The sequence below is a fragment of the Mugil cephalus genome, chromosome 16 (assembly GCF_022458985.1).
Source record: "Mugil cephalus isolate CIBA_MC_2020 chromosome 16, CIBA_Mcephalus_1.1, whole genome shotgun sequence".
In the NCBI taxonomy this organism is placed as follows: domain Eukaryota; kingdom Metazoa; phylum Chordata; class Actinopteri; order Mugiliformes; family Mugilidae; genus Mugil; species Mugil cephalus.
This window is the reverse complement of record NC_061785.1, coordinates 22,629,923-22,684,752: the sequence shown is the minus strand read 5'-3', so window position 1 is coordinate 22,684,752 and position 54,830 is coordinate 22,629,923. Positions and strand designations below refer to the sequence as shown.

General features: G+C 40.1%; 2 protein-coding genes and 1 long non-coding RNA gene across 5 annotated transcripts; 2 read left to right on the top strand and 1 right to left on the bottom strand.

The window, feature by feature from the left end:
• The first annotated feature begins 4,678 nt into the window (after positions 1-4,678).
• LOC125022997 lies at positions 4,679-31,863 on the top strand. The gene is made up of 3 exons (XR_007114514.1): positions 4,679-4,974; positions 15,693-15,785; positions 31,765-31,863. It is a non-coding gene; the product is annotated as an uncharacterized LOC125022997 (long non-coding RNA).
• On the bottom strand, positions 25,863-36,180 carry c1qtnf1 (C1q and TNF related 1). The gene is made up of 4 exons (XM_047610041.1): positions 35,949-36,180; positions 28,263-28,411; positions 27,780-27,895; positions 25,863-27,675 (listed from the first exon to the last, which is right to left on the bottom strand). Exons 1-4 carry the CDS (start codon positions 35,961-35,963, stop codon positions 27,125-27,127), a joined length of 831 nt encoding a protein of 276 aa, XP_047465997.1. The 5' UTR covers positions 35,964-36,180; the 3' UTR covers positions 25,863-27,124.
• A 7,711-nt stretch (positions 36,181-43,891) lies between these two features.
• On the top strand, positions 43,892-54,535 carry csnk1db (casein kinase 1, delta b). Of its 3 annotated transcripts, none has more exons than XM_047608672.1 (10): positions 43,892-44,339; positions 47,612-47,722; positions 47,880-48,028; positions 48,559-48,787; positions 48,893-49,063; positions 49,193-49,341; positions 50,092-50,260; positions 50,643-50,782; positions 51,380-51,445; positions 52,949-54,535. In XM_047608672.1, the coding sequence occupies exons 1-9, from the start codon at positions 44,264-44,266 to the stop codon at positions 51,428-51,430; spliced, it is 1,245 nt and encodes a 414-aa protein (XP_047464628.1). In that variant the 5' UTR covers positions 43,892-44,263; the 3' UTR covers positions 51,431-51,445; positions 52,949-54,535. The 3 variants fall into 3 exon arrangements, with proteins under 3 accessions (XP_047464628.1, XP_047464629.1, XP_047464627.1); XM_047608673.1 differs by having other exon boundaries at positions 51,375-51,445; XM_047608671.1 differs by lacking the exon at positions 51,380-51,445.
• The last annotated feature ends 295 nt before the right edge of the window (positions 54,536-54,830 follow it).

Below are 54,830 nucleotides of genomic sequence, written 5' to 3'. Positions count from 1 at the left end.
ACCCATAGTAGAGTCCCAACCCTTACCACCTGTTCTACAGTACAAAAATATATGAAAAATCCTTGAGCTTCCGACCAAAACCTATTTTGGGTCTTCTGCAAAACTTTCCCCATTTTTTAAATTTAATTTAATTTTTTTTTATTGCGTATACCTCAGATGCAAGCCCTGAACGCAGCTATTATTCTCTGAAACCTCCTGGCCACCAGACCTCATTCACCCTCCTTAGTGTAGCCCAGCTAGAGCCCAACTGCAACCCATAAGCCAAAACCACACCTACCTCCCCTGGTAACCCACTGACCTCCACCATAAAGTCCACAGTATACTTGTTGCAGTGACACATTTTGGCAGGTCCACTCAAACTAACTGACACGTACATTTTATTTTTCAACACCAGCTCTACTTATGCATTTATGTAGTTGGTCTAAAGTTCTCTCTTGATACCATAGTGGCATCTATTCGACGAGTATAATTTTGTTTACAAGTAGCCTGTGCCATCTAAAAGAAAAAGAAAAAAAAAAAACTCTAAACTTTGTATGTCAGGTGAAGCTCCTGCTTTGCATAACGGCACTAAAAAAAAAGCCTTTTTTTTACAAATGAATTGACTAGAGTTAGACTGAATTATATGTCATTTAACCGAAGACTTAACAGTTTTGCTTAAGATTTCATTTTGAGTCGACATTGTCCAAAATAATTCATGTAATAAGAAGCGATGTCTCTTATTTGTTTCACATGAGATCAGGCTCGATGAGCACAAATGTAAGTACTATGCACCAAGCATAAAAGCTGGAACATATTTTAGACTAAATGTATATAACTTATCATGTGTGATCAAATTGCTGAAGAAAGTAGAAACAAGTGACTAGATATAAATCACTCTTCCGTTCTCCTCAGTTGAAATGAGCCGGGATACACTTGTAATGAATATATGTAAATTTCATCGTGATTATGTGCGTCTGCATAATCTGCCAGTATCCAGTGTCACGTTCAAGTGCAAGATTAGCCTTAGAAAAGCTTTCCTGAACCATTTATACCTGTACTCACGTATAACATTTCTGTTCTGCTAAGTTTTGAGTTAAAGTTAGGGAACTATCCCATTCATGGTGACAGTGATCACGATATAAACCACGGTCTCTCAATTACGCATCATGGCAAAACAAAGATCAGTCAACATTATGCCGGACTACAGGAGATTAAAGTTGAAATAATAAATCCTGTGGTCTTTCTAGTTTCTAGTAAGGAGAATCACATATTTCCCTCGGTTAATTCCCTCGTCTGCATTTGCCCAAATAGGTATGAATTGCAAACAGCTGTACACAAAACGTTTGTTAAAATAAAACAATAAAAAATAAATAAAAATTGTGTATTTGTAAATGGCAACATGTTCTGCTGTGTTTCTATTTCAACTATTTGGACTTTTGCTATAAGTATACTGTTGCCTTTACACATCCTTCACTCCCCAAACCCTAGCAACCCAAACCCTGTCCTATGCAGATCCCCAAAGCACAAAGGTTTGAATGGTGACAAGAAAGAAAAAAACATGAATTTTGCTCCATTCAGTTTGTACTTTTCTGTTTTTGGTCTGTTTTATTTGTCTGAGGCTTCAATGTGCTTATATATTCTTTCTGTATGGTCCCTCCCATTCTCTATGTCTATAGCAAAACCTTATATTAATGTATATTAGAAGAACAAAAAGACTCTTCATGTGTGACTGTGGCTTCACTCAGACCTGTGCAAATGAAACAGAGTGTATATATATGTATATACACTCTGTGGCCACTTTATTTAGTACACCTGTAAATCCTTATGCAATCCTATACAACAGCTCAGCCATAAAAATAAAAAAAATCACACACATGATAATGTTGAGTGTCAATTAGCACTGACAGAGCAGTGTTAATCTTTGTTTATTACCAAGTTTGTAGTTTATATAATAAATACATGTCATTATATAGCCTAGCACAACACCAATCACTAAGTTTACCCTAACACCTCTCTGAAAGTTAACTTTACCACCATCATAAAGGAAAAGTGTATGATAGAGTTCTTAGATTGCATTAGATTGTACCTAATAAAGAGGCCAGGGAATGTATATATGTATATATAGACACCGCATATATATATATTACAGCTGTTCAGCACCTGTACCGTATTGGGTTTGGATGTTTTGGTATTTCTTTTTCCTGGTTTTTATTTCTGTATGCTCCTAACGTGCTTCAAAGAAACAATACTATTTATGACAGTATTGGTACATTATTATCACAGTTATTATTAAAGTTACTACTACCATGGTTCTTATTAATAAACATTTCTTTCCTCAGTAACCCCCATGTTAATCCAGTTAATGAGATGATCTGCAGTCTGCTCATTCACACAAAATGCAAAGTGATTTTAAAGTCACCAAGAGAACTGCTTTTGCAGATGCAAACACAGAACAACACTCTTTCTTTGTTCTCTTTTTCTTTTTTTGTGGATTACTAATAAATCTGTTCAAAGCACTGATGTGGTTACTTTTGGCGTGACATTATAACATGTTAGATAAGTGATTTGTCAGCTAAAATGAATTACGCTTCATATTTAAGGTTGTTACGTGGCCCTGGCAAACCAGTAAAAGCAGCATGATGACCTGAGGAGTGAGAATATTTTGGAAAAGTGTGGACATTTTGGCTGATCCTGGCTATTTAAAGGGGTCACACTTGTCTTTTTGGGGGGTGGGAGGGTTGGAGGAGTGTCTGATATATAGATAAATAGCTCCGTCTAGTGGGAATGTGGTGCGCTCTTTCTTTCACTTAACTCTCAGTTGATATAAATATTTTGGGGTGGAATCTACTAACTTCCACATGAGTGCAAATACATCAAATACATATTCACCTATCATTTCAAAATAATACATCACTCACTACAACCTGCTGTAATAGCTGAAAGTTCTGTTTTTGTCTTTGAATTCCTGTGTCTTTAAGATGGGGTGTGGGCTGGCTAATTCACGTCAAGCCATTTTTCATGGGAAAGGTCTCTAATCCAGGCAGTGTTACAGTGTACATCCCTTAGAGCTGCCCTTTGAATCCATGAGCCATGGGGTTTTGATGAATGATACAGTGTTCTAATACTGTTCTACACTCACTGTCTCTTAAGGTCCTGATCCCAGAAACACTGCCAAGGTAAGGAACCACATGAAAGGATAAATGTTATGTGAGGTTTGATTTGCAATTCAGAGATTGCCTAACACCAAAGATATAGTGCGTCGTGAATGAGTACATGTGATTGTAGTTTTAAATATAGAGCTCATTTTATTCAAGATTTAAGATTCAAATCACATTTACCTTCAGTTCCACAATAATTTAATGTACTTGGTGTCACATACTGTGTCTTCCAGTCCCACTATGCTACATACAGTAAGTATATGCCCACAACTTATACTAATACTGTCACACTAATTTCCTGCTCTAACTACTTCAATAAATTAAACAAATACACAAGAGAACATATAAACAGAAGGTATACTCTGCAAGTTTAACTGTATAGTAAATGTACCCTGCTACCGATATTTACTATACAGGATAATTATAACAACATTTAAGTATATAATGAATGAATATTGTTGTGGATACACATAGCGATCAGATATAACATTATGAGAATTAAATAACTTTGACCAGCTTGTGACAATTCAATGTTCTGCTGGGAAACTTTTGGACGTGGCATTCATGTGAATGTTACTTAGACATGTACCACCCACCTAGACCAGACCAGACACCCCCACCCCATAGCAATCCTTGATGGCATAGGCCATCCCCAACAGCATGCAGCTTGACACAGACACACATAGACCCCCACTAACAACTAATTTTGGGGACTACAAGGACTACTCACATCTCACTTGTTTAGTTTGGCTCACATCACACGCCCAGTCTAAACCTTTCCTTCACAAGCATCAATCACATTTATGGTAATAACAGTCACAGTTTGTAAATTTCACAAGGTTACAGAGAATAACTTAATTGTATTAATGAACTGGAATTGCACTTTAATTCTCATTTTATTGTCACTGTGGCCTTGTTTTAGTCTTTAATTGCAGTACTTTATAAATAAAGTTTTCTCTTTTTAAAATGTGATTACTGTCATTATAATGTTGCATGCATTCATTTTCACTCTCACTTGGATATCTGGAATCATGGGACTGTAGACCAGTGCTTAATTTGTAAATCATAAGGTACTGGAACGCAAAGTACATATGACAGCTCAGGGATGACGAGACGGGCAAAGGTATACAGGAAACGTACTGAAAACAGTATGAAAATGCTCACTTGCCACGCTGTGGAGCCTCAATTTCAAATAATATCCATGGTATAAATGTTATGATGATTAATTTACATTTATTTCAGGCTATACAGCACAGGCAAATGCCCACATCACCCTAATCGGGACTTACAGTATACAGTCAATTCATTTATCAACAGGTCTAACGTGTAGATAAATAAAAAGTAAATAAAAACAGCTTTTAATAAATCACACATATCTTCAATTATTATTATTCAAAGATTGGCACGGCGGCCTAATAATAGACAGTATGCTCACTATAATTAGTTGTCCAAAACACCCCACATCACGAGCATGTCCGGATTCCGGTTCCCGCCTCTTGCTCCGGCTGTTGTACCGGGCTAGTTGATGCCGGGGTACACGCCTGTTGCTCCGGCTGTTGGTGGTCCACCTGGCTGACTGCTAGCGCTATAGCTGGCTCCTGCTCCGGCTAGCAGTGAACCTGACCAGCTGCTGCCACGGTGTCAGCCTCCTGCCCCGGCCTAGCTAGCTGTCGGTGAACCCGGCTAGCTTTTGCGGTACTAGCCTCCTGCTGTAGTCGGTTTTGACCATCAACATGACCGCTGCGGTTGCCCTCGTCGCCGCTTTTGGAGGGTTTTCTTACTTGTTTCAAAGTGTCACGCAGCTCTTCCTTCTTTTTGACATGTTTGCACTGAAATGGTAAGTTAACCGTTTTTTTCCTCTTTGCTTGCTCCGCAGATGCGGCGAATTTCAAAAGTTAATTTTTTTTTCTGTGTCAGGGGCGTGATTTGTGATCTCCGACTCTTTCAAATGACGCTAAATCGTGAAATTCTTAATTCTGTAAATTAATATATGCATATTATTGTTTTATTTAAAACATTTTTCTTTCTTTCTTTCTTTCTTTCTTTCTTTTTTTTTTTTTTTTTTTATATGAGAGGTACCGGATCTGCCCAAATAAGTACCGGAACACAGGGGGGCCAAAATTAAGAGGTGCCGGATCTTGTACCGGCAGGATCCGGCTCAAATTAAATTCACCCCTGCAGTAGTTCCTAGTTCCTAGGTAGTTGCATCTCTTCCAGTTTCAATGTCTGAATAAGACATAGAGAAAACTGTGGGTTCAAGTGCAATTTTTTGACCCAAATATAGTCAGTGTGCGGTAATGCCATAGTTGACATTCATTGTCTGAAGTTTTTTTTTTTTTTTGCACTATATTGCCAAAAGTATACTCACTTGCCTTTACATGCATATGAACTAAGGTGACATCATATTTTTAATCCATAGGGTTTAATATGATGACGGCCCACTCTTTACAGCCTTAACTGCTTCATCTCTTCTGGGAAGGCTTTCCGCAAGGTTTAGGAGTGTGGTGATGGGAATTTTTGACCATTCTTTCAGAAGCACATTTATGAGGGCATACTATGATGTTGGAGGACAAGGTCTGGCTTGTGGTCTCCCATCTTATTCATCTCAAATGTGTTCTATCAGGTTGAGGTCAGGACAGACTAGTCAAATTCTTCCTCACCACACTCTCTCCTCCATATCTTTATGGACCTTGCTTTGTGCACTGGTGCACAGTCATGCCAGAACAGGAAGGGGCCATCCCCTAACTGTGGTGGTGTGCTTTACACCACTTAGTGATGTTTGGCTTAGATGCAGCTGATCAGCCATTGAAACCCATTCCATGAAGCTCTCTCTTGTTCTTGACCTAATCTGAAGGCCACATGAAGTTTGGAGGTCTGTAGCGATTGACTCTGCAGAAAATTGGTGACCTCTGTGCACTGTGCCTCGACATCTGCTGATCCTGCTTGATCATTTTACATGGCCTGCCACCTTGTATTTGAGTTGCTGTTGTTTCCAATCACTTCCACTTTGTGGAATATTTAGTGCTGAGGAAATGTTGTACAGACATCCTATCTCAATACCACGCTGGAACTCACTGAGCTCCTGAGAGTGACCCATTCTTTCACAAATGTTTGTAGAAGCAGTCTGCATGCCTAGGTGCTTGATTTTATACACCTTTATCCATGAAAGTGATTGAACACCTGAATTCATTTATTTGGATGGGTGAGCCAATGCTTTTGGCAATATACTGTATGTTGGTGAGGTGTGCACAGACCCTAACAGGAGCTAGGTTGGATTGGTCCACGTTGGGGTCAGATTAACTACAACTACCAATAGGTTGTTCCAGTTCAAAAAGCCTTTCCTCCAATGCCTTGATGCTAAAAGTAGGTAGAAGAACAGCTGAACATCTGACTCCAGGAGCCTGATAAAGAAGTGCACACAGAGTGAGAAGCTTTGCTGACATGAGAAAGGAGAAATATCTTCTTGAGTAAATCCAACATATGGTGCGATAAGAAAGTAAAGTTTTGTAGGGTAGATTTAGGGAAAAAGTGACACAGACCTTAATGTCAGACATTTATGCATGCAATGTCAATGCCTCTGGCTGTGGCAAGTCAAATTACTGGAAAACCTATAAGCTTTGCATATATTGCATATGTTGCACACATTGTTTTTTCTACTTGATGTTGATAAATGGGCAAATATAAGGTGCATTTTACATTATGTAGCAAAAGCATATAGTGTAACACTTTCAATTTTAATTATTCCGTTTGATTAAACCACCACAGTATAAAATTGATGAAAGGTATTCTGGGGTTTCTCAGTACCCTATAGTGCATCAAATTCGCCATAAACCATGATGTTCAGATGCCACATTTTTCCAATCTCCTGCATTGTCAGCTTTTCGTTTTTTGGCTTGACTTCCACAAATTTTGAGCCCATTGTTCTCACTCTCTGGTCACTCATGTTGAACTAACCAATAACACAATTCCAGATTCCAGAGCACCACCACCACTAATAGACTGTGAGCTCAGATTTTGACATTTCCAGTTGTGTAATGACAAGGGATCATGATGTCTCACTAACTGTTTACTGTCTAATTTGAATTTCTATATGCAGAAAATATAGAGGACAGGGTTGTGAAGGTGAAGCGTTTCAGCTTCTTGAATGAATACACAGAAATACTGTTGGCATTCCACTCTGTGTACGGCTCACAAACCTACCCAGAACACCATGGGTGCCTAGCCCTTAGAACAAGGGAGAAGGATGATGGGACATTGATAGTCATTTGTCTTCCATTTCCTGAGGGACAGAAGACAGAGTGCTGTTGTCTGTCTCCACCACAATCATTTACCTAAACAAAACAAATGTATCATTGATCCCTCCCCCCACCCACCCCCCACCACACATTCCTCCGGTTCCCTTTCCATCACAGCAACCAAGGAACACATCCAACACACACTTACCGCACTGACACACAGACATAGACACAACCAGCATTGCACACCTCACAACATTGATCCTCTTCTGCACCACTTTGTCATCACCCTCCATTGTGTACTAAACAATTCCCAGTGTTGCCACTGTCCAAGACAATAGATTTCGCTGTTTTAGCAGCTTCTTCTGTCCTCTTTGGGGTTTAAGAGGTGTGACTGTACAGAAAAATATGGCAAGGGCCACTCGGGCCACCAAAGGGACCGAATGGCTGGAGTTGTCGGTTTTTCCTAAATGGAGGACCCTGGGGGAGATGCTGTGTTGGAATTTGGCTTTACCCTGATGGATCTATTTACTTTTCTCCTGTTGCAGGACATTATTAAAAGTACACACATACACACACGAGTCAATATCGGCCTCAGTGCTAGCGTCCATTTTTACTATTAGTGTGTTCTTTTTGTCGACAGGTGGAAGCTAAGGGTTTAGAGATTGGTGGTTGTTACGTGCAGTTTCCTGCAAGAGTTCACATCCTGTCTTTTCCCTATCCTTAACCAGAAAATAAATGTTATTCACAACTGGCATGGACATGAAATCAATTAATTAAAAGAACATGAGTTATGTGGCAGTATATAACTTTAAAATGCATTTACAAACAAGTATGGGATTTTTATCTATGTTCAAGCAGTGATTTTTTTAATGGTTCCCCATAGGACAGTCTATTAGAGCTAATACCCACCATCCCCTGTGTATTGTTCTGTTCCTGATGATTACACGGGGAACATCCCATGTTACAATATGCAGCCTATCTCATATCACATAGCCCATGTCAGAGATGAGGAGGTGGATGGTTGGCTGCATATGTGTGTATGCGGGGTGGGGTAGAGGGGGTGCCACTGTGGCAAAGTATTAATACTACTCACTGGTGCGATAAATTAATTTTGGATTGCTTCTCTGGGTTTGAACAAAATTGTTTTGTTGTGAGGAAAAAGGAGATTAAGGTTTTTAATTATACTGGGTAATTCATTCCACAAAATAAATCCCCACTAAAATAGACTCTTCAGAGGCAGAGGAGATGTGTCAGCCATCTCGTGGCGTCGTTATTAAGAGATGTCACACAGACGCACACACCAACACACCAACACAGTCCTCGTTCAATCATGTTCACCACACCGCTACCATGTTTTTGGGGCTGCAGGTAACATTACTTGTTTACAAGGGAAGCAAGTACGAGTCCCAGTTACGGATTTAAATGACTATTAAATCACTCTTTGCGGCACTTTATACTGCAAAATATCAATGTTGGTTTAAGCTCAAAACCAAATTTTTCCTATTTCAAATTTGCCAGTTCAACACGTAGAGTAGGGATAAAATGAAAGCTTCCTGCAAATTACACCGGCTCTGTTTGCACCATCATTTATTCATAATTGGTTATAATTGAATGGCAATAACTGCTGAATGTGTTCTTTAGTGAGCTTCAGGCAATTAGTGTAGAGAATTACTGACAATTACTGTTGACCTCTCCTGACATTCTACGATTTCCTGTCACTCCAGGTCCAGGTGAACTGGCTCCAGCTGGCAGAGGTGTGTGTACCTTCAGCTAATAGTCACAATCAATGGGAATCATGTTTGAAAAGGAGCACTGTGAGCTGCTGTTAATTCTAAAGACAGGAAGCCAGTTTAGGCAAGTTATTTGAAAGATGTAATCAATTACTCACTACATATTAGTCATTTAACAGTAATGGTGTTGCGATGGTATTTATAGTACTCAGCAGCTTTATAGCTTTTACTTAGGAAACCTGTCTGTCAACGCAGCTTTCAAACAAAACACAAATTCTTTTGAAGAGATCTGTTGCGTTTTTTGATCAGATTGGATATGGAACATAGAGAAATATGGCTACTGACTATAGGGTCATGACCAGGTGAGGGTGACTCAAAAAGATGTGATATTCGTGAATGGCATTCTGTACGGTAGGTGGGTTTTCCCTTGAGGGGCATGTAATGATTATTTAAAAAAACACACAATAGAGCCAGAATATTTTGTCTGCTAACTCTATCCATTCATTTATATTCTTTATCAGTCTCTCATGTAAAATGCATCAGCTATCGTATTGTATCATGCTCAGACGTTGCATGCACTGTGTGCTTTATTCCAATGTCTTGTTCCTCCTGCTACTCCTCCTCTCTCTTCTTTTCTGTCTCTACCCGGTCAGCCTCAAGCTGATGGGTCCCTCCATATGAGCATGGTTTGGCTCAAGGCCTCCTCCTGTAAAAAGGGAGTTCCTTACAAAGACCACACCTTAAATTATATAAACAAACATGGATGGAGGGATGAGAAGGGTTGCTTTGGGGGACAAAGGTGGTCCCAGCCGTTGGAGGCCGACGCCTCCTGATTGATGGCAAAGTGACCCTCAGACAGATGAAAAGGGATGGTTGAGAGGATGGGATGAAAAGGGATGAAAGGGGTTGAAGGGATGGGATGAAAAGGGATGAAAGGGGTCGAGAGGATGGGAAGGGATGAAAAGGGTCGAGGATGGGAGGAATGGGGATGAAGGGGTTGAGAGGATGGGACGAAAAGGGGTGAAAGGGGTCGAGAGGATGGGACGAAAAGGGTCAAGAGGGTGGGAAGGGATGAAAAGGGTTGAGAATGGGATGAAAGGGGTCGAAAGGGTGGGATGAAAAGGGAAGAAAGGGTCGAGAGGATAGGATGAAAGGAGTTGAGTAGAAGGGACGAAATGTGTGAAAAAGGTTAAGGAGGTGGAATGAAAAGGGTCAAGGGGATGGGATGAAAGGGGTGGAGGGTGATCAGGTGAAAAGCGGTTGACAGGAAGACATAAAGATGATGTTAGAGGAACCCAGGGTTTGAGACTCTGGGTGGAGGGATGTCTCAGGAAGCTTTGGGCCCTTGTCCCCAGTTCCTGTAATGAAAGGTGAAAGAGGAAGAAAAAAAGAGAGACGCATGGCGAGGATGGGGGTTGAGAACTAGGACGAACAAAGAGAGAGAGGCTTAGGACACACTTTTATAGTTGAGCGTGGGAAATAGAATGATATGGAGCATGGTCTGGTTCCTGCACCTACGTTTATAATAACTTCATTCTTTTTCTTGCCACTGCTGCCTTAGTGCTTGCTCTGGGGGTTTTAAGGCTCTGGGTTCTGTAAAGCATCTTGAGCTAATCGTAATTGTTATTGCAGTTTGAAATATAATAGTAAAATTGAATTGAATTGAATATACAGTACATGAGCAACAAATAGAGCCATATACGTACGTTTGCAACAAGAAGCATTTAACATGCTCCCACTCATACGCAGTGTTAACATGCTGTGTGGCCAGTGGCCTTGCTTACTGTTGATTGTGAGGAATAGCTTTATTTACCACTGGTCATCTGTCTCAGTCACATCCACTCACACACACACGTTTTTTTCTCTGTCCTCATGCATACACACACACCTGGCCTGAAGACAGATGGGCAGCTCAGCCAGCAGGTATTTAAAATGAAGGAATGCAATTGGAGTGGGAAGCCAGGTTGCGTTTACAACACTATCCACTTCCACTGCCCCCTTCGTCTGCTCCTCCTGTATTTCTGTTTACTGCTCTTGTGGACTTTTATTTCCTCTCTCGCTCTGTCTGTTTTTTTCCCCCGTTATCCATCCTGGATAAAACAAATGGCCCGAGACTGTTTAGCAGAAGGATAGCGGAGCAAGAAAAGGAGAAACGACTTACACAGTATGATGGAAAACTCCATATGTCCAGCTTTAGTTCTTTTTTAGGGCTTTTGTTTTTCATAAAAAAAAAGTGGATCTCGACATATTGCAGAAGAAGCAGTGATTTCACTTAACTGTAATCGCACTAGCTCATTTTCTGGCATGTCTCCCTTCACAAGACATGTGCAGTTTACTCCCCCTCCACAGAATTTTTGTTACTCATTGACTTAAAATCAAATGGTGCCTTTTCCCCAAATGGGACAACTTGTCTAAATCTGTGTTTGCTGGATTGTTTATTACGTTGTTGTTGTTTTGTTTTTTGCTTTTGGGCAATTGAAACATCACACCCCAACTAAATGTAAAGAAGTCAAATTGTTGTAGGCAATACTGGATGTTCTGAACAACAAATCATGGTTATGTCGAAGGATTCTAAGAGGGCTGTGCATGATGCTGTGTCCCGTTTTTTATTATTAACTTAAAACTAATACAAAACAGCAATGCCCCCACTACGGGTCTCAAATTCTTGTACCTTCAATTCATATGTTTGTACATTTGTATCTGTACTGGTAATAATGCATGTCCGGACCCGTTCAGACCTTTTTCCTGCATCTTTTGTTTGGAATACTTTCTCAAAGCTACATCTGCTAGAGGAAAAAATAAATAAATTCTCTCTCTCTCTCACCAATACACACTAATGGTCCCTTTATACTTGCTCCAGTGCTCCAGTCAGGGGCCTTTAGGTTAGTTAATAACCTGTGTGTCTTTGGGTAAGCTGGAACTATGCGGGTAGGTTTTTATATCTGAGAGACTCTAGAGCTATATTCATCAGTGTGTGGGTGTGTGTGTGTATGTAAGAAGTTAATCGCTGTGTAGTGCTGGGATAGCTCCCTGCCCTTGGCATGTGTTTGACAAGAGCTCAATGTGTAAATCCATTAATTACCACAATCCACACCACGCTACTGGAGTCACTGCTGCTGCCACTGCCACTGCCACCGCTTTAGCTATTAGATGTGTGAGTGCTAGAAGCAGCACTGGGAGGAGTGGGGTCAGTGCTTGGTGTACTGGTGCAGGTTGTTCTGATGCAGGGGTTGCTTGGGACCCAAAACATAGCATCTGGGCAGATGGCAGCCCTGCAACAGTCCTGTGCTCTGTGTCAGTTCACTATGTCTGACACAGGCACACATAGATATACACACAGAGTTTAGTCATTTATTTGAGTGCGATTAGGCTCCTCAGAGGAAGAGCCTCAGTGGCAGACAGATTCATTTCAGCAAATGAGGCCTTATTGTTCTGGGCCACACTGAAGCAGAGCTTTTTGTGCATGTGTGGGAGAAAGTGAGAGAGAGCAAGCAAGCGTGTGTGTGTGTGTGTGTGTGTGTGTGTGTGTGTGTGTGTGTGTGTGTGTGTGTGTGTGTGGAGGAGATGCAGACTAGATGGGTGTCTGTGGAGGGTACAGCGTATGTCACCGTGGTCTGGAGCACATCACCGCTTGACACGCTTAACCGAGTTCTGATGAAACGGGTCCCTAGGGCGCACACGGATATGCACTCATGGAGGCACACCAAACATATTGTGTGAGACGCACACACTCTGCCATGACACCGAATTAACATTCTAACGCCAACAAAGAGGTTTATCCAGGCAGTTTATGTGTATATATCTTTCACTATTTATTTAGCTGAATGTTGCTGAATGAATTTACCAATTTCTAAATGGTCTTGTTTTTTATATGCTTTTCAACTCATTCATACTCAAAGGACTTTGGAGTCAATTGACAGTTACCTTTGCATTCGTACACATTCACACACGAGTGTCTTGCTCAAAGAGACTTGGGCATTTAGTTCATGTACCTGGATTAAACCCCTAATGGGCGATTTATGCTTCAGCTACACGTTGACACAGCCTGGACTCTAAGCAGACCCTAACGCCGTATCCTGGCGCGCACCTCCCCGGAAATGTGACCACATGTCCGCTTGGTAGTAGTGTGTTTCCGCTTTAGTATTTCCAACTGCTTCTCCATCTCCACATATTTCTGAAATGATTGTTTTGGATCATTAATGACGGAACATATCATGGAAAGGTTAACTGAGGCGGTTTGGAGATAGAAACATTTGTATGACTATTCTTCACAGAAACTTCGGTGAGAGTAGAAAGCAGAGGAAGAAACCAAACATAACCCTTTTTGTGAGATGAAGCGTGTTCTCTTGCCCACTAGCACGCTGTCTGTCACTGACCTAACCAACAGAAGGGTCTAAAAGACGTGAATTTGCTTCCCTATTGGGTGACATTTCATTTTGTGTTCATTAGTCTTATTATATGTTGATCATGTACCAAATTTTGCAGTGTTTTCTGTTTCTCTCCCAAACTCTGTCAAAAGGTGCCTGGAATTTATAAATTCAAAAAAGTGGAGAGTTTCAAGATAAAATTTAATTGCATATTTATGACAATGTTAAGCCAACGTTGCAATATTTTAGTTGGAAGTGCAGCGAACTGCAAGGCAGCCTGGGTTCGCTGTGATACATCCAAGCAATATGTATCAGACAGCACACACAGAGGCAGTCGTAGCCTTGGAGACGTTATCAGTGTGCTACCTGTGCTGTACAACATGATTAATAACAGCATTAAGCACATTAATTACTTCACAGATTAGAAAATGAGCTTGTGTCATTACCACAAGGTTCTCTGCAACGTTTACAGCACTTCCTCTCGTAACAGCCCCGAATGATCAGCTCCCTGAAGATGATGCAGATAGCATATGAGTTTCTGCATGTGTGCGTGAGTTTGCTGTGCTTAGCATGTTTGTTTAGTTAATTATTTAGTGTTAATTAAGTTGGAATCCTTGGCCGTTAAGGCAGAACAAGAGCATCTGCTGCAGAGAGAAAGAATGTGCAGCAAGCAAAGGAAGTACAGCGGTAGTTCTCTCGCTCCCCTCTGCTGTCATGCATTCTCTCTCACACACACACACAAACACACACGGTAGCATCCTAAAACATTTAATTACAAATGAGGACAAGAGGGAGGATGGGAGTTAGAGGATGAAAAATTGACAAAGCAGAAGACACGAATAAATCTTTTAATGTCTCAATTAATGAAGTACACGGGGAGGCGAGAGGGGAGAGAGTGGCCCAAAACTACATCGACATCTGGCCTCGGACTGCCTTAAAAGCCTATTTTGCTGTTTTAACACCCATAAAATACGTACTGAAATAGGCCATAAGTGGTGTCAACCCCACTTTACACCTCCCCATTGTGTACTTCTTCTGTCTTCCTACCCACAACAGACAACTTACTGTGTGCATTTGTGCTCTAATAGCAACAACACAGACAGTAACTGCTTTATGGCGTTCTAGTCACTGGAGGGATCCTCCCACCTCACACTGCTTTGTGGTTTTCACGGCAACAAAGACAGTTTTGATTTTTAAAGTGTTATAAATCAAAACAGAAAGCCTTGTTTAGTTCATTGAAAGTGCATTTTTAACGCAGTGTAAATTGACATTGTGTCAGACTTGGATCATTACTCATTAAGATGAACCTACCTTTGCACACTCTGCTCTGCAATGTCCACACCTCGTCTTGTGTGGATTACCGAGCCACCAAACAAGAAGAACCCTTCACTGCTCTTATGACTCTTATAGTAGCTATTCAGATTTACTTGCTTTTTTGCATATCCTAGATATTTGCATGAATATATAGAAAATTACATGACGTTTTGTCATCAGACACCTGAGCTGGAAAAAGGAGTTTGTTAATCACTGTTCCACTGAGAAGACTCTTCCACGTAATGATTTGGTGAGTGAACAACAGTGATGTTCTGCCTATGCGTTCCCTTTAGTGGAATCCTCCAGAAATATAGTATGGAAAATCTCTGTGTTATTAAAAGGCAAGTATATTTCTAGTCCCAGAGTCAAGGGAATGAATGTCAGTGTAACGTCTGTATACATCAAAGAAAACACGGATACAGGACTATCCGGTGTAAATATTGGCAGACAGAAATGAGGTGGGAGTGCCGAGCCAACCACTGGAATATTAGCTATTGACAAAAGCAAAGAGACCGGCAGCCGCTGCATTCTCCCTGCATCATCTACCTTTCACTTCTCCTCCATCTTCGCTGCTTCTTTCTCTACATGCACACCTTTCCTCTGACCCTCCATCCCGTTCCTTTCTCTCCCAGTCTCGGGATCTCGTTCTCTCGCTGACTCTCTCCCCGCCATTCTGTTTGAAGCAGGTTTTAATCATGTCTGCATTTTTGTTCCTCTTTATTAGTTTTCTCCATAGATTTATAGTATATGCGCGGGATAGAGGCAGCGGAGACGGAGAAGGAGGGAGGACACTTGTATTAATTTTTCATATTTAACTAGTGCACAGGCAGCAGCTGATGATTATTTCATGTTGTCACCATTGTCATATTTTTTCAACTTCTTCTTTTTCTCTCTCTTTCTTTTTAGATGTCAAGAAATTGTCCGGCAATCGCTGTCACTGAGACAGGCCTCCGAAAGAGGGACCTGCACTGACACACACACACTGCTGCTAACTCAAAGGTTAGTTAAGATCTAATAGTTATGATAATATGGTTTTTAAAACGTCCTTATTTCCCATATTGTCATTTTACAATATTTACTCTGTAAATACGCTCTGTCCCAAGGTGATTCTGTAGTATACTGTGCACCCAGGACAAAGCTCCGACCATACTTGGTCATGGACGACACGGCTGAACACACTGCCATGCTGGATAAGTTAACTTATAGCAGCCATCAAAGAAGGAGCAAATGAAATAATGTGATGCTAGAGGAATATGTTTTATTGAAACGTCTGGGCTAGCTACTTATACGTAATATTATTATTGGTCAGTGCTTTCTTTTCTCATGTTTCTTTTTTCACTGCCACAAAAATATCTTCCCTTTAATTGGACGCCATTGTGTTACTTCACTACATGAAGGAGTGATGTGCATGTAACGAGACTGACGGCATTTTCAGACGTTGCCCTAACATTAACGTGATCCAATCGCGTAAAAGGTCAACACCCCCAGAAAGCAGTGGAGGTGGTGACATGTGTCCACATTCCTTTGGCAGTGTGAACAAAATCCGTTCTGACTCACATAAAAAACCCCTATAGTCAAGAGGGGTGCTCCTGTGTTTCAGTGGTGTTCACCCTCATTTATTCAGAAAAAAACAAAACAAAAAAATTGTTTAATTTGAGTACACAGCTGCAATTCTGTGTTAATTATTGATGAGGCCATGTTGATGTATGAGGAGCCGTGTGTGGTTAAGTTACATATTTTCATAATCACTGATGTCGTTATTTACATTCATTATCAGAGACTGTGGTACGTATGGAAACTTCCAAGGTTGGAGTTATGATCTGAGTTTTGTGCAGATCTACCTAACGTCAGGGCAGAGATCAGCACATAATAACTTAACGTGTGAAGCCAAAGTCATGACACATACTGATAAAACAGTACTGTTCTTTGTTCTGGAGCATTGGTGCAGGTCCTTTAGAGACAGGAGCCGTTAAAATATTCTACTGCACCCCAGATGACGTCAGGGTTATTTGCATACAGAGCACAAAACTGAGATGGGATCTGGAGACGCATGGTCTGAACACACATATCTAAAGCAAACAGATGGCCCAGATCGGATCTCAATGCAAAGTCTGAACAGTCGCGCACTGTTCAGTGCGCAAATCTGTGTGAGGTGGGGGCCTCTTAAGGAGGTCTCCTGCTGGAACCCCCTACTGGGCTGGGACCCTAAGCAGTTACCTTGATTGTGGAAAAGCTCCTCCTGTGGCTCCTTCTAAAATCAAGAATAGATTTAATAATTTTTCTCCTTACATACAAGGAATGTAATGAGCTCTATAGATCTCTTTATGGCCTACGTCACTGTAATGTCACGCCGTTAGCTGGAGGCAAATCAGAGGGAAGCTTAAGTCAAAAACTGTCACTGTCAATAGTGAAAATGTCGTTGCTGCATTTTTGGTGCCAAAACCAAAAAAATCAAAAACACTAACTTTAAGTTTTACCACATACAAGCTACTGCCAGTCGTAGACAACTTTACTTTGGCTTTGACGATTAAAAGAAAGGATTGGAGTGAGACAATTGACAATGCGCACACACACATCAGGTCAGATTAATATGTAATGCATCATCAGTTTCAGCCTGGATAGTTTCAGCCTTTGTTCTTTCATAGTTCACTTAATAACAAAACCCTTTCCCCCAGCAAATCCAGCAGAAAAAATAATAATTTTTCTTCCTACTGCCACCAAGTGCTGGGAATATAATATTTTAAGGCCTCGACTTTAATAAGTTAAAGTGCCCTGACATACACTGTGCCATGATTTGTGAATGTGTATGTTGTTGCCAAAACTTGGACCTACAGTCTAGCTCAATACTGTGTGTGAACAAAACAAGATGAAAGCAGCTGAAATGGATTATAACTGAAAAGCTGAGCTGTCAGACTTGATTATTCGAGCAACGATTTTAACAATATGAGCTAAATGGCTCAATGCTAGCTAACTGGATTAATGTGAAATACAGAAGGAAGTTAAATACTTCCTCGTTACTGCAAGGTTTATTGATCCTGTGGTTCAAATCCAAAATCCATTTTGTGAAAGAATAAACACACATTTCAATGTATGAAAAATATGTACATGTTGTGAACTGTAAAAGACAGAAAACACTGACAACAAAAACCATTCCGTATATTGTACCAAGTTGTGTTTCATACGAAATTTCAATTCAGTTTCATTAGTCATTCAGATCACAGATATTTTTTATCTATATATTATCTACTTTTCCATAGGCACTGAGCCGATCCAATTTTTCCAAGAAAATGTAAATTTTCTCGCAACTGCTTGGTTATTCAATTATTATATTATATTATCAATATTGCTGTTGCTTTGATGAGTGGGCATCCTTCAGAGACTTGTAGGTTGCTGGATCTATTCTGTATAGTAGCAGGGGTCTCAGATTTTAGAGAAGGGGTGTGTGTGGTTTGCAAGGACAGTATAGCAAGAATTTCTTTTATTATTTAAATAATTTCACACTTTGACAGGATGGATAAGGACCTGAAGCTGCCTTCATTTTCATTCGTATATCTGCTGTGCCTTACAGCTAGCTGGTATTCCTGAACACTGACTGTCATAGAGTTAAAATCCTTTCATGTGTACATACTTGGCCAGTGAGCTTTACTGTTCTACTGATTTGTTAAACAACTTAATAAATACAAAAGTCAGAACTCTTCATCAAAATATCATTAAAATTGCTGGACTATGATGGAACAGCAGAGCTCATTCTTCAACAAATGGATTCAGCTCCGCTCCCACAGTGAATGCTACAGGACATCATTCATAGCAAACTTTATCCAGCTGTACAACAATACATCAACTCGCCTTCCTGCAACAAATAATTCTATGTTATTCATGCAAATGCACAATATTGCGCCCTTTCTCTGTTTGTTCATATTCAAATTTTGAACTTTTTTTATTAGATTTTTACCCATATTTCTTTCATTTTTTAAATTATTTTAAGTTTTTAACTATCTTTGTCAAGTATTTGTAGAACCAATGTAATCTCTATTGCAGCCTTAATGCTGCTAACCAGTAGCATGTTAGGCCACATTGTTTTTGCTGATTGTATTGTATATAGTTCCCACAATGGCAGCACCTGTCACACTTTTGTGGTAGCGGTGCCAATATGAGCTGTTCTTACTACCACTGACAGCATGTCTTGGTTGAGATGCTGTATATTAATACTTTCGTAATCTCCTGTTGCTGCTGCTGATGCTGAGGTCTTAACAGAGATGAGAGGAGCACATGTGAGTGGTCATAACCCTCACCCTGTGTTCACCTGCTGACTGTGTATTCCTCTGACTAATAATAAATCTTGGTGGTCTTCCCATTAGGCATCTATTCCTCGGAAATACAGTCAAATATCGCAATGATGTTAGACATTAGTATGACTGCATCTGCAGTACATATCTAGCTATATACGCTTATTTATACAGTTGGATGACCGAACCTAGATGGAGTATTTGTTCAAGGCTATCATCAGCAAGTTTCTTGATTTTCTTTCCAGGGGAGATTCAGATTGTTTTCGGGTGGGAAAGTTAACTATTAATAAGGAAGGCAGAGATCTTTTTTCATTCTTTCTTCAAGTATTTTCTTCCAGGGTTACCTTAGGGGCTTTGTAAACTCTACAGGGAAATCATTAACTTATGACAAAGACTTCATTAATTTATTCATTCATTATCTAGTACCGCTTATCCTCTAGAGGGGTCCCGTGATCACTGGGCGAGAAGCAGGATACACCCTGGACAGGCCGCCAGTCTACCACAGGGTTAACATACAGACAAATAAGCACATTCGCATGCACAGTTGGTTTGACATCTGGTATTTGGGTCACATCATTTCATAATCCTCAACAATATGCAGATCTCATGTCTCATGTTCATTTATTCATTCATTTTCAGTGTGATACATCTTCATTCATCCATTCGTTACCTGTAGTCGCTTGTCCTCTGGAGGGTCGCATGGGGTCTGGAACCTGTCCCAGCTGTCACAGGGCGAGACAGGTCCCAGACAGGTCACGGGGCGAATGTAGAAAGAGAAATCAACCATTCACACAAGCATATGTTTGGATTCACAAGATTAATTTTATGGTCACTGCACAACATATACAATGACATTCAGGTGCACTACACGAAACAGTGTATACGTACACCTGTCCCTGTCTGTTGCATATTTGTGTGATGGGTCAGTGGTGATTTTTATGAACTCTCCCTTTTCTTGTCTTCCAACAAAATAGATCTTGATCTCAATAAGAGTACATGATTGAATAAATAATGGATAAAAAAACAACACACACACACACGCACACACACACACAGGAGACTACGAAGGCTGACAGGCAGCATTGACTTGCCGTGGCTGTGGAAGGGGTAGCTCTCGACGGTGCTGACGCAGCCGCTGCCATCCCATCATTGATTGGCCTGAGCGGAGCAAGAGGATCATGGTTGAGACGCGAGCAGAGCAGGAGAGGAAAAACAGGCCTGTTGTTTCAATCAGTAGTAACAAGGGGAGGTGTCGGCACACTGCTTCATGTCGCTGGGTGTGCCGCATTAATGAGACAAAAAGAACCAGAGTTTACAGCATTTTACACAGAATGTGTGTAAAATGTGCCTAAATTATCATCATCTCATTTTCTGTGTGTTTTCTTTGTGTTTTTTCCTCCCGGCACAAATCCTTTCCTGCTTTCATTACTCCCTTTGTTTCTCATTTTTGACCTTGTCGTCCCCAAACATATCTCCACCTTTTGAACACTTCACTGACTAACGGTGGGAGAAACCATGCCTCGGGCTGATAGTCATTTGCAAACCACTTGAGATTTTCCCGTACATTTTATACAGTGGCAGCTATCAATTAAACATAACAGGTGTATTGGGCCATTACAGCTAATGGCCCCAATCAATGAGCACAGCCTTTTTATGGTCACGTTGTATTTTGAATTAGCGTGATGCACCACAATTATTAGGCACGAAATGTGATTACATGACTTCAGTTTCAGTTCCCCATTTTTTTACTAGAAAAATAGCAGCCTCAGATTCAAGAAACAAAACGACGCCCCTCCCCCCAAAAACTCAAATGATTACATCACATTATTAAACAGTGGATCCCTCTCAGTAACAGAATGTGCTATGAATAACCTAAAAACAGAAATAATGGGCGGCACATTACTAGAGAGATGTGGCCCTTTAAGCTTGACCAGCACCTGTGAGCAGTTAAGACTCACCTTCCACGTCTCTTCTTTTGATGCTGGGCAGTCGTAGCTTTTTTGAAAACTATTGCACCCATAACGAAAAATCAAGAAGGGATCAGATCTTAATCTTTAATATCCAATAAAGCATGATGAAAATCACAACCATGGCAGTTTATGTTTATATATACACAGGTACAGCATGCGCTATGAAATATTAATGTCTCACCAGTAGCCCCTCGGAGGTTGATTATTTAGTACGCGCATCCTATCGGCATATGCTAATAAATAGATGACACCACCTCGTCTGTAGCAGGCTATTCAAAGGACTCACCGAATTAAAAATTGATATAGCTCGTAGGCCTCACATATAAAGTCACGCGTCCAGCACTTTGATAGCTGCATTTCATGAGTTCCCACAAGCCCCCGAGGGACCTGCGGAGCTGCATGCTACAACCAAAGCACAGGACAAGGCAACGGGTGACATGTGTTCCTTATTTGGTAAATTAATAGACAAACAGGTGACCCCGATATGATGCCGTAGAGGCAGACAGCCCGTTTAATTGGGACAACCGTGTGTTGTTATTTTCATCCACATGGTATGGGATCGTTGTCAACTAATTCATTTTGATGGCTGTGTAACACCAAACTCATTTCCTGCTCCTGGTTGAGAAACTAATCTAACTATTGTAGCTTATGACTATTAAAATAATTGAAGCTACTTAGTCACATTCATAGCAGCTGGTTGAGAACCAGTCACTACAAAGTCCTGCTGTCAGACAGTTCTCAGTCACTCCAACTGGTCACCAACTCAGCTTTGTCATAACTTCTTTTCAAGATACATGTTTGTGTCATTTTCTATTAATGTTTCACTCTCTAGATACACTTGTGCTGTCAGCAAACGCTAAAATAAGAGACGCTCAAGAAATATTCAGTTACTGAGAATACAGCATGGGTGCTTAAACACGCACAACGCGCAAATTGCGCACTTTGAATTTTATAGGGAATGACAAGTAATTGAATTGAAAGAATATGTGCATATAACCATGCCAAAAAAATAAAATAAAATAAGACAGAATGTGCATCTTATTGCAGATCCGTTCTGCTCCTCTGTACCAGGCTGCAGACTAACATTCAGTCGACCATATAATTGTTGCATCCCGACTACACTGTATGTACAGTGGCAGATTTTGAATTACAGTGATGATCAATGTGCCAACCTCTGATTTTTCAGCACTGAAACAAATCAAAATAATAAATTGAAATTGTGAACAAGGCATTAGGCAAAGTTAGATCCTAACATCCATCTTGGACCATTTCCTAACTGAGCAAATAAATAAGGTGGTAGATGAGACACTGTTTTGTGTTCAGTGAGTTGAAAACAAAGTAATTATTTATCTCTATATAGAGATGTTCATGTTGCAACTCAGTTAGCTGATAACCTTATTTCTGATGAACCTGAAGCCCTGGGATGGGTTACAAATAACAGCCGTCTCATCTCAGGAGCCTTTCGTGACAGTAACTTGAGATAATTAAGTGAAGTGTGCCACCGTGTGGTGGTTGAGTGAAATCAACGCTGACTTCAGTGAGAAGGTGTGTCCAACATTACCATCATTGCACATAAGAAGACGATATGTAATTATCAGTGGAGCATCTGTGTATAGTATCTCTACAGTGGAGATGCCATACACTGATGCTTAAGAAACTACAATAAAGAAAACAAACAATACAATATAATAATCTACAGATATTTGTGTCTAAAATATATGTATACTGTATTTGCTTATATATTGTGCATACATAATTGAATTAAGATTGAACCATTTCAAAACTTCTGTGAGGTAAATAATAGTAATTCTATAGCACATCACAAAGTAGCAATGTGCAGGTTTAGAAACCAATAATAAACAAACAGATATCCATGGTAAAATACTTTGTGAGAAAGATTCAAATATGTTTCTGATTCTGAAAATATGGAGTCCCAGACTTGACTGCCAACATCTGGTCACCCCCTTAGTCTTCATCACAGACTTCCAGAGGATTCTGGCTTTGCCACAAAACAGAAAGATCCCGGAGGAGAGAAGAGATCCAACCCTCGCACAGACGCACAAATTACTCAGTTAACTCCAGGGAACCAGAGGGACGGTATACACAACGTGACACCAAATGCTACTGCTAAATGGCTAAACCTGTTATCAGATAAATGTGCCAGGATTTTATTTATTTATTTATTTTTTTCTGATGCATAATTCTGCCACATATATATTATACTGGCCCTGCAGGGAAACCAATCATGACCATAAGGGTTGCAGTGAAGCTTGTCAGCGGCGGCCGACAGTTGAACCCTACATGTCTTTTAATGAACGTCATATAGAACACCGTATCATGCAGCATCTGCCACAATACTGAGTGTACGCTGCAAGCAGAAGAAAAACTCTGCAAAAAAGAGCAGGGCACTAGCAATCAGAACAGTAAACATGGCCATAAATGTGTTCACATCGCGCACTGTCGAATCTCAAGAGGTCAAAGCTGTCTCGAGGTCAGTCTGGGCACAAAATGAAATGATCCAGGGTAATGAAAACGGTTGACCCTGCTGAGGCCCAAACCCAACAAACCCTGCAGATAACAATATTCTCTAAAAGTATAGTTGCAGAGGAGGAATAAACAGCACTCTGTGGAACAGAAGAAGCTGAAATCCTCTGAGCAGCACCAGTGAACACATTGGAGCAGGCAGGCTGGAGGAGAGGGTAAAGCCTTGAAACAAGGGGGAGTTGGCCTGACTGTGTAAAGTTAACAAAATATACTAAAGCTACCTAGAAGAGTTATTTATGATCAATTAAAAAACAAAGAATAAAACCCTTCTGCTATTACTACGGTCACTGTCTTAACTTAAACTTAAACCTAGAGGCACTCACAAAACAAACTGTACAAGGTCAACTGTTTTTCTTAGTTGTTATATCTGTATATATTATATATTGCATTATTGTTTTAATTATTTTACTTATATAGAGTTTTTGAGATGCAAATGATAAATGCATGTATCCAGAAGAATTCAACTAAAGTGAGTGAGTGAGACTGTAGTGTACTCTAGTCGTGCGTGTGTCCAGTACAGGCCAGAATGTGTGTGTTTGTGTTTCTGTGTGAAGGCCATGAACACAGGTTAGGTCAGAGCAAAGGAATTTGTGGAGCAGGAAATCTTGCAGATTCCCTCGCACATGTGTCTGTGTTTAGAGGGTGTTTCATAAGGCCTGTATCCTTATTCCAAAGGTGCACGGTTTGGAGAGGAACGCGTTTACGAGTTTACATGCTAGACGCTACGGCAAAGTCACTTACCCGGTAACTGAACTATAAAAAGTCACAATGATAGCACTTAATGGACAAATGCAAGCACGTTTATGTGTAGTGACAACAATTACACGGATGATAAGCCATGCTGTGTGCACTATTAGTAGTGGTGTTACCAGTCTGTGAGAGGAAGGGAGTCCATCACTGTGTGTGGTTCCATTAACTGTCGATCATCTCTGTAGTTGGAGAGAGTTTCTGCCCAATGAAGAGCAGCGTCTTTGCTGTGCCAGGGTCTGGTCATGCAGGTCAAATGAAACTGGTCACTCCTTTGAAGAGTGATACAGGTCAAATTTAAGAATGATCTTCTCCTAGCCTCCGATAATGCACCTGATTCATCTGAATTCGAATTTGTTACTATTAATAACCATTTATTACAGACAACAAGTCAGTGAGATTAAAGGGACTGCAATAGACTAGAATAAATTACATTCTTTAAACAGATCTCAGTTTGATTCTTACACACACACATACGCACACACACACATTCTTGTACGTCCATCTTTGTAAGGACACTCATTGGCATGATGCATTACCTACGCCCTTACCCTAACTCTAACCATTTCAACTAAATGCCTAACCATAACCCTGACCTAGTTGTAACCTTTACCGTAAAACTGAGTTTCAACCTTCAAAACAGACAAAAAAAATAAGGCCAAAAAAGTGGAACCGGCCAAAATGTCTTCACTTTACACAAATGTCCTGATTAACTTAAACTTAAACTGGTTCTCAGAAAGATAGCGGTACAAGTACACACACAAACACACCCAAGTCATTTCCACTGTAGTGCAGATCTTCTTACATTTATCTATGATGCCGGATAAAATAAATCTAGCCACCACGTCCTCATCTCTGCAGCTACTGGTGCAGCCTTGCCTGTCAAGTACAAGATCCAGATGATGCAATAATGGTGTTAGTCACAGTCAGCTGCTTTCAAACTCATGTCTGCACTTCTGTAGCATTCCAGGTTTTTAGAATGTATCTGGTAGCCCCATGGCCAATCCTAGTCTTTGAACCAGCATCGGTGAAGTTTGATAAAGTTCATACATTCCTGATTTAAAAGTGTGTATGTTTGTTTTTCCTTGGTTCATGGAGTCATTATTTAGCCACATTCCTTTGGTCATTTCTTAATTTCAGTCAAAATTGGACAAAACATTTATCTTGTTTATGTTAATTTAATGGCATGTCATGATAAAGATCCCATAGTAGACAAAAAGAACCAGTCTTAGACATTGTTTAAGTGATTTAGATGATGACAGGTAAAATACTTGATTAAGCCCCTGATTTGTACTGTATACCTGTTTTTCAGGGAGGAACAGAGGTGTATTGGTTAGCACTGACACCTCACATAAAAAAGGCTCCAGGGCACTGACAATGAATGAATAAGTCTGTAGGTCTGCATGTCCTTTCTAGACTTTAATTATGAAATATCCTTCTGGTGACCCAACTGTCAACTGTCCATCCCAGTCAAAACATTTCCAACCAAGTTAACACATCTGGGAGACTAGAAACAAACCATCCTCCAATGTTGAGACATAGTCTTGGTTTATTCCATTAATCTCTCTTACGTACCTAAAATACAGGTGTAGGTCAGAGACAGATCACAACATAACAATCTGCTGATAAATTTATTTGATGAAATATCCACACTTATATATATCCACAATATATATCAGTATGTATATACAGTGTGAATTTACAGTATTAAAAACATCAACAGCAACAGACTCCACGCATGATTGGAATGAAAAGTATTAGTATTTTGTTCTGTTGAAAGTCTGTTATAAGTATCAATTAAAATTACAGAAAATGTAATGATGTATATTAACTGCTTGTATTAAGACCAAATGATCTTACACTAGTTCATATGAAATGGTTAGATTCTAATACTGAGATACAGTATTATTGTCATTATTTATTTAAGCTCCAGATATTTGGAACAACCGAAGAATTGCCAAAGACAGACAACAGAACGGATATATTACCTAGGAAGCAAGCAATTACTGTGGGCTAAACGTTGTGGAATTATTTGTGACTGACTGTAACATGAATTATTTGAGGGTTGTTTTTTTTTTTTTTTGTTATTTACTCATCGCTGCTGGAAGGCTAAGCTCCTGGCTACACTAGCTGCTGCTTGAACATTCACATACCCTATTCACAGACATAAGAGTAAAGATAATTTATGGGTATTGTAGGTCCTAGATTTTGATGAGGAAGAATCTTCATGTTTTACAAAATGGATTCGCTAAACTTTTCTTAGCTGCAGAAAATTTGTTGCTTCAGGCCTAAGTGTGGGTGATTCATTAAATAGTATATGGCATGCAGTATTTTGAACTGGTCTCGACCTTCAAACAAATTCTACAGTGTAAACTGAGGTATTAGAGGATCGAAAAGGATCAATCTAATACAATAATAATAATATAGTATACTTTAAATCTGTTTAAAGCAAAGCAACCTACAGCTAATAAAAGAGGCAGTAGTATTTGATAGTCACATAAACATTGGACAAGATAATAGTGTAGCCTCCATTAGGTGAGGTTACTTTGTACAGTGCATAAGAGGATCATATTGGACAAAGGCTTGCATAAAGATCTGGAGCTATTGTAGAACAACATCTGTTTGTGGACTATGTTCTTGCATTAGGCCTGATTTGTGTCCGACCAGTTAGCTATGACAGTGACATTGTCTACATGACCCTAGCAACATAGCATATTAAGTAGGCTGTCAGTTTTGTTCATATACACAACTTTTTAACATGACAGCTGACACTTCCTGTCTAGACTTATACTTAGACTTCATTTTTAGGCTTAATCAAGTGTCCATTAAAGGTGATGTATGCATCAAAGTCATCACTGAAGATGGCATTCTCCCTCTCCCCTTTAAATAGTCTGACCCACACTTGATCATCTCTCTCAAGTTCCAACATCAGACTTTGGCTCTGCATGATGGACCGGTCACTGGGCTGGGCGTAGAGGATAACCACCTCCCGGTCATTGTGCATCACATGTAGGTATGTTTCTTTCTGGTTCCATGTGTGCACATTCAGGCTGAAGTAGTAAATACCAGGCACATAGCAGTAGAACTTCCCAGTGAACATGTTGAAGTGGCCATAGAGGTTCACCAGCTCTGTGTCGAATACCAGTGTCTGGTAGTACTCATTCGACTGAAGACCTTTTTTGCGGGCAACAGAAAAGGCTGCAAAGTAGGACTTGCAGGGTTCGCCAGGGTGGCCCATGCTCCCTTTATTGCCCTTCATGCCATTGGGACCGGGAATACCCACCTGACCGGTTCTGCCTGCTTTTCCATAAGGTCCACGTTCACCAGTATCACCCTTTTCACCTAGCAGCAACAGAAAGATAAAAAAAAAACAGTCATGCCATGCATGGATTTCTGGAAAACTGACCCAAACACTTCAGTGGGGAATATTAAAGCGTATTACTTACCTTTGAGCAGAGTGATATTGATCTGTGGTACTATCTGGTACTGCGGGTAATGCTGTTGATGGGGGATCTCTTCACCTGGGTCACAGCATCGTCGACACTCCCTTGGCTTCTTATGACTTTACATAGAGTACAATCATACCAAGGCATTAAATATTCCTTCTACTACTCATATGCCCACTCCAGTATGTAGTCTACATTTTTCTATGTGAGGTAAGCTGCAGTAGAGTGGATAGAGAGGCAGATTTTGGGCTGTGAGGTCACTGATTCAAATCAATGCTATGCCCACAGCTGAGTTAAAACCTCTGTGTCTGTCCTGTGGTTAAACGCAGAAAACCCATTTCCCTGTGTGGGATTAATAAAGGATAAGAAAACACAAATGCCAAAGCCATTGAGACATAGTCACTATTAGCATATGTCAGTGTCACTCTATATTTTGTGTTGGACACTGAACTGCAAAAACTTGTAAAGTAGCTTCAAGGATACCTGACATCTCGATCATCTCGATGGTAGTCCTTTGAGTCTATTTCTTCCCGTCTGGAGTCCACATCTTCTCCCTCATTGTAGGGTGTCCGATAGGGGTCCACTGAACAGGCCCAGAGGAGCAGCATGGTACACACGCAAGCTGTGGTCATCTACATTACACACAAAAACAGCGTTGCCCAAACATAGACGGTTAACTTAGGCAGAAGTGAACTTTGCTATAATCATTCTTGTATAGTTCCTCTAGCCCGGTGTTCACATTATTAGGTCAGATTTATCCTCAGGCCCTTCAAGCTGTGCCATCATACATCTGCCACAGTTATCTGGCAGGTGACACAATTCTTTAGCTCTGACATTCTGTCTTTTTACATGTTGCATTAGACCATTTAAGAACAGTTACTCAGTAGCTTAACCTGTCAACACTGTATCTGCTTAGGAAGCTCCAGCTGTCTTCGCTGGGCAAACATTCTCTTGCTTGGTTGCCTTTTTTTTCACTTGTGCCTCATTAGGTCTCAATAAATCAAAAATGTTGCAATGAGTGCTGGCAGCACCTACAAAGAATGATCATAATTCCTCAAACTTAGTTTCTCTTCATTGGCTTACTGGATAATCCAAAGTAGAACATAAATTCTCCTTTCTTTCATACAAAGCCCTCAGTAACCTAGCTCCATCTTAGTAGTTTCCAAAATTAGAATGTGAGGACACGCAGGCCTTTCTACTTTTATTTGTATTTTATTTTTTTAGTTTACTTTTTAGTTTGGGTTAAGATATTTCTTTTTAGATAGTGAGGGCTAGATATGGTTGGGAATATCCCTCACATCCTCTCCTCTTCTCTCTTTCAACATAGTTATGGTACTACTGCATGTCAATATGTTATGTTTCATCACAGCAATCATATTCTGTCTTCCTGCTTCCCTCACTCCAACTAACTCAGGCAGACCATCCACCCCAAAATTTTCCTGCCCTACAAGAGAGGCTCATTGCGAATTTATTATGCTTCTATAGATATAATGAATTATAATATAATGGATTATATAATGCATTACTATGTAAAGTTCCCTGAAATGACCTGTGGTATAGTTTAGTGTAGTATATCACCTATTTAAATTAAAGATCGGATGATGAGGTGCCTCTTTCTATATGCTTCCAAATCCTCTTTAATTACTTGAAACTTCAAAGAATTGTGGTCCACTCAAGTATAAGGGCAGGCAGTCTGTAGGTCAGTGTATGAAGCAGAGATTAGAATCCGAGTTTGGTGGACTGAACACACAAGATTAAGTGAGGATTAACCGTGAACTCAGAAGTCTTTGAACTTCATCTTTAAAATCACAAAGAGTAGTATCGCAACCAAATGGGCATTCTTCACACACACACACACACACACACACACACACACACATTTCTGGAGTGGAAGAAGATTACAGAATAATCCATGAGGTTAAAGGTTGACTTTGAAGACAGCATACCTACCCAATGTTCCACCAACCATAGGTCAAAGCAGTCTGCTTTTATTCATTTTGATCCATTATGTCTGACTATTTTAGATCTATACAAACAAATGGTGAACACATTCATGTGTTTCTTCCTTCTTTATACCACTCATACCACCTAATTTCTAGTTTGTGTGTATAGGGAATTACACTGTTAAACTATGAGATGGTGAGATGACCTGTATTACCTATGTCAAGCAGAGCTAAGTGCAGTTCAGTGATAAAGTAGAAAATAATAACAGAAATGTGTTTTTACAACTTAATTTAACCTGGACATGTCAAGGGAGTAATCTGTAAAAATGTCAAGTTATTTAGAGAAGATGCATAATTATCACAGACATACTGTATCAGCAGTTAAAGATCAACATGCCTAATGCAACAAAAATGCTTCCAATCAGCTAATGAAAGTCAAACTCACAGCAAAACACCCATCTGGTCAAATACTTCTTCACTTCACACTTATTCAGCACTCAACCCCCGTGAAACAAACAACTCACATGATGGCCGAAAGGTTTGCAACACTACTGTTGTCAACAACAACGAAAGAAGACTCAGCAACCCCAGGACTAGACTTGTGGATAAGAGGTGAAACATGTTCAAGGATCTCAAACCAAGTTCAGTTGCTTTGTTTTAAATACTTGTGTATACCGTGTGTTATGTGACAGATAGGGTCAGGGTCAGGTATGTGTGTTTCTCTCCTTGTTTTCTCTCCCCCTCCCTCTTCTCTCTGCTCTCAGGTAACCAATTAACCTGCACCTGTAGAGCACAGCTGCCCAATCAGCCAGGGCTTCAGCATAAAAGAACAAAACCCAATGATCCAGGGGTACACACACTACTTTCTGTCTGCTTGAGCTGGTGGTCATTTGTTTTGATACTGAGACTCATCTTGTGAGTTTTTCACATTTTTTTCAGGTTCAAAAAAAGGTCCATGGTGTTAATCTGAGAGAATTGGTATGTTTTGGAGTTGGAGCCCCCAGTTTATTTATTTTTGATTACACTCCTTTTTTCTTTTCTTTTTTTTAGATAAGAGAGTCGGGTTTTTGGTATGTCTTTTTGTTTCAGTGTCAGACTAGGTCCAGTTTTATTGTATGTTTTTTGATTTATTTTGGCACCTTGTCTCACACTCCTCCACAATTATATTCAGTATTGGTAAATTTCTGTTCAATAAATCATTTTTCTTTTGCTCCCACAACCTTTTGACTCAATCTTGTTTTGATTTTCGTGTTTATGTCTCCTTTTTCACTTGCCATCTAAGGAGGCGTAACACCGTGATATTTGAATACACTCCTCAAAAAACGTAAAAGACCACTTTGAAAGCACTTCAGATCTCAAGAGGGAATATCTATACTCATATGGACTGGGTAATGTGTTGGGAACCAAAGGATGCCACATAGTTTCTTGGAAATGATCAATTAACAGAGAGCTGAACTCAGAAGAGGAAGAAATGATGCTGCATGCTAGTCCATTTTACCTGAAATTTTACCGCAACAACTTGGAATACTACTCTGTGTTTTGTATGGCCTTCATGTGCTTGCATGTATGCCTGACAGTGTTGGGACATGTTGCTAATGAGGCGACGGATGGTGTCCTGAGGTATCTTCTCCAAGATCTGAACCAGGGCACCACCTGGCAGCAATCTGTGTGTCCCTCCATGGATATGACTTCTCAGACCATCACTGACTCACCACTAAATCAGTCATGCTGAACGATGTTACAGGCAGCATAACGTTCTCCACAGCGTCTCCATTTTCACGCCTGTTACATGGTCTCAGGGTGAACCTATTCTCATGTGAAAAGCACAGGGGGCCAGTGGCGAACCTGCTAATTCTGAAGTTCTATGGTAAATGCCAATTGAGCTCCAAGGTGAGCACACAGCCACTAGAGGACATTAGTCCCTCAGGCCAGCCTCATGAAGTATGTTTCTGATTATTTGGTCTGAAACATTCACACTCATAGCCTACTGGAGGTCATTTTGTAGAGCTCTGGCTGCGCTCATCCTGTTCCTCCTTTCACAGAAGAGAAGACCCTGCTGATGGGTTGAGGACCTCCACAGCCCCGTCCGGCCTTCTCCATGCTCTTGAGACTGTGCTGGGAGACACAGCAAACCTTCTGGCAATTGCATGTATTGATGTGCCGTCCTCTGTAGGCTCCAGGTATCGCCTCATGTTACCAGTAGTGACACTGACTCTAGCCAAATGTAAAACTATTGAGAAATAGTCAGAAAAGATGAGAGAAAAACTGTTACACCATTCCTGTTTTGTGGGTTGTCTCGTTGTTGCCCCTCTAATCCACCTGTTAATTTCATCAACACCAAAGCAGCTAAAACTGATTAACAATGATCAATATCCCATATATTCTACTGACTTGATACTACACTCAAATTAAAGTGTCTTTGTTAGCAGTGTACATTGAGAAAGAATTATATAACTTGTTCTGTTTATAAAGAGATTATTTCTCTCAATAATAAAAGGAAATGAGCACATTCTTCTAATTACATGTTCAACTTGACAGCTAAATTTAAAATCTGTCACTGCCACAGCCTGCTGCTGCACTGGACTGATTATCCTTCATTCCTGAATTACTTCAGAGCTAAGTTTCTCCAAGTCTACAGAGGTGCAGGATGGAGACTGACAAAGACAGGGAGAGGAGCAAGGTTATGTGAGGTGTGTGGGTGGATGCGTCCATGCTTGCAGTCTCGGCTTATCTGTACCTACAAGCCTTCACATGCTTGAACGTATCAGCGTATGCATCAGATTAGATTGGTGTGCACATGCTGTGAGTCGTGCCCATGCCTTACTTTATAGATCTATCTCCAATGCAAACCTCCACTACTGACCCCCGGTTATCTCTCAGTCTATACACAGATATACATTAAGACCTGCACCCTGGTCAACATAGACAAGCAGAGAGATGACTGCTAGCACACACAATTATGTCGTAGAGACTCATTTTCTGGAAATTTGGAAGGTAAACCCTGTAAAATTTAATTTTTCATATAAATTTGTTCATCTAAAGTTACAGTATAGTTCAGGTTTTACAGTACTTTTATAGCACAACTGGACCAAATGTCCTACTGTTTTATATTGTTATTATTTCGGCATGAATGATGGCCATGGAACATGCTTTGTGATTATCTTCAACGACACCATCTTGCAGTTTTGAAAAGTTTCTATTTCTTCCACAAAACAGACCACTACTCGGGTGGGACTCAACCTTCCATCAATCACGTCGGTAGAGTCCAGTGAAGTGGAAGAATACACAGCAAAACATTTTCAAAGGGGGAATTTTTTTTTTTGGTATTTTGCTTTAAATGTAAGTCAGCAATGCATATATCCACCTTCATCTGTCCATATTACATCACTGGAAAAAGGGCCCAGGCTTGTTTGTGTTTCTTAACACCAGTTATATCGTCTTGATCGGCACTAAGCCATAACCCCGTTCAAAATAGTGCTGGGTGGTACTTGTTGTGCTTGAGCGCCATTCAAAGGGTTTTCCAACGTTTTTCTGAGCTGAGCAGCTCGTCATGGACTTATGGGTGTCTATACAGTATCTCAAATCGCAAACCTGCACACCCTATATTGTTCATTTTAATAATATAGTGGCATATATAGCAAGACACAAACGGAAAACTAAATGACTCCAGAGGAAAAAAAAAATGGTTGGGATGATGCAGCAGGTGACGCATAAGGCGACCTGTTCAACTGATTTGCAGATTAGTACTGCAACCAATATCACAATATGTTAACCACTGCAAGGGAAATCACACTATTTAAATGACGTTACTCACCTCCATTCAAAAATACATCTAAGAATTGCAGCTGGACTCACCCGAGTAGCTCCTTCAGTCCTTCTAAAGTGAACCTTTTTTTGGATATAACATGAAGGGCCACAAAGCGGAACAGATACTCCAGAAGGTCAGAATGGTGTGGAGAGTGAGGCAGGTTCACTTCACTATCAATGCTCTCAAATCCAAGTCAAAGACATATTCAATAAACTGACATCACAGCTACCAGAGTATTTGTAGAAAGGGTGCAAACCTCACAACACTCTAAAGGTAAGGAATGGAAAAAATGAGAATTTCTGTTTTTGCAAAGACAACAATCCACACCAATCTGAAGGACTGACGTGGAGGATGACCGCACCATGTAGCTGGACATCTAGGAGAAGTGAGTTCAGAACCTGTGTGACAGAGAGCTCACTCTGCCAGAGAAAGAGGAGAGGACTTTGCCATAACACCAGAGCAAATTCCAGTGGAAGACCTCATCACTGCTGTAAAAAAAAAAAAAAAAAAGTGAAGAGGGTACTTGGATGAGTGATGAAATCAAAAAAAGGTTCAGTTGCCTTACTTAAACGTCTTTTATACATACCGTGACCTGGATTACAGATAACCTTCCCATTGCTCATCTGCATTAAAAGTTTGCTCATCTCACTTTTTAGCAGCAAAATAGTAAATTATGATGTCATAACCTGTAAAACATTACAGCACCATCACATTATGAGAACATTTTTCTTCTCTTTAACACCAATAATCATGGAAAGTTTTTTTTTTTTTTTTTTTTTTAAATCAGTTTTATTGTTTGTTAAGTTAGTTAATAGTAAAATATTTTTTTGCCTGTATGTTCAATGTTCCTTTCACTCATGTCTCAAGTTTTGTGATGAAAAAGGCAATGGGGTAGCAGGAGAGGTGATATGATAAGAATGCTGGGAAATAGCTGCCACCATTTTCTCAATTTTTTTAATTTTTTTTTTTTTTTTTTTTTAATTAGACAGAACTATTACTATAAAATGATGGTAACTTTGAAACAAGGCTCAACCAAAAAAGGATTAAACCACAGTATTACAACATCAGCAAAACTGTTAGCAGCACATTCGTAATGGATGGGTGGATTTTACAAACCGTTTCCCTACCAGGAATGTGAGCCAGAGTGGCTGATTTTGGGAGATCAAATTTGGATAATGTATCCTAATTAGTTTTAACTTATAGTATCAGGATGAAATGATCACTGGCTATAACTAAGCTTTTCGAGTTGAAACAGAGGTTTTCTTCAAGTTGCATTTACTCACATTTTTAAGACACAATGTTAACTTTGTAAATTTTACCAACTTCAAATATATAACAGTGTAGAAATCAGATATGTCCCTGACTATTTCACTCTCTATGGAAAGCCACTACATTTAAACAATCCTGAAATATTTTGTCAGAATGCATATAAAATTGCTTTATAGCATGTACAATTTAGAAAACCAAAAGAGAACTGCAGTTGTCTGTGACTGGCCATCAGTACTCCATGGAACAGGATATTGACTGGACTATATTTAGCGTCATAACAACAAAACAGCTGCAATGGTGACAGCCTTTGTAAGGGTCTTCATTTGTTTTCGACCGCCCCACTCCTGAGATTCAACCCATCAAATACCAGGGGTTGTTTTTAAATTGTATTTATTCTGGTTTGTGTGAGTATGGCATTCATTTTGTGTTCTGGATATGGTTCATTATTAATAATTTCTACCTTAAAAAGAAGCAGTGGTTACTCAAACTGAGAAAAACTTCCAGTTCATAAACCCTGGTCTCATGGTGCTACATTCTGAAAGTGAAGTCATCCTGACCACATCAAAATCCCCGTTCAGATCTTTGTTGACAAGAAGATAAGTGAGAAGCTGCTAGTACAGTGAGGTGGGTGGTGAGTCAAAGCTGTGCTCTAATCCCACAAAGCGAAAGCAGCTCCCCATTGTCACAGAGCCTTGAATTAATTCACTCATAAATGTGTTGTTTGTTTTTTAAATAAATTGTAAGGAATGCTTTTCTACTATACGTCCTGGGTAAAAACAGCTTGGTGCTTCAGGAAAATCATGATGATGATAGAACTTTTCTGCCAGTTGGTTTAGTCCTGGTGCATGGGCCAGGCTTGTCCTATGGTTCAGGGTGAATGTGTTTAGACATGTAAAATACCAAGTGAAATATTTTGCACATGGAGTATTAAATAGGTGTACAGGCCAGCTGTGTGTGCTCAACACAGTGAGAACAGTGTGATGGCAGCACACCTGGGTCACTGTTGACAACTTGCAGCAACAAGCCGCAGTTTTTTTTATGTTGTTTTTTTTTATATATATATATACATATATATATATATATAATTTGTTTCTCTACAGAATGAACTTTGCAAAAAAAAAAAAAAAAAAAAAAAAAAAGGATTCTTACTTTTGACGTTACCATCCTGTATTTCTCCTCTGGCGATAAAAAGCTTCCGGTTTTGATTTTTGTTTTTGTCCCACTCTTCTGCTACCGTCCCTTCTTTCTTTCTTAGGTTGTTGTCTCGTCTTTCCCTCCACAACTCATTCTTCTCTGCTGCTCATATACTAAACATTCACACACAGTGAGGAGGAGGAAACAGAGAGAAACACTTGGTGTGAGAGAGGAAGAAAGCCTAGTGGTTCCGAGGGGAAGGAGGAGGAGGAGGAGGAGGAGGAGGAGGAAGAGGAGGAGGAGCTCCAAAAGCAACTTTAACCTAAAGGGGGAAAATAACAAAAACACAGAAGAGAAGCCCAGTGATGTGTGGGAGGAACAAGGAATATAACTGAAGGAGGGAGGGTTAAAACGGCAGAAGATTTCACTCAAACTCTGTTGACATGAAACTGCTGTTTTGAACGAAGTGCCAGATATATTGCTTTCAGTTTCCTTCTAATTCCCTCCCTTGTTCTCATCATGATTATTTTATTTGGCGAAGCACTGGATGGATCACCTAAAAGACAACAATCATAGTACTTGGGCCTATTTTAACAGGACTGTGACAGAATATCCTCCACAGATCCAGATCCCTTACCTGTCAGTTTTGTGTATTGTCACAGCAGATGGAGCACTCGTACTAGATTTAGTTGCTGGTCTGGGGGATTTGATTACCACTGACTCTTTCAGCTGTATCACCTACTAATAGGTTTTATGCCTTGATTTCTGACAACAGGATAAGATGCAGGCCTCATCGACCCTGGTGAACTTCACCTGCTTCGTGGAATCAGTTTGCAGTTTTTGGTCTGGGGTCACTCAGCAGGGAACTGGTTATTGAATTTGTTTACAAATAAATGGCTGTGATTGACTCATGATCTGATAAGAATTGTTTTAGGATATACACTTTCAACTGCATGCTGCAGATTTCTTCTTTGCCTGAGGTCTGTTCAGTTGCAGAGACAGCTCATCCCCTGATTCGCTCTCATTTAGATTTATTTAGTTTAGTATTTAGTTTACATAGTTAACATCCACAAGGACAAAAGATTTTGAAAGGATCAGCATATGTCATTGGAAAAATGCAACTTAGGCAAGAAGACGTTAGGAGTATGGGTAGCTGGACCTTGGACGTAGCCCAGACACACTGTGTTTACACTGCTTAGATAATGTGGTCACAGGCAGTCCAGACCACTTTCAAATGTCATCAGATGCATCAAATGCACAAATGGTGCCTGTGAGATATAATGAAAGGGCTTGTGGTGTATTAAATAAATAACAATCAATATACAGTGCACTGTAGTAATTTGTATATGTGCCATGTAGCAGCTGAGGAGTTTAAAATAAGTCAGAAATCAGAGTTTGCATCAGGCCTCAAGTGGCCAGTCTCACTGTTCCTCAAATTTTCACAAAGTGACTTTAGTTATTTTTTATTATTTATTTATTTTTTTTACATGTTTGTCAAATCCATCTTTTTATACATGGAGCTTGTTTTTGTTCTACACTGACAAAAGTACAACTGAAATTCATTACAGATAATTAAATTATGCAGTGTGGTATTGGCATCATACTTGAAAACAACTGACTGTGATAATGTGATAATTTGAATCAAATGCTCCATATTGGTTGCACCAGTGACTCTAAATATACTATAAATTTAGACAGACAGGCCACCTTCTCCGTTGAACACACTCGCCCGAGGCTCCTTCTTGGGGCCGTCATTCTAACCTCCATTTTCCCCACCAGATCAGCCACTGGATTATTGACTCAACTGTCCCCGCAAGGCTGCCCACTCAGCTCTGCCTCCAGCTCTCAGCACCCTCCAGATGTGTGTCCCCTATCTGCTATCATCCGCCTAAAATTTAAATTTAAAGCTACAATGCAGAACATCTGTCTCCCCCTTGAGGCCACGAGTGTAATTACAGAAACGTATCTGTTTGAATGTTAATGCGTTGTCTCTCCGACAGGAAACTGCCTTTCCAATGTTAACCTGTGCTCGTCTGTCAGTTTCTTTTTTAGACTGTGGTCCTTGCTGTGAATGTCAATTATCTTTATTATCTGCAGCCTCGGTGACAGTGAGAGCAAAGTCTGCTTGTTGGTTGTTGTAGCTGTTGCTGTATGGTATCTTGTTTGTAAGTGCATTGTTTCCCATGTGTTCCAACTTTCTGCAGATCAAGATCATATAAGTATGTTTTAGTGACATTGTATAATAAAATACTGTATGTCACAACAAAAGCAAGTAAACAATGTTCACTGGATGTTCTGACTTATTCACATGACTGTTTCCTAGTATCCATCTGTAAGGACAGAACATAGTGGGTTACATCCGTTTGAAAGGACTTCTCAGCCAATATAAACAGCCAGAGTTCTTATGGAGACAGGAAACAAAAACAAGAAAATACTTTTTTTTTTTTTTATCTAATGCATAAGGATGTGTATCATCAAGAGGTTGAAATATTGCCAGGTTTCAGCAGACACTTTTTCCACAGAAGGGCAGAATCAAAATTTAGCATTGTGCAGTTAGGAGAGCTTCAAAATGATGTGATATTTTGTAAATTCTTGGCGTGTTCAACTCAACACTCCCCGCATGGGTGGGACGCTCACTTTCTCACTGCTCCTTCAGCCAGACTCTCGTCTTAGATCTTAGCAGTGAGAGTACCCTCAGCATACGACTTTGTTAAAGTGGACCCACATCTGTAGAGTAAGCAGGGCCTTCACTGGGGAAAAAAAAACAGGGTGGGTCATGAAAGCATTCCTTCACTCAGACCACAAGACACTGACTGAAAAACATGTCCCTCCAACATGCCATTTTAAAAACATCATTCAGAAAACATCGTTTTGTTATTGCGCTATTGCATGTGTTAGAACATGCATATATTCATATCATGTTTTGCTTTATTACAGTGGCATTAGGAGTGACAGTAGGACTTGTCATTGGATTGAACTTGGACTTTGTTCATGTTACGGCAGGTGGTTCAAAGGGGGTACTTGCATTGCATTTTATCATATACCACATCATGGCATCATAATGCTCCCGAAAAACTTGTAAATGAAACTAATGTTAATGTTACTACTGTGGTAAACTTTAGATGAGTGGTGAGGTGCAGCCTGGAGACACAGTATGGTGGACCATTTGTTTTTTCAACACCTGTTACACTGTATAAATCAAAACCTCGTAATTATTGTCTATTAGAGTAGAGCACAGGTGTCAAACATATGGCCCGCAGGCTAAAAGCGGCTCGCCAGGGGTCCGGTCTGGCCCGCAGGATGAATTTGCAAGCACACAATTTTAGTAAGAGCTGTGGACACAACTCAACATTGAGATATACAAAAATTGCACTTCTTTTTCTTAAGAAACATGTCGTTGTTCATAAAAGATTTCATAATAGTGCAGTTCATTAAATGTAAACACTTTCAAAATGTACTTCATTGTTCTAAAACAAAGGGAAACATTTGAATTTGTCATTATTTGAAGGTCTGGCCCCATTGAGATCATATTGTTCTGTATGTGGCCCCTGAACTAACAGTCAGAGTTTGACACCCCTGGAGTAGAGCATCCGTATGGTTACAGTTACAGCTGATACAGTTCCACATTTGCAATTACACTTTGTTTGGTCAAAATTGGAACTGTGCGGTGCCCAAAGCTTATTAAGTAATTGAGTACTTGGGGTGGTAAATACGGTTTTAATGTTAGTCAATGCACAAAAATAATTCACACATGGCTGGAGTTTGACTGAGAGTTGTTGTCCATATCACTACTGTCATAGGATGTGTAGTCTATGAATTTATTATATTAGGAAAAGCAAAAAAAAAAAAAAAAAAAACAAAGAAAGAGCTGTGAATTTCCACCAGGACTTTTATTATTTTCATGACACTATTTCGAAATATCCACTAGATGTCATCATTAACCTGCACTCCCACTGCAGTCTTTAAAGGCTTTAGCTTCAGCTTTTTGTTATTATTAATCTATGTTCCGACTAAATTCCTGGATAATCAGGATTCCGGAGAAAATATCTCAAATATATCAAGAAAAATGTTAGAATAACATTCAAGAATAAAATGATCATCTTTCGATTCCTACAGTTTCCTTCACCCTATTTTGTGGTTATTATAAAGGCTGTGGTTCATTCATTTACTTAGGTAAGAATTTTATTGTTTGGATGAAACTCAAGTGAAAGCACCGTATTACAACAGCCTAAATACTCAGTCTGTAGTAATAGGGAAATAGCAGCTACTTCTTTTCTCTTTACAAACTGACACATTTGACTGAGTCATCATTTAGAGTTTTAGAGTTGTTGAATTACACACACACACACACATATACATATTTTTATGTTTTTATTTTACTAGATAATATTTGTTTTTATTTTATGATATCTTTCTTCCGGTTTTTAAGAGTGTTACTTTTATGTGCAACAAAGCTACTGTGAACAAGTAACTTCCCTCATGGATCATTAAAGTCTGTCTAAGTACCAGTACATTTACATGTAGTCAGTCTATCACAATTGTCTCACATTTACACCGTCACTATCTACACCACATATTTTATTGTTAATAGATGGGGTACGAAGTTCAACCATGTGTATGCATCCTTATCCATAGGGGCAATAACATCACACAACCCACGGGCGGGTGGTCTGCTGAGCATATGGGCCTACATTAGGAAGTTCTTACCGTCATGCGTTGTGTGCCACTGAAGCACAGTTTCTGTTAGAAAGAGGAATGTACTGTGGTTTTAGAAGGCCTTGTATGGGTGATAATTAGAGACATGAATGACAAGCAGAAACTATTTCTCTTACTAAATTCAAGCCTTGTAGTTTGATATATATGTACACACACACACACACACACACACACACACACACATATATATACACAGTATATTGCAGATAAAGCTGATTGTGTTTGATTTTATTTGTTTTGGACATATACCTAGACTGCATTACTGGCAGGGCACCTCAACAGAGAAGACCTGGCAACTCATATGTGAAACCAGATTTTTACGGCTAGTATTATACTAATAACAATAACAATACAATAACATATATGTGTGTGTGTGTGTGTGTGTGTGTGTGTGTGTGTGTGTGTGTGTGTGTGTGTGTGTGTGAACTACTGTATTAGTGTAGTCTTATATCTGTGAGCTGTAGTATAATACAAAGGCAGTCATGTCTAAAACTCAAAACATAGACTAGAACTGTTCAGACTTTTCTACACTCTGCATAAAAATGACTTAAAACATCAATCAGAAAATGAATCATTTGTATACATCTAAGAGTTCCAAAGGTAGGTGAACCCATGTTTTCTGCCTCTGGTGTGACCCCCTGCAGAACAGCAACTAAACATCTCCTTCTGACCAGTCTCTACAGTGATTGGAAGGAATTTTATTTCATTTAAATTATTCATTTAAATTTGGACTTAGACTGCAAAACACTTATTCAGTTCTTCTTCCACAATTCATTTCGTAAAATGACGTTTGTACTTGGAGTTGTTGTAGCTACTTGAATCTGTAGCTCATGGACGGATGTCCTGATATTTTATTCTGGAATTCACTGATATAATTCAGAACTCATTGGTCCATAAATTGCATGCCACCTACGAAGGAGTTTAATCTTGTGTGAGTAAGATTTCATAGCTTCTTAGTCTGGCAGCTTGGCTAATATTAAACAACAATAATTGTGTCTGTGAAGGTTATCTGTAGTCAATGACATGGTACATCACAGAAAAAAAAGTTGAACCCAGGACATCTGAATTTCAAGGGTGTCTTGAAGACATTTTTCCACTCATCCAAGTTTCTTCAGTTCCAAGAAGCCTTTTAAGTCCAGTTGCCCTGGGTTCGGATAGATTTTTGAGTAGTATTAAATTATAAAAATAAAATATTGAATATGTGTCAAGAAAATTTAAAATTTTGTAGGTTTATGATATTATTCACAATGCTATATGAGCCTAATAATAAATAAATAAAGGAGATTTCACATCTGTGCTATTCAGACAAGGTGTAATAACAGCCACATGAAACCAAGAATAGTGTTTCATAATAACTAAAATGTGTATTTATGGACACATTTGTGTCCTTTTGGAAAAAATGGATGCCCTACACACCAGTTAGATAGCCTGTTGTATAAGGCCTCTCTTTGTGTCGTGCAGGAGGCTGATACACATGTCTGGATATTATTTTGAAGCTTGAACACGACCGTAAGACTCTAATGATTGGATTAAAGCGCCTCATCTCGGGCAACACCCCAGCCAGCTGAGAGTACACTGTGTTCTCTGGTGTAAAACACTTTACGTCCACCTTTTTTAAAATGCAAAGTTACTGAAAAATTTGCATACATTTTGTTTCTGGACCATTCTTTATGCAAATTCTAAATCAAACAACACAGGAGCCTGATACTGTATGTCACTGAATAGAAAGTAATATGACCTCACCACCCTGAGGAAGTCACCAGTCTATCACAGGACTGCAACACACATTCACACTCAAACCTACTACAGACTGACTGAGACTGAGAAACTGAGATCATCTGCTGGAGGGAATATAGGATACAAAAGACATCCTTCACTAGTATCCATGTAGTTAGTCACTGTGCAACACCTCTAATACATCATATTAGCTAAATAGAGATGCCTTAATGTGGCCAACACTGAAATGTTTTTGTCGGTCGATCAATTTTAAAAAAAATGATCATAGTTTTCAGATGACCCTTAGTAACATAGATTTTTATTGTGACTCACTATGCTGTTGTCTTTAAGTTAATCCTACAGTTTGTGAATGCAGCACAACAGGCAGTGAAGGCAGACACGCATTGGTACACGTGCTAACCAGTTACCCAAGCCTAAGAACAACAGTTCTGCCATGTGAGCTGCTTCTTCACTATGCTGATTGGCCCGCAAACAACCAATGAGAAAAAGAACCGCATGCAGCCAATCAGAAAAAAACTCTACCAGATCAGTGGGCGTGGCTGAAAAAGCTGGAGCTCTGCTGGAACATACTACTTGAATATGAGTGTAACTCCATTTCTTTAGCGCCTATTGACATATTATCCGTCGTCTTGGTATTGTTTATCAGGCTAAATACATAACTTTAGTTCTATCGCCAGTCACTTACCACATTTTAGTTCCCAAAAACTTTACATTATGTGGATTATTTAGGGTAGCATCAGTCACAAATGTAAATTGTATGTTGTCATGCGCTATGTCATGTTCTCTTTGTCTACTTTACAGGATTTTTTTTCTTATATTTTTATATATTCTCAACGTTTGCACATTTCTTGTTTACATTTTTTTTGTTTAGCTGCTGCGTCGTAGGCCTTTGAGGATGGTAATTTCAGTCCTGTATTGTGTTGCACATGTCAGAGTTGACAATAAAGTTGACTTGACTTATTTGGAAAGTATAGCAACCATATGATGTGTGCAGCGGTGAAAGTTGCAGGTACTGCATGAACGTATCAACCATACCCCGACAAAACACAAAATATGCATCAGTTCAAACTTTCCAATAAATTAATCTAGGATTAATTGTATTACATTCACAAAACTGTGATTCCGGCGTTTCCAGTAATAACAATATCATGTCCAAGGGAAAAAAAAATGCTGACACACATTTGTATATTTCCAAAACATTTAACGAATCCATTGTAGAAGTAGACGTGGAGTTTTCATTCACAGTTTTTGTGCATTAGAGACGGTCCCTTTGTCTGTGCGTTGTTCATAAAGAAGAGTCCACACACAATGAATTTGACGATTGGACAAATAAAATAAAAATATATATATCAAATAACTAGCAACCTATATAAGCCCCCGATATCCAAGAGAACGTTTTGGCTTCTCATATTATTCCAAACGCTTACATGTTGTTGTTGTTTTCTCCCGATCTGCCCTTCGTTGCTAGGGGAAGTGACGTGGTAGCGAGTGACAGCTTTCACGGCGTGAGAAAAAAACAGACAGTGAAGTGAAGCTGCGTACGAGAACGGGTTCAATTGTATCAGAAAAGATCCGCATCCATCCTCACGTTTAGGGCAATAATGACCCCCAAAATAGGGAGAGCATAAACTACGCGTCTCACACGATCGGGCGATAGCGATATTATAGATCTCCGTTGCTCAGAAAGAAAAGAAAGTGATGGTGAAATTTGGATTGTTACAGAAGTACCTGGGATTCCGGGGGACGGTGGAGTGTGACTGAAGGGTACTGTAAACCCTTTAAGGAAGGTGGAATATTCGCATAGGTGAACAAAAAGGTGAAACGCACTTAAGGCAAACGACGTTATTTACTGAGGCACAAGCTAAAGAAGAGACGAAATGGAGCTGCGAGTGGGGAACCGATACAGACTGGGCAGGAAAATCGGAAGTGGATCTTTCGGGGACATCTATTTAGGTGAGTCAAATGTATCTACTGCTTGCTCGTATGCGCACTAAACAACATACCGTTGACGTTTGTAACTTGCAAAACGTTCGAGCCCAAATGATTTTGCCTTCATGTCGTGATTCTGTTATGCTTAGTTTACATCGTCAGGGTTTCAGTTACTCCTCCATACCAGTGTCTCGCTAAGTTAACAACTGTAAGCTGTTGGCTGAAATAAGAAAGCAAGGCGATGAGAAAGGTGAGTTTAAGTTGAGTGTCATTGCAGTAATTGGGATAAAGATAAAACTCAAATTGTAAGTCACATTGTGTTATATGGTATTACTATCGTTGGTAAGCTATTTATAAATATAAACATAAATATCTGTAAGGTTACTAAGCAGAGGGAATCTTGACACATCCACACTGAGTTGTAGTTATTCACCAGTACATATATATATCTATCAGAGCTTTAGGGGTGCTTTAGACACTACTGTGTCACATAGCTATCATTTGGTTTAAAAAGAAATTACATTTAAATGAGAAGATAAAGTAGGAACAATAAGTACAAAACCATATGAAGGCCAATAAATATAGACACCCTTGACTAAAAGACAACATTATTCTCTCCTGTGTCTCTACTTTTGGACTGAATAGACCCAGCGTATCACGTCATATAATAGACAAACTCATAGACAAAAACAGGAGTCCTGGGACAAAGTTTATGTGGGCTAGACATATATATATGTACAATCATGATCGTCATCACCATTGAACTAATTAGCCTGAGTGACAGCCATCCCTTATGTCATTCAGATGTGGCCTCATATTACATAACTCATATTCATCCACTTACCTTAATAATGACACACCAGTGTCTCAGCAAAGGTGCGTCTCTGACAGTTCTAATGATATACCATGGGCAGTCTGAAATGACAGCCCTATGTTACCCCTTCAACTTGTGCCAAAGCCTGTTTTACGAAGTTAGAATACAAGGTAGTTTACAGTCCCAAATCCCACACTCAATATGTATAGTTGGGTTTCTAAGCAGACAGTGTAAAAGGAAAGGCAGTGAAAGGCTTATTGTCACCATAGTCTTTCTTTCATTGCAAAGGTAACTGTGATACTAATACACAGCGTGCATCATGTGGAGAACATTTGGCAGGCAACGGTCAGAGTTTCCATTTGCTATTCCCAAGAATATTAAGAACAAACAGCTCTTAAATGAGTCTGCGAAAGCCTCGGCTATCTTGGTCCTTATATCCTGACAGCTAAGTCAGGTTCTGAAGATGTCGGTGGCTACACTCGTCAAAGGCCAAAGTATAAGTCCCTTTCAAATTTACAGCGTTGCTTCTTTTTATTTTGTCACCCATTTGATGTACGCCTTTGAATTTACTGTTTAGGCAGTCATGTGTTTGTGTTCTCCTAAGTACTGGGCACACAGGTTTTTCCAGTTGATGAAGTCATCGTTAGCTTTCAGGCACAACAGCGTTTGATGGCCAGGTTTAGGAACCTTATCAGGAAATGGTGAGTTTGATCTTTCCGCGACATTCTAGAGGCTTTTGTTGTGCCTGCACGCACAAATTTACCGTTCCTCTGCGTATCTTGTTTTTCTTTGGGATTCTTTGGAATTGTCACTGGACAAAACCAGCTGAGGGCTTATGTTCAGCGTGAGCTCATTATCACAGACAGTTGATTGACCTGTGTAGTGCGAGCAAAGAATTTGTAGGTTCGGGCTGAGCAGGAAAGCAGATTAAAATGCGTAGTGGGAGTTAGCACATCTTAAAGTATTATGAAATATTACACAGTGTCTGTCTAGCTTTAAAGGCTAAAGCCCCAACCTACGCATGGAGCTCATAACCCATCTCTTTCTAGCTTACGGTTGGGTGGATGCTGCAGGACCTAGTTGCAAACGTCTTCTGTATTTCTCACCTTAAACTTTCCCAAGTGAAACATGCAGAATATAGACGTATCGGTTGTGTATGGAAGGCAACACCCTGAGCCCAGGAACCAAAGTCAAATATACCACACGCTTTCAGTTCCGCTTGTCTTTGCCAAAAGTTTTTTTCCTCATTCAACTTCAAGAATTCCATTGAAATTCCATGGTGTCTTGCCTCCACATGGCTGTTAGTCTTGTCCTGTGTTTACGTCCCTTAGCCTGCAATAACTGGTATGCTGCCAAACTTGATGTAACACAAGCTCTACAACTTTCCCTCAAGGAGCACAAATACGAAGACATTAATACACCATTCTGTTATGATTTTGGAGCAGTCCAAGTTGAGGAAGTTGTCTGCCAAACCAAATGTGTTGTTAGAGATGAATACACATACTGTTGTGCCCCTCTTGTCTGGTCATAGAAACTAGGCTAACTGTGTCTAATGCTTTCCTGTGGATAACAAGAGTCTTGTTATCGAGACACATTGACAAGTGATTCTCCTCTCACATTTTTCCTCATGACACTTTTATTGCCTTTAATATTCTCTTTTGTTTTCTGAAAGGCTCCGTTTTCAGTTGGTGAAATCTTTGTTCAGGGTTCTGTAGTGCAGCCCACCACACAGCTGGCCTAGAAGCCAGCCTGAATGTTCCCCCCGCCCACAGCATTTTTTGTGTGGGCAGGGAATGTTGGTCTGGGGTCGTTCTGGTGGGAACTCACTGTGCTCCGTCACATATCTGCCAGGCTGATCAATTTGTTTGGGTGCGTTTATGTGGTGGTGAACAGAATAGACTGCTAGCACCGACTCTACCATCTCTCTCTGCTGGTCAAACCTTTTCTTTTTAATAAAAACAGTGATGATCACTGACTTAAAATGATTAATGCAGATGAGGTTACAAGGTGAAACTTGGTGTTGGTATGATTTTCTTTTATCGTGCAGAATTGTTGTTTTCAAAGGTTCTTGGAAGTAAAATGTACTTTAATTATTATAAAGGTTAATGGCAAGAAGAATACACTCTGACATTATAAAGAATTCTGAGCATTTTGGTAAATGGTATGAGCTTGAATACAGAGTAGACTTGAGTGAGTTAACATTTCTGTCATTGAAAGGAAATGCCTGTGTCTATAACATACCCCTCAATTTTAAAAATGACCCACACAACTGTGACTTGAGTTGTGTTCCTTGATGGACTGGAAGGCGAGACCTGTTTTTGATGAACGACCCCAAACGTTTTACTCAGGGCAATACCTTCACCTTTGTTTGAAAAAGTCGGATGAAGTAGGCGTCTACGTTTTTTCCCCAAGTGTTTCCGTGTAATTAAAATGAACTGATGTTTTAAGGTCCCCATGTGTAACAATATTTGTTGTTTTCCAGGTACGGATATTTCTGTGGGCGAGGAGGTTGCGATAAAGTTGGAATGTGTGAAGACCAAACACCCCCAGCTCCACATCGAGAGCAAGATCTACAAGATGATGCAAGGAGGAGGTGATGTATTGGCTGACATGTTGAAATCCTAATGAATTACACTTGTGTTTTCTTACCAACCATCTCCACGTGTTGCATGTTCTTATCAAATGAAACCTTTCTCTTGTGTTTTTCCAGCTGAATTTTGTGTTCTTATGTTATTGCATTTATTTTGCAGTGGGTATTCCAACAATAAAATGGTGTGGAGCAGAAGGTGACTACAACGTGATGGTGATGGAGCTGCTGGGGCCCAGCCTGGAGGACCTCTTCAACTTTTGCTCCCGCAAGTTCAGCCTCAAGACAGTCCTGCTGCTTGCTGATCAGATGGTGAGCCGTGTCACTACGCAGACATGCTTCATGTTGCTTACGCATTAGTGTTGCGAATGAAGTCACGTCATCTTAACTTTTACTCAGAACTACTTGCATGGATCAAAAGAGGTCCATCACAGATTTCTCACAGAAAGCCATTCTAAATAGGGGTAGTCTGTTGAGAAATGTTCGCAGTGACAAGACAGTTTTTCTTATTGTTCTTCTTATGTTATTTCAATAATCAAACAGTGACTGTGTCCAAGAAATAAAAGCACTTTGAAACAACTGAGAACCTTCACAGAAAATTTGAAACAACATTTTTAATTCAGTTGTAAAGACCTTGTAAGCTAATGTAGATAAAATGACATCACATTGTTAGGTATGTGCATTGATTTTCATGGTCACACAGTTAACGTCATAAATCTGCTGTTGAATTTCCTCCAAAATGTGACTTGACTACGGTATGCAGAAGGACCTGTTGGACAGAGGGAAGTATGCGGCGTAATGGCCTAATTGTGAATTCTCCTTTTTTTTCTTGTCCACCACAGATTAGTCGCATTGAATACATCCACTCAAAGAACTTCATCCACAGAGATGTAAAGCCTGATAACTTCCTGATGGGACTTGGCAAAAAGGGAAACCTGGTCTACATTATCGACTTTGGCCTGGCAAAAAAATATCGTGACGCTCGCACACACCAGCACATCCCATACCGCGAGAACAAGAACCTGACTGGCACTGCACGCTACGCTTCAATCAACACACATCTCGGGATTGGTACGAAAATCAATTCCACCTGTTTAACAGGAATGTGTAACTCTTTGTCTCTCTTTGTCCTGAGTGCAATAACGACCTTTACTTTGTGTTCGTCTTCCTCTACAGAGCAGTCGAGGCGTGATGACCTGGAGTCCCTGGGCTACGTTCTCATGTATTTCAATCTGGGCTCGCTGCCTTGGCAAGGCCTGAAGGCCGCCACCAAGAGGCAGAAGTACGAACGAATCAGTGAGAAGAAAATGTCCACCCCGATCGAGGTGCTTTGCAAGGGATACCCCTGTGAGTCTCAACATCTTTACGCTACTTGCTAGCTCAGTTTTTTTGATTTCATAATTCCACATTGAACCGTGTTATTCAAGATCAGTCACTCCGATCAACTGAAAAATGTTTTCTCCCTCTGTGTCACAGCTGAGTTTGCCACCTACCTGAATTTTTGTCGTTCGCTGCGCTTTGATGACAAGCCAGATTACTCGTACCTACGGCAGCTCTTCAGGAACCTGTTCCACCGACAAGGCTTCTCTTATGACTATGTATTTGATTGGAATATGCTCAAGTTTGTGAGTATTTTTCATAATGCCTTTTATATTGGAATACTAAATGAAAGATGAAGAAATGACTTTGCTTTTGTTTTTACATTTGATAGTCTTCTAGTTGTTTAAGTGATATTCGTTGTAGTCAGGATTTCTTCTTTATTATGGTCTTTGGAAAACTTTAGAGTAAAACATCCTCATTAGTTGTGGCTACATTGGTTGGGCTGTCTCTTTAGCCACACTGAAATATAAAGTATTTTCTATGATTGACTCTTAGGACTTTCAGTACAAATATCCTTGTTGACTATAAGGTTTGCATTACTGGTTTTAGTGAAATAATTACACAATTTTCTTTTTTTAAGAAACTAAAAACTGCCTTCAGATAATTGGTTATTTTGTAAAAACTTGCAAAGATTATGCATATTAGTCTGCTAGCATGTGAAAAACGACTGATACTGTGCAACATTTTTGTGCAGAAAAAACACGTGAAAGTTGTGACCGTGATGTGCAATTCACCCAGAAATAGAGCCTGGTCCCTTGTGGTTTCGAAGCCCTATGCTCTTCCAGAGGGTCCTAGTCCCTGGTGAAGATTCCTGCATTTCTGTCAGCCTCAGTAGTAGGAAATGTTGGCTTGCTCACGTGTCAAACTAAAACACTTTGAATGGCAAACCTTTCAGCTGCATACCATCAGCCTGCTGAAGTTAACATGTAGCTCACAGCACCATGTCTGTGGACCTCTAAACTCCTCCTGTTGATCAGTGCTACTGTTCCACGCAGGGAGCCAACCGTGCAGCAGAGGAAGCAGAAAGAGATCGCAGGGTTCGGGAGGACAGGTTGAGGCACGGCAGGAACCCAGGGGCCAGAGGAATGCCTGCAGCATCAGGACGACCACGAGGAACCCAGGACGGAGCTCCACCAACCCCACTAACACCCACATCACACACAGGTCAGTTCACTTCAGCTGGCCTCAGCATTCTACTCTACATCGGTCACATTTTAACTGTGTGCTTCTTTCTGATGATCTGCAGTAAAAATGCAGTATGTTAGGTGTTTTTGGTTTTCTGTGTTATGAAAGTATCGGGTAGCACAAGTTTCCTGTTTTCAGTTATTTTGTGCTCTATTTAAATATCGTTGACACACATCTGAAGTTGTGACATGATTTATGACAACGACGACGCTCAAGATGATGGGATATGTTCACTACACAGACTGAAAAACTAGCCAGGCTTGTGTCTTGTGAAAAGGATGGAAATATGAAACTAGTAATGAATTCTGAGCAGTGTAGAGGGTGTTGATTGCATCTGTTGGTTTTCTTCTGTGATCTGCAGCAAACACGTCCCCTCGACAAGTGTCTGGCATGGAGCGTGAGCGAAAGGTCAGCATGCGCCTGCACCGTGGCGCGCCTGTCAACGTGTCGTCCTCAGATCTAACAGGACGGCAGGACACCTCCCGCATGTCCACTTCACAGGTACAAGACACGCCTGCTTTCATCTTCCAGCATCTCCCAGCATACGATCGCTAAGTAGCAGCTCAACACCTTTTACATACAGCCTCATGTCCAACATAGTTGGGACACTGCGTAAAATGTAAATAAAAAGAGAATGTAATGATTTGTCTGATAAGACTGTGTCAGATCAGATTTTGAGGAAACAGACCTCTATATAATTTAACGTCACCCCATGCTAGGTTTGAAGGAAACAAAGGTTTTGAATATGCAGGAGGAAACTGTTCATTTTAACTAGTAGCAATTAGAATAATATAAAAAATAATTATTCATTGAAGTTTGTATCTTGCAACTAGATAAATATCATTCTCCCATAATCAGCAGGAATATCTAATAACCTTGAGGAGTTTTATTCTACATGATGTACAAAAGAGCCAGATCCAAGGAAGCAGAGCAGAGTCCATGTACTCACATACACAGCACAGCAGCCTCACGTTTCTTTTTAAAGAGAAGTGACGTGCTGCTATTCAGCCTTTTCATTTTTCCAGTTGTGTGGTTGGTGTGGGTTGTGGGTTCTGACATATTGGGCCTTCTCTCTCCCCTCCCGCAACCTCAGAATAGCATTCCCTACGAGCATCACGCCAAGTAGACGCTCGCCACGTCCTTGTGTGACGGCGGCAACGCATGGTGAGTCCTGTTCATGAAGCACCACAGATGCATGCGTCCCAACTCCAGTTCAACAGTGGCCTGCCTCATTTTAATCCTGGTTTAAGGGTGCTTAACATTCAGCCATGTTATCTGACATGAAATCTCAAAAAAGAAAAAAAAGAAAAAAGTGACATAATGATAGGCATCGTATTAGATCAGTAGATTTGAAGCTCATGTCACTACTAAAGTACTTCCAAGTGGTATTAGGTGTGAGGTGTGTATCTGTTTGGCTGTTTGTGAGTTGTATCAGTACTACATCATAGCACCCTACAGTCACTGAACAGTCAGATACTGGCTGTCTTCTGAGCAGGAGGGTGCAGTCCTCTGAGAACTGTAGTTGATAATGCATCGCAGTGCATCCCCACTCAGGTTTGATGTAATACCCATTTAATCCCAGCTCTGTGCTTCCCCTGTTGGCTTGATGTCTGAGAGCGTATCAGTCAGATGTCAGGCCTGCCGCCATAGCATCCTGAAGTCATTTCCCTACTCTAGATGCATCCACTCTTTCAGCTTTGCTTTGTGCAGTCCAGTCCTATTGCACCAAGTTTATCATACCCAATACCTGAAGTTGTTCGCCAGTATCTTTCTTGTGGCTTATAATGTTTGCTGTAAAACAAGTGAGTCTGACGTCAGCGAAATCATTTTAATGCAACATCGTCCTCTCTTTGGGTTTGCGTTAACTTGCTGTGACACAGAGAGATGTGTTGGTAGATTGTCAGTGAAGCTACCATGACAAAGAGAGCCTGTTAATTTGTCAAACATAGAAGCATGAAGCATCACATAGGACGTTGGATCTTAATAAGAGGTTCGGGTCATTACCTATATTGTTAAAGTACAGGCAACAGTGGAAAGAAGAAACGGTGAATGTGACTATTAAATCTTTTAACAAAATCTTTTCAACTGTGGCATGTATGTGCGCTTCTAAATGAACACAATGTGGAACTAATTGTCCTCACAGCCTGGTTATTATTTTGTACAGACTAGATTGTGATGTCCCAGTAACTGGCTGTTAACTAACCACCATCATTTACCTCATGTGCCTGCAGCTGCTTCACAGCCCTACCAGTGATCAGTACCTTCGCCTTTTGCACATTTCTTGCCTGATGCTGTTAGACTCCTGAAAGCTCGCTGGCCTCATCACAGCACAATGAAAGCGTGTTTTTCTGTGGAACACTATGAATGTATCCCTTGACTGTGCATCCCTTTACTTTGGTTTCCACTAAAAATATTTAAACACTCTGTGTGAGTGTTTGAATATTAGGCTATTGTGCCACAATTAGCCGCCTCTGTTTACAACCTGGCAGAAGTTCTGAGTATGTAAATAATGAGGTTAACTCATTTGAAGGGAGTTTAAATCTGAATTGACAGCTTTGACATGCTTAACCAGGAAGAGTGCCAGTAGAGGGATATATCCAGTGACATGAAAATAATTTTTTTGCTTGTTTTTGACCCTTCGGCTTCCTGTTGTATTTCTTTCTACAGATGGTGTCTGGTGTACCGCCTCCTGGTCTCCATCTACTTGCTCCTCGATGAGCCCCACAATGCAAACTGGCGGACCAAGAACCGTTTTCAGGACCGATCTGATACACTAATACTACTACCACCATTCATTTGTACTACTACAACTATAATCAGAAGTCAGACTTCTGACTAGGCTTCAACTGCTTTCTGAATGACTTCTCTCAGTACTGTCACCTCCTGAATTTTGTACACCGTCTTTTTATCACTCTCTTTCTTTTCTCATTTCTCTGCCGTCCCAAAACATTAGAGTGTTGGACGCAGGACTGTTCTCTATTCAGTTTTCAGGAAACATTTGCACAGTCCCACTCTATTGCACCAGATTCTGAGTGGGCTGTGGTTTGTCTAAGGCCAACATGGCAACCCAGTGGGCACATTCGGCATTGATGACTCTACATTTACAGTGTCCGCTAGTTCCCAGCCTCGCTCTGCTCTTTGTAGTGAGGTGAACCAGCAGCTTTTTATTTCGTGTATACAATATGTGTATGGGCAGATTTAGAATGAGTTGCTTTGTTTTTGGTATTTTTGGGCCCTTTTCATTCTCTATTTTCACCGGTTTTGCTGTTTTACAAGGCATCAGCACACTGTTTATTAAATCTACAGCTGTTTGTATTAAATAAAACAAATCAACTTCTTTGCATGTGTTAGAGGTGAGCCTTCGTAGTCGATACTGAAGGTGCTAGTTAAACTCATGAACATACCAAAAATTAGCTTTGGTGGTGCAGAAGGCTGTGTGTTGACCCATAAGTTGACAAGATGTTTGTCTGTTCCCCTTCAGAAGCTCTGGTGTGATCTCTGCTGAGCCCTGCTCCCTTTCTAATGTGTACAAAAGACTTGTACTGTGTATTGGATAAGGGCGTCATCTGACATATTTTACCAAACTTCCATTCATTGTGTACAGATAAACATTCTTGTTTTTCTTATTTGTATTATTTTGAAGCTGTGAAATTCTTGTAATGTTGATATGTAAATGTTTCCTCATGTTTTGTTTTCACTGACTTTGAATCTGGGTCTAGGGGCCTGCCATCAGTGTAGTAGTCTCCTTTCAGTCTGCCGCGTTCAGAGCCATGGAGATGTTGCACTGAGAGTGAAAGACATTCTGTATGGCACAATTTCTGTCCCGACTGCTGCTCTCAGTTTGAGAGATTCTGTGATTTTGCAAACTATGACCACATCATATGCACTGGTCGTGCTTTCTTTGTGAATCCTCTTATTGAACTGATTCTTTGAGAGTGTGGAGAGGAAAACTGACCATCTTCTCTTCATTGACTTTTCCAGCTGCAGTGTGAGGGTTTCTTTTTATAATATTCAGCTCATCTGACACTTGGCTTTAGTCTATAACTGCCCTGTATGTCAGAAAGAAAAGGCCTGTTGTAATTCATTCTTACTGCTGTTCATTCTCTAAATTCACATTTTGACCATTGACCTCTGGTCTGCCACTGAACACTTACTGAATTATGTAAGTTATCAGATCAGCAAGATTTCATTTCTCACATTTATATTTGCCACTGTATTTGTGTACTTAAACTGTAAATAAATCAATCACTTGTACCTTTTGTTAAGGTTTTACCGTACCTGAGTGAATGAATCTGTTCAATGGAGACCCACAGCGCTCCAAAAAGACAGGAAGTTGTTGGCACTGGTTGCTTTTGCCCTTAAAACGGCTTAAACTCATGGCATAGATTCAACAAGGAGTGGGAAGCATTCTACGTGTTACATCTGTACTGATGTTTTGTGAACAGAATCTCCCTTCACACTGAATCTCCTGTCCAGGTGCTTTATTTGCCTGATATCTGGTTATTGATAGGAGACGATATAGCGTCATTTACTGAGAAGAGTGACACAC

Bases quoted from the DNA above. Each gene is read 5' to 3' on its own strand.
- c1qtnf1 (XM_047610041.1), bottom strand. The intron at 27,896-28,262 runs GTATCCTTGAAG...CTCTATGTAAAG, and splicing joins CGAGATGATCGAGATGTCAG to TCATAAGAAGCCAAGGGAGT. The intron at 27,676-27,779 runs GTAAGTAATACG...TGTTGCTGCTAG, and splicing joins CAATATCACTCTGCTCAAAG to GTGAAAAGGGTGATACTGGT.
- csnk1db (XM_047608671.1), top strand. From the start codon at position 44,264: ATGGAGCTGCGAGTGGGGAACCGATACAGACTGGGCAGGAAAATCGGA. The intron at 47,723-47,879 runs GTGATGTATTGG...TTTATTTTGCAG, and splicing joins CAAGATGATGCAAGGAGGAG to TGGGTATTCCAACAATAAAA. The intron at 49,342-50,091 runs GTGAGTATTTTT...TGTTCCACGCAG, and splicing joins ATTGGAATATGCTCAAGTTT to GGAGCCAACCGTGCAGCAGA.